General features: G+C 43.9%; 3 protein-coding genes and 1 pseudogene across 10 annotated transcripts in view; 1 reads left to right on the forward strand and 3 right to left on the reverse strand.

The window, feature by feature from the left end:
• Positions 1-10,955: 10,955 nt before the first annotated feature.
• LOC117663526 (metal transporter CNNM4-like) lies at positions 10,956-33,412 on the reverse strand. The gene is made up of 7 exons (XM_060691473.2): positions 31,261-33,412; positions 29,507-29,647; positions 26,901-27,029; positions 22,204-22,373; positions 20,643-20,742; positions 14,015-14,187; positions 10,956-12,021 (listed from the first exon to the last, which is right to left on the reverse strand). The coding sequence occupies exons 1-7, from the start codon at positions 32,615-32,617 to the stop codon at positions 11,866-11,868; spliced, it is 2,226 nt and encodes a 741-aa protein (XP_060547456.2). The 5' UTR covers positions 32,618-33,412; the 3' UTR covers positions 10,956-11,865.
• A 3,697-nt stretch (positions 33,413-37,109) lies between these two features.
• Positions 37,110-39,971, reverse strand: TRNP1 (TMF1 regulated nuclear protein 1). The gene has a single exon (XM_087876953.1). It carries the CDS (start codon positions 39,689-39,691, stop codon positions 39,092-39,094), a length of 600 nt encoding a protein of 199 aa, XP_087733079.1. The 5' UTR covers positions 39,692-39,971; the 3' UTR covers positions 37,110-39,091.
• A 3,876-nt stretch (positions 39,972-43,847) lies between these two features.
• On the reverse strand, positions 43,848-55,277 carry LOC148112411 (metal transporter CNNM4-like; annotated as a pseudogene). The gene is made up of 3 exons (XR_015729547.1): positions 53,761-55,277; positions 45,512-45,612; positions 43,848-43,909 (listed from the first exon to the last, which is right to left on the reverse strand). The product of XR_015729547.1 is annotated as a metal transporter CNNM4-like (transcript).
• A 13,024-nt stretch (positions 55,278-68,301) lies between these two features.
• The window catches only part of KDF1 (keratinocyte differentiation factor 1), a 26,713-nt gene continuing 23,383 nt past the window's right edge, over positions 68,302-71,631 (forward strand). For 2 of the 7 annotated variants that reach the window (XM_060691472.2, XM_034413582.3), the window contains exon 1: positions 68,490-68,961. The gene's annotated coding sequence lies outside the window, so the exon portion shown is untranslated. Of the gene's footprint in view, positions 68,962-71,631 lie in introns of all 7 variants that reach the window. The other 5 variants (XM_060691470.2, XM_060691471.2, XM_087876949.1 and 2 more) reach the window with 5 other exon arrangements.

The following is a 71,631-nucleotide window of genomic DNA, read 5'->3' on the forward strand; positions in this document are numbered from 1 at the left end:
GCCAGCAGAGTGCTGCAGGGGGGCCACATGACACACACCCCCACGGCCCATTTTGGCTGGCAGAGGCACCATGGGCCGGTCCTTTGATATTTCCAGGCCGGCCCCATGGGCCAGATTTAAGAATCCTTGAGTTTGACACCTCTGGCATAGATTGTCTGCAATTGGGGTGAGGGATTAATTAACAGTGGCTTCATTCTATTTCTCCCTTTTCATAATTGGTGCTCAAAATTCTTCCTAGCTCTGATCCTGCAACCAAAGGATAGATGCAACTTATTTGATAGATAATAGACCGGTTGATTTATTATGTGCCATCAAATCGGTACGGACTTTTAGCAACCCACAGATAAATCATTCTGGAGAAAAACAATCTACATGGTCCTTGAGAACTGACATTGGCTTGATCCTTCTGCTCTGTCCCTAAATAGTCTTTCAACTGTGCCTTCACTATTGCTGTATTTGAGTCTAACCATGTTGTGGCCCGTGAGCGGCCTGTGCAGATTGTAGTTGATTCTGACAATGAGGAGGCTGGTGTGGTGTTGCGCCAGCAGCCTGTGCAGCTGGCACTCGAGTCAGACAATGAGGAGGCTGGAGAAGATGTGGTGCCAGAGGCGGGAATTCAGCCAGGGCCTTCAGAACCTCCAGAAGCTCCTTTAAGTGAAGAGGACGAAGAGGAGGAGCCTCGATGCACGGGCGCGCAGAGCTGCCAAAAGGCAGGAGTGGCTCCTCAAGAGGAGGTCTCCTTGAGAGTAAGGCTTGGGGCTAATTGGCTACTCCCTTAGCCTATTTAAGGAGGAACGCCAACTGAAGCAATTTGTAGGGAACAACTTTAGTTCACTCTCCTTCATGTCTGGATTCTCTGCAAATTGCTTCTGGGCTTTCTGCCAACCATAGTAAGATTGTGATTACTTTATCTTTGGTTTCTTGTAGGCTGTTAAGAAAGTTTATTAACAGCCTTTGTTTGAAAAAGACTGAGTTATTTTAGTAAATTAAGTTTTGTACAGACTTTGTGTGTGCTGCATTCTTTGGGGTCCATAGCTGGGGCAGAACAAACCATCCTGCTGTCAATCATACCCTTCAACTTCCTTCTGCCATTATAAACTTCTCCAGTAGGGAAGGTCTTCATCTGATGTGTTCTACGTAGAATAATTTGAGTCTGGTTTATGTCATTTATGCCACAAGCAAAAATTCTGGATTGATTTGTTTGATGATCCATTTGTTTATTTTCTGCGCTCACAATAGTATTGCTAAAAAGGTGCGATCAGAATTGTAATTAAAGGAATGTTGTGTTCCTCCCACTCCCCCAAAAAATCCACTTTATAAGTTCTCTGTATGAAAATTCACATTTATTTCTGTAATCTTTAAAAGTTGAGGACCTATGCAGAAATTGAACAGATGGATGAATAGCTGAAAATTGACCAATTAATTTATTCTCTAGTCTGCAGATAAACAGGAGTTGAAGTTGAGGTTTCTTTTAAGATAAAAGTTGACAAAGCATCTTAGTTTACCTGTGCCCAAAACAGGATAAAACTTAGTAGGGATGCGGTGGCTCAGTGGCTAAAATGCTGAGCTTGTTGATTGAAAGGTCAGCAGTTCAGTGGTTCAAATCCCTAGTGCCGCGTAACGGGGTGAGCTCCCATTACTTGTCCCAGCTTCTGCCAACCTAGCAGTTCGAAAGCACGTAAAAAATGCAAGTAGAAAAATAGGGACCACCTTTGGTGGGAAGGTAGCAGTATTCCGTGCGCCTTTGGCATTTAGTCATGCCGGCCACATGACCATGGAGACGTCTTCGGACAGCGCTGGCTCTTCGGCTTTGAAATGGAGATGAGCACCGCCCCCTAGAGTCGGGAATGACTAGCACATATGTGTGAGGGGAACCTTTACCTTTACCTTAAAACAAGATATTTCCAGTTACAGTTAACACTTGAACTTGATGCTAACCCACTCACCAATTTCCCCATCAATAACCACCTACTGCACTGTGACCTTTTACACATCATGGCTACATCGATTTATTTAACCATAATTTGATAAAGAAGCCATAAACAACTCAGATCTCTCTCACACATATTACATTATAGAGCATGGATGATAAACCACAGCTGGGTTCATCACTTTTTCTATTGGAGTGGCTGCAAATTTCCTGCACTGGTAAAGCAATCAGATTAGATGACCTTTACATTTCTTTATAATTCTGTGACTCTTTGAAACTTCTCAAGACTTGATGACTCTTCTTTGAAATAAAAAACAGCTGTGTATTTGAGCAGGACTATAAAACAACCTCTTTTGTAAATCCTTACATGCAAATAACCCATAAGGTAAAGGTTCCCCTCCCACATATGTGCTAGTCATTCCCGACTCTAGGGGGTGGTGCTCATCTCCGTTTCAAAGCCGAAGAGCCAGCGCTGTCCAAAGACGTCTCCGTGGTCATGTGACCGGCATGGCTAAACGCCAAAGGCACACGGAACACTGTTACCTTCCCACCAAAGGTGGTCCCTATTTTTCTACTTGCATTTTTTCCGTGCTTTCGAACTGCTAGGTTGGCAGAAGCTGGGACAAGTCACGGGAGCTCACCCCGTTACGTGGCACTAGGGATTCGAACCACTGAACTGCCGACCTTTCGATCGACAAGCTCAGCATCTTAGCCACTGAGTCACCGCATCCCATTTAAATAACCGATAGAAGAGATTAATTATTTCACTCAAGGTTTTTCAGAGTCAGACAGTTCTGGAATACTGGAACCATCACATGAGGACAAGGACATACAGATAGTCCTTGACTTACAACTATTTGTTTAGTAACTGTTCAAAGTTACAACACTGAAAAGAACGACTTTCGACCATTTTTCACACTTATGAGCATTGCAGCATACCTGTAGTCACGTGATCAAAATTTGGATGCTTGGCATCTGGCATGTATTTATAAGTGTTGCAGTGCCCTGGGATCATGTGATTCCCCTTTTGCAACCCTCTGACAAGTCAATGGGGAAACTTGATTCACTTAACCCTGTCACTAAGTTAACAACTGCAGTGATTCACTTAACAACTATGGGAAGACAAGTCATAAAATGGGGCAAAACTCACTTAAGAGCTGTCTTGCTTAGCAACAGAAATTTTGGGCTCAATTGTGGTCATAAGTACTCTAATGCAGAGTATTTGGGACAGATAATTAGAAATGGCTGCCAGTTTAAGCCATCAGGATGGGCTACTAGGACTGGCAACCTTTCTCACCATCATACCAGTGGTGGGTTTCAAAAATTTTTACTACCAGTTCTGTGGATATGGCTTGGTGGGCATGGCTTGGTGGGCATGGCAGGGGAAGGATACTGCAAAATCCCCATTTCCTCCTGATCAGCTGGGACTCGGGAGACAGAGAATAGATGGGGGTGGGGCCAGTCAGAATTTTTACTACCGGTTCTCTGAACTACTCAAAATTTCTGCTACTGGTTCTCCAGAACTGGTCAGAACCTGCTGAAACCCACCTCTGATTAACACATTGAGCTAACTTATGACTGCTTGAACTATGGCTCCCAAAATAGTGATAGTGTGTGGCCACAAATCAAACCATAAGCTATGATTTGTTAGTCATGGTGGCTGAGTATGTTTGTTACGCTGAACAAAAACCAAACAAACTTATTATTGATTAATACAATGAGTGATTCCAGCCAACTTATATCAGCTATCAAATCTTGGATCCAGTTTCAACACACTTTATGTAATCTGGTGATGGGAACGTAGTTTCCATGAGTGAATGCCAACACACGGAACATGAAGGTTTCATGCACCAACTTGAAGTCTACTGAGGAGCAGGAAAAGGACATTTCACTAGGATAGCTGTATGAGAAATAAGTAACGTGCAGGATACTCCAGATTCAGAGCTGCTATGTAAATTCACAGAAAGCTCTTGCTAATTAGGGTAATTTGGACTGATAGGTAAGGACAGATCGTTTCATCCAAGCTAGAAATGCCGGTCAATTCCTACTGATGATTTTTATTACTTGGTTATTTTTGTTCATCATAGATCTAATAATGGTTTTTAGAGTACTCAACTGATGTATGGTTATCTTTATATATAAAAGGTAAAGGTAAAAGTTTCTCCTGTCGAGTCGTGTCCAATTTTAGGGGGTGGTACTCATTTCTGTTTCTTGGCCGAGGGAACTAGCATTATCTAAAAACGCTTCTGTGGTCATGTGGCCAGCATGGCTGTATGCCAAAGGTGCACGGAATGCTGTTACCTTCCCACCAAAATGGTACCTAGTTATCTACTCACATTTGCATGCTTTCGAACTGCTAGGTTGGCAGGAGCTGAGGTAAGTACTGGGAGTTCACCCCATCACACTGCATTGGGATCTCGAACACGGACTGCCAGCTATCTAGCTGACAAACCTAGCGTCTTTAACTGCTGAGCCATTGCACCCCACCCCCATCTTTATATACGGTCTTCATTTAAAGTTTGGATTGAATAATAAAGGTTTTTTTTTCCATTAACATTTTGTGTTTGCCAAATTTTTACAGTTTATAAATATCTATTTGTATGGTATATTGTTTTCCTTCCTTTTTCCCCCTCTTTTTATTCATTAGGACATTTTAAAAAGGAAAAGGAAAATTAATTTATTTATTACACCACCTTTATTATTTTTATAAATGGTATCCAACACACCTTCCTATTTTCCGTACTACAACAACCTTGTGGGTTGGGTTGAGAGAGAGAGAGAGACGAACTGGCCTGCTCAGCTGGGTTTCATGGTTAAAGAGGGGTTTGAACTCCTGGTCTCCCACTTTCTAGCCTGGTGACTTAACCACTAGACCAAACATGCCAGGAAAAGCAGGCACTTGTCAAATCACCTGCATTGAATTGCCAAGAAATTGCCCCCAAAATTATCATAAACAAGGGCTTTTTTTTAACCATTCCTGTTTAGCCATGATAGTCACTTATGCTCAGAAGCCTCTTCCTTGGTGGAAACTGGATTGTCCTTTATTTGCTTGAGATCAAAAAAGGAGAGAGATTTGATCTAGGATATGTTAAAGGAATCATTCTGAAACAATCTATCGTAAAAGCTGCCTGGTTCACTGTAGATAAGCAGTTAAGAACGGATAGGCAGGCCACATCTGAACAATATAATCAATAAATTAAAATATTAGTGGGTTGCTGTGAAGGAGGCTAGAATTCGCTTTTAATTCACTTTTTAAAAAAATATTAGCGCTACCAAAATGATTCTTCAGGTCACCAGCTGTGCGTCAAGGAAGACAAGGGTACCCTCTAGTGGGCGAGTCGAGAGCGTCCTCAGACAAGGCAGGATGCATTGAAACAAAACAGAAGTCTATTTATTGCCTTTTCTAGCGTTTAGGATAACTTAATATCCTCCGGATGTTTAGATTTCAGATCTTAGTCACCATCTCCAAGTGAACTCTAGTCCAATCTGTTTTACAGGAGACCAGATTAAGGAACATTCCATTATTATTATTATTATTATTATTATTATTATTATTATTATTATTATTATTATTATTATTATTATTATTATTCATTGGGAAGTTCATTTAGCTAAGTCTAACTCTTAATAGAATAGAACAGAATAGAATTTTTATTGGCCAAGTGCGATTGGACACACAAGGAATTTGTCTTGGTGCATACACTCTCAGTGTACATAAAAAGAAAAGATACGTTCATCAAGAATCATAAGGTACAACACTTAATGATAGTCATAGGTTACAAATAAGCAATCAGGAAACAATATCAATATAAATCGTAAGGATACCAGCAACAAGGTTACAGTCATGCAGTCATAAGTGGGAGGAGATGGGTGATGGGAACGATGAGAAGATTAATAGTAGTGCAGACTTAGTAACTAGCTTGACAATGTTGAGGGAATTATTTGTTTAGCAGAGTGATGGCGTTCAGGAAAAAACTGTCCTTGTGTCTAGTTGTTCTGGTGTGCAGTGCTCTATAGCGTCGTTTTGAGGGTAGGAATTGAAACAGTTTATGTCCAGGATGTGAGGGGTCTGTAGATATTTTCCCAGCCCTCTTTTTGACTCGTGCAGTATACAGGTCCTCAATGGAAGGCAGGTTGGTAGCCATTGTTTTTTCTGCAATTCTAATTATCCTCTGAAGTCTGTTTCTGTCTTGTTGGGTTGCAGAACCAAACCATACCTTGCTGCTTTTAAGCTGCCTTGTGACTGAAATTCTACAGCCTGTAATTTGCTATTTGAGGAAAATGATATCATTGTTCCCCCCTGGAGAAAGGGCAAATGATATTCCCAAAGCAATCAAGGCATGTAGAGTGTGGGCCATAGAGGCTATCTGCACACACCCCCAAATCATGTTTTGGCAGCTCAACAGTCCCTTTTGAATACAACGGCCAAAAATTCCTCAGTGTTATTTCCAACTTACAAATGACTTGCTTATAGAAGTAGGTTGTGTATAGAGCCGTGATGGCGAACCTATGGCACGTGTGCCACAGGTGGCACGTGGAGCCATATCGGTGGGCACGTGAGCTCAGCTCTGGCATGCATGCACATACTGGCCAGCTGATTTTCGGGCCTTTTGGGCCCATTGGAAGTCAGGAAAAAGACTGTTTCCGGCCTCCGGATGGCCTCCAGGGGAGTGGGTAAGGCCATTTTTGCCCTCCCCAGCCTCCTAGAAAGGCTCTGGAGCCTATACCAAGGACTGCCTGTAATTTGTGCTATTGTTGTATTGCTTTCTTTTTTTTTCTTTTCTTGATTATTTTCCTCTTTGTTCTGTTTTATTAAATAAAGCCACCCACCCACCTACTCATCCAACAACCCTATAACTGTTGGAGTTCTTTCTTGAAAATTGCAGGGTACTCTCTTCACAAAATTGCATGTTTTTAAAAGGTTGTTTTTTTTTTACAAAAATCCATCACATACCTAGAGGGAAAAAAAACCCTGGAAGTGCCCGTCGTGTCTATAAAAACATGGCAAGGCCCTACTCATTTTGCACTATGCCTCGGCCTTTCCCTCCCACTTGTTAGGTGTAGCTACTCAACTCAACTTTGCCCAACTATGATATAATGCAGTGGTGAAATCCAAATATTTTTACTACCCGTTCTGTGGGCGTGGCTTGGTGGGTGTGGCTTGGTGGGCTTGGCAGGGGAAGGATACTGCAAAATCTCCATTCCCTCCCCACTCTGGGGTCAGCCAGAGGTGGCATTTGCCAGTTCTCTGAACTGCTCAAAATTTCCGCTACCGGTTCTCCAGAACCTGTCAGAACCTGCTGGATTTCACCCCTGATATAATGTCACAGTGCCAACTACCAAACCAAATTCACAGCTGAGTTCACAGCCATTGGGTGGAACAGGGCAATGGCTGAGACACTGTGATTTAGCTTTTGATAAAGTGGGTAGAATAATAATATTCATTTACAGCAACAGAAGTAAACAAACATAATCCATCCCTTCATTCACTGAATTTTATATTTATGTTTCCTGCTAGAGCATACGATGGCTTACTTAGACAGTGGAGCTGATTTGGGGGACAGGGAAGAACAGAGTGAGCCGTAAAGGAGTGGTCTTGCAGAAAAACTCACACAGTCCTTGAGACAAAAGCCTCCAAACAATCCCATCTTGATTTCGTTTAAGATGGAACAAAAAGAAACTTGGATCGGCTTTCAGGATTCTGTTAGTCCACCACCCTCAATGAAGAATGAAACTGGAAGCTCTCCCATGCCTGTTTCTTGATCTTGCCAGAATAACAGAATTGGAAGGGATCTTGGAGGCCTTCTAGTCCAACCCCTGCTCGAGCAGGAAACCCTACACCATTTCAAACAAATTGCTCTCCAAGTTCTTCTTTAAAACCTCCAGTGTTGGAGCACCCACAACTTCTGGAGGCAAGTCGTTCCACTGGTTAATTGTTCTGTCAACCTCCCTCAAAAAGGCTGACCGACACCCTCCATTTTAATCTTACAACAACATTGTCAGCTACACTTGGGATGGGAGAGTAAGTGGACTGTCTGAAAGTCATCTAGTGGACTATGAGACTGAGAGAGAATCTGAGACTGTATCCTCCTACTCCTAGTTCCACACTTTCACTACCCCTCCATTTTGAAGATCGGGATTTCCCCCATTGAAGCTTTCATTTTAGGCTCTGATGCTACCAAATCAGTGATTTTTCAACGGCTGGACAACATTGATAGACAATTAAATCTGGCAAATGGATCGGGAACATTCTCACCGTTTTCCCTTGGTATTGTTCCCTTGCCTCACCCTCCGCCTTATCTCTCCGCGTTACACTCTATCAAACATAGGCTCGCATTTATGAAGGCATGATTTAATGTGATCCCCTCGAATGTCCTCGACAGTAGGCTTTCGGCGGGAGTAAAATCCATCTATTGTACATGTGATGGCCGATCCCTGGAATCTCTGTTCCACATTACATTCATATGTCCCCACTACCGGGACATAAGATCAAGATTCATTTCTCCTATTTCCCAGAGATTCCCTGGTTCACCTGATCTGTTCAGCCTTTATTTCCTACTCCAGGACACAGACCCCAATATAACTCCAAAGGTGGCAAAAAATTTTGCGGCAGTCGTGGCTGAAAAAAAACGAGGGAAGAGACGGGTAACCCCTACGGCAGAGGATCACTAGTATTGACAGTACGGATTGTATCTGAGGCAGTAGATGGTGTACTGTCACATGATCTATCTATATTTGTAAAATATACTCCCCTGCTATGTGTATTTTAATTTGGTCTCTGACCGCAATAAAAAGCTTACTTACTTACTACCCCTCCAGAATTTTCCTGCACACTCCAAGGCCACAGACTTCAACAGACCCAAGCAGGGATGGGCTGCTGGGTGTTCGCAGGGGTTTGGGAGAACCTCTAGCTAAGATTCTGTGCAGTTTGGAGAACCCTCAAAACCCACTCCTGGCTGGCCCTGCCCACCCTACCCTTCCCCTCCCAAGAGTCCCCACATGGCCTGTTTTGGATTCAGGTAAGTGCAGGGCATGCAGGGAGTCTCGGGGCAGGCGAAAAATGGGCCTACCAGAAGTTCGGGAAGAGAGAGCCTCCGGAGCCTGGGGAGGCCATTTTCGCCCTCCCAGAGGCTCAAGAAAAGCTTCCGGAACCCGGGGAGGGCAAAAACATCACCACCCCCAGCCGTGGTGCAGGAAGCCAACTAGGCCACGCCCACCATGGCCACGCCCACCCAGCAACCAGGCAGAGAACCCCTTGTTAAAAATTTTGAAGCCCACCCCTGGACTCAAGCCAATTAAGGGAAGCCATACACTAAATAAATAATAAGAGAAGAGAAAATGTGGTGATCTCAGTCTCAGTGTAAGGGAAATGGAGAGAAGGTGGGAACTGAAATTGATCTTTTACCAGTGACTCTTCTAAAGTCTGGATCTAAAGAACAGATCCTGAGCTGAACGGAGACCTCTATCTTCAATCAGAATACAATGAACCAGCCTCTTTGTTCGGAGACTTTCAAAAACATGCCTCTTCAAGCTGAGAAAACAGAATCTTGTCTTACCCGCTGTGCCCTAGGGATAACTGGCAACCCTTCAAAGACATATCTATCTTAAGCAAGCTCTGCTAACCTCCTTCCTCTTCCCTGATGGCAATCATGTTTTTCTCAGGATTGACGCAAAAGATTTTTTTTTAATGTGGCTGCGTAGGGTGTGTGCTTCACCCAAGCTAACTTCTGTTGGTACACACAGACTAGAGAGTAATCTGAATCAGTGGTGAAATGTAAAATTTGTTACTACCGGTTCTGTGGGCGTGGCTTTGTGGAGGGGGTAATGTGACTGGGTGGGCGTGGCCAACTTTTTTTTTTCTTTTAAAAGCATTTTTTTATAACCTCTTCGGCCAAAGAAGTTGTTAAAAAATGCCTTTAAAAGCCTCTGACGATCCCAGCTGAGTTGCCTGATCGTCAGAGGCTTTTTTTTCTTTTAAAAACATTTAAAAACATTTTTCAGCCGAAGAGGTTGTAAAAAATATGCCTTTAAAAGCCTCTGACTATCCCAGCTGAGTTGCCTGATCGTCAGAGGCTTTTTTTTTCTTTTAAAAACATTTTAACCTTACTGGAGCTGAATAAACCTGTTAACGTGCTGCCAGTGTCCTATGCCCTTTACCTTCACCCACGACTCAACACAGTGGGCCCTCTTTTGCAAGCTTTTTAAAATGTCCTTGTAGATCGAGGGGGAAATCTATCCATCAAGGAGAACAAGGACAGTAATAGCTGGCATGACGGTCCAAGGAGAAGGCATGGTTTAGCCCAGATTTTTAAATATTTTCATAGGTTTAGAAAAGGAACTTTGTGCTTTGATTTTTAAAAAAGCAATTTTAGGCTTTTATTATTTTCTTGGAAGAAAACTAAAAATTCATTCCTTCAAGTTGGAATTGCTGGATTTACTTCGAATAGTAATTCTATTCAAGAATAGTTGGATGAAAGCAGTGGTGAAATTCAGCTGGTTCTATCTGGCTCAGGCGAACTGGTAGCACCGGCAGCAGGAAGCTTCACCCACCCACCCGGATGTCATCACGTCCCATTTTTTATCCTCTGTGCATGGGTGGAGGAGGCGTGCACATGCTCATATTTGCAAACTGGTAGTGAAGGTAAGTGGATTTCACCCCAGATGAAAGCAAGTTTGTACTAGCATCTGAGTTTAAAGGTGGTCTACCTCTGGCATCAATTGATTTGCTTTTCTTGGTGTGTGAGAGCTGTGCTTTGCCTTCTATTTTCGAATATTATGGACTAGCCAAGAGAATAGATAATTACATGGGGCATCATGACAGGAGCATGACTCTTAATATTAATAGAACATAGATATCCTCAAGTATGGTCAAAAAATGAAAATGGCACCAATATAAGAACAATTGAATCTCTCTCCATTTTGAGGATCACATCATCTTGATTTTTTTTTTAAAATCATACTCTAGATGTCCTTTTTTTGAATATCAAATCCCGACAGAACACATCCAAAAGGACAAAAAAAAGGGTAGAAATAAATGTGCATTTTATTATCAACTCAAAAGGAGAAATCCCATTTTACATATGAGCAGGTAGCATAATTTCATACGTAAGGAAATTCCACATTTAAAAAGAAAAAAAAATCACACATTTCTATCAAAGTGGCCTGTGGCAAACTCAAATAAATAGTTTATGATAAGAAAAAGTACAGACAGAAAAGCAGGCGAAAATAATTACAATCCATTTGTTAAATCGGTAACTTTTTTAAACAGGAGATGTCATCCATTTCTCCAGGTACTCCCTCCCTAAACATTCTCTGTCTCATAGAAATAAGCATGTTTTTGCTTCAGAATTATCTTCTAAAGCACTCGTTTTAAGCAGAATCAACCCTATAAAAATATATTCTAGAATCTTCTGTAGTGAAGGAATGGCTGCCAAGTTGTACTCACTTCAACAGAGTTTATGCAAAAAATCCTGCGGCTCAACACATGTTTAAGTTTGTTTTGTTAATAAGCATTAATAACGCTTATTTGTTTTGTTAATTCAGTAAGAAGCGCGAGCAGGCAAATCTCATTGCAAACATGGGAGGACAGGGGGTCTCTGGCCATTTCCCTTTTGAGCCACAGGATCAATGAAAATCTTTCTCCTCACCCATTTGATTATAGAAAATAAAACCACTTGCATTAGTGACAGTCCCTAAGCCAACCAAAAATGAAGAAAGATGCAGAGTGCATTTTGAGGGGAGGGAGGGGGAACATAGGTAAACAAGAGCTTCCTCACTTCCCAAATGTAGAGTTTGCCATCCTGAAGATGATAAAGGGATTATCTTGTGAGATAAAGGACCTTAGGTGACAACTGGAAGGCAAATGTTGGGGTTCGAGCAGAAGGTTTTCTAGAATCGGGTCCTTGTGATCTGTTTGAATGATGTGCAGCCAACCCTTATTCTGATTTAGATGTTTCTTCTTCGACCGCCTTCAAATTGGGTGGAGGATTGCTTGGGTTCAAGAAGTCAGGTTCCTTAACAGTAAGTTCTCCAGTGTTATTGCTGTCTATTAAGGAGGTCATTAAACAGTTCTGGTATTGCTCCTGTGTGATCTGGATTAGGAAGAGAAAGCAACTATTCAGTAACTTACCACCGGCCAATTGAAGGCATGGGATAATAATAATAATAATAATAATAATAATAATAATAATAATAATAATAATAATAACTTGTCATTGTACGTATATACACAGTATACTCATACAACAAAATTCACATAACACCCAGAGACCAAGCCCAACACACATGACAATCCCCAGACATACCCCCACCCACCAAAAATTCCCCATCCCTCAACCACCCAAGCATCCACACAGCAGACCAAGTAATGCTGTCCAACCACTCACTGATGATGGCCTTTTAGTTCATTGTTGAGTGCAATTATAGCTCTGGGATAAAAACTATTCAGAAGACGTGTGGTCCGAGTTTTAATTGTTTTGTATCTTCTGCCAGAAGGCAACAGTCCAAAAAGGTGGTAAACAGGATGGGAAGAGTCTCTGAGAATGTTATGCAACTTCCTCAAACAGCGAGATGCGAAGATGTCGTCCAGGGCTGGTAGCTGGAGCCCGATGATATTCTGGGCAGTTTTAATGATTCTCTGTAGAGCTTTTTTGTCCGCTACAGAGCTGCTCCCATACCATGCAAGAATGCCGTATGTCAAGACAATCTTAATGGTGCTGCGAAAGTAGGACAGAAGTAGATGCTGAGATAGATTTATCTTCCTGAGCATTCGCAGGAAGTGCAGTCTCTTCTGTGCCTTCTTCGCATAGTCCATGAGAGGTCCTCCAAGATATAAATGCCCAAAAATTTAAAACTACCAACCCTCTCCACCTCCTCACCATTTATGTACAATGGTAATAATTTGGGGAAAGGTGCTCCAGAGGTTTCTCCCAGCTATTTTGTGGAGGAACCAGCCAGACATGTATTAAGCAGGCCAAAAACCAGAGAGGATCAGAAAGTGGTGACCTAAACCTTTTCTCTAGTTGAGAAGAGGCTTGGAGGCAAATGGACCAAGCAGAAACCAAGGAGATTGACTGGGTTGGCTTATCATGATTAATTTAGCTATGGTTTGTGGAATAGTAATAGCACTTAGACTTATATACCACTTTACAGTGCTTTACAGCCTTCTCTAAGCGGTTTACAGAGTCAGCATATTGCCCCCAATAATTTGGACTTCTCATTTTACTCACCTCGGAAGGATGGAAGGCTGAGTCAACCTTGAGCCTGGTGAGATTTGAACTGCCAAACTGCTGGCAGCCGGCAGTCAGCAGAAGTAGCCTGCAGTACTGCACTCTAACCACTGCGCCACTGTGGCTCATAATAAAGAATAAAGATTCAGCTGGAGTCACACATCAGACGAAGCCCAAACTAAATCAATAACATGCTCCATGTGATACGAGTGTAACCACTAAGCCACATATAGACTGGAAAGGTAGACCATACAGCAAAGCTGCCATACCAAACTGGACAAATAGATGGCCAGATTTCTAGAGTTATGGAACCATCTCTAGAGTTATGAAACTTGTACACAAAGGGAGGGCATCGGGTTGAGGAAAGTTTCCTTGTAGATATGTACTAGAACTGGAGATTCAGCCTTCATACAAATCTGCCACCATAATATTTTGCCTGTCTCTAAAGAAGGGAAGAAACTAGCACCGGTAAATCAATTGAATGGTAATTATGTTCTTTAGGATTGGATATAAAATAATAATAATAGAATAGGGTAGGGTAGGATAGGATAGGATAGGATAGGATAATTATGTTCCTTAGAATTGAATATAAAATAATAATTATAGGATGGGATAGGAAGGATAGGATAGGATAGGATAGGATAGGATAGGATAGGATAGGATAGGATAGGATAGGATAATTATGTTCCTTAGAATTGGATAGAAGGCAACCATTGATAGAAGTGAGTAACCATTGGTTCTCCAGATATTTCTGTTGACACAGTTGAGCAACATCTTCAAGATCTTAATCCAATCTACAATTACTGGGTTATTTACAGCTTAGAATAGACTTCTGAGTCACCCAGAACTGGCTCACCTTGATATACAGGAGGTCACTGAGGGCTCGGACAGTGAAGTCAGCCATATATTGCAGGCTGGTGCTGGGAAGAACCTGGTTGGTGCTGATGCTGCTGATGTAGGCAGAACTCATCTGTTCGTAGCTCTTCCGGCTGATACTGTTCAAACGAGCCACAGAGCTGGTCTCAAGCCCTAGACATTGTAGACAAGAAGACAAGAATGGTACCCTCTGGTTCTCTCCAATTTGTTTAATGTTGTATTCTCCTATCCATCTCTCTAGACTTAGCCTTTTCAACTGGGGCAATTACTGTGTACTAAAGTATGGTTTATTTAAGCTTCCTTCGCTGAAGATGGCATGGTCCCATTCACCAGGTTTATAAACTATAATGACGTTGAAAGTCAGCATCTAGCCCCCTCCTAGAAGAATGAAATATTTTGAGGAATATTAAAAAGGGGCAGAATATTATATTTCCCTAAAGGAGAAATGGAGAAACGTGTTTTTTTAGAGGCAGAAAGCAGCCCCCACTTTCCTTAATAGCCCACAGCAGATGCCAGCACTTAAAGAAATAAAGAGCTTATTAAAAGAGGAAAACGAGTATCTAGATAGCTCTATTCATAGGCAAAGCAAATACTGGAGGCAGAAATCCATTCAAGACAGGATATTTTGAAACTCCCTCCAGCAAAGTCTGAACAAAGGCAGAATGGTAGGATTAGCCCCCACTCAAGATCCAACACAGGACAAAGCCATTAAGCCACAATAGGAATTCCCCAACAGCCTTTCAGAGCAAAAGCCCCTTCATTGCATCATCTCAGAGCAGTCCAAACTTCAATCAAACCTGGGAGCTCAGATAAACACCTAGGATTTTCATTTCCTATTTTGCCTATGAGCCAGCTATGACCCCTACATAACCCCTATACGACCCCATAGGAATCTGACAAAAGCCAATAGAATACACGTTCTTGCACAGGAACAGGAAGCTCAAGTGCAAAACCCAAAAGAAGGTATAAAAAAAAAAAAACTTCCACTCTCAACTCCATTCTGTCAGATGCCCAAAACCACAAACCCATGTGGTTCTGCTTCATCAAGAAACCATCTTTCCAATCAGCCTCCATGTTTCCAGTGTCTTCCTCACGGCTTGGAACTGAAGCAGATAGATTGCACTGGCTCCCGGTGGTCTTCCGGGTGCGCTTCAAGGTTTTGGTCACCACCCTTAGAGCGCTCCATGGCTTAGGACCTGGTTATTTACGGGACCGCTTACTACCACAAACAGCCTCCCACCGGCCGGTACACTCTCATAGAGAGGGGCTCCTCCAGGTGCCGTCAGCCAAGCAGTGTCGACTGGCGGCCCCCAGGGGGAGGGCCTTCTCTGTGGGGGCACCCACTATCTGGAACGAGCTCCCCCCGGAGATACGGAGGATTCCGGATCTACGCACTTTCCGCCGTGCTCTTAAGACCCTCCTATTCCAGCAAGCCGGCCTGGCCTAATTTTCTCCCCTTTCTTTTAAATTTTTAAACTGAAATTTTAATTTGTTTTAAATTATGGGGATTTTTAATTGTCTTGGGATAAATTATTTAATTTGGTTTTAATTAAGTTTCTAACTTTTGTATTTATGTATTTTATTTTGTGCCTGTTCACCGCCCTGAGTCCTTCAGGAGTAGGGCGGTATATAAATTTAATAAAACATAAAACAAACAAACATATTGCTTCCTACAGCTGGATTCACACAACATGTTAAAACAAAAACAGGCCAACCATTTTGGGACTGAGCAGGGTGGTGAATGCAGCCATTGACTAGGTGGTCTCCTCAGGTTTTAAGGAAGGGCTTCTCCAGCTCTGCCATGGGCAAACACTCTTGAATCACCCGGAGCCACAGAGAGTCGCTTGGAAATGAGATGGGCAGTAAATAAATGTAATAATTAACTAAATCATAGCCTCTTTGAGCAAATACAGGGGCAGCCAGGTTTTCTAGCTACCACAAGTTCCCCCTTTTCCCCTTAGCTATATTTCAAGGTGGCTTTCATGGAGAAGACAAAGTAAAAAGGGCAACACTCTGGTTTTTACTTTGGTTGTTAAAACTCGGTTACAAACCCAGAGGCTGCATTTGCACAACAGATTGACTTTTAAGCTCACAGCTGTTTTTGCAACCATGCTAATTGGTTCAAATTGACAAAATACTTGTTTAAGCTTCATCTGGTTAATTTTGGAGAGGTTTTGCAGGCTGTTTAAGTCCAACCTGCATCTTCTGGTGATGATACTGTAAGAAGCCCCCACCCCCACCCCGCCCGAGGAATGAAATATTTTGGGAAATATTTTTTAAAAGGCAGGATATAATATTTCCCCGAAAGGAGAAACAGGAAAAATCTTAAGGGAGGCAGAAACCAGCCCCACTTTCCCTGCCCCAAGCAGAAACTGAAGAGGCCAGCTTTTAGAAATGCAGATTTGGTAATCCATTCAGAAAGACTGGGTCAGTGATGTTTCGGTGATGTTTCAAATTTTTTTACTACTGCTTCTGTGGGTGTGGCTTGGTGGCGTGGCATGGCTTGGTGGGCGTGGCAGGAGAAGGATACTGTAAAATCTCCATTCCCTCCCCAATCCAGGGGAGGGTTACTGCAAAATCCCCATTTCCTCCGGATCAGATGGGACTCAGGAGGCAGAGAATAGATGGGGGCGGGGCCAGTCAGAGGTGGTATTTACCGGTTCTCCAAATTACTCAAAATTTCCGCTACCGGTTCTCCAGAACTGGTCAGAACCTGCTGAAACCCACCTCTGGACAGGGTCAAGAAAGAAACTCAGATAAGCAACAAACAAGAGGTTGACAAAATTAGCTCAGACAAACACCTAGGATTTGCATTTCCTCTTTTGCCCATAGAGCCAGCTATGACCCCTATATGACCCCTATAGGAATCCAGAAGGTATAAAACCCCACCCACTCTAAACTCCATTTTGTCAGCTGCACCAGAACCACAAACCCTGGTTGTTCTGTTCACCAATAAACCTTTCTTTCCAATCAGCCTCCAGCATCCATGTTGTTTCCAGCGCCTTTCTCCCAGCTTGGAACTGAACCAGATGGATTTTTCTTCCAACAACTCAATGCATTGTGCAAACATGAGTTAATTTAGCACAGTGATGGCTAACCTTTTTGCCGTCATGTGCCAAAAGCGGGGGAGTACGGGGGGATCACTCGCGTGCGTGCCCACACCCATAATTCAATGCACCCCTGGCACCCCGCGCATGTGAGCATGACCCCACCCCGCACTCCCCCTGCTTTTGGCATATGATGGCAAAAAGGTTACTGGTGGGCCTGGTAGGCCCATTTTTTGCCCTCCCCAGGCTCCAGAGGCTTTCTTGGAGCCCGGGGAGGGCAAAAAACGGCCTCCCCACCTCCCCTGGAGGCCAGAAATGACCCGTTTCCCGACTTCCGGTGGGCCCGGAAGACCCAAAAATCAGCTGGACGCCACCCGTATGCACGCTGGAGCTGAGCTAGGGCAACGCTCGCATGCCCACAGATATGGCTCTGCGTGCCACCTGTGACACACATGCCATAGGTTCGCCATCACGGACCTAGCATAAGAGGATTGTGAAAACTGCCTTTGCCTAGCTCTTTTCCAGAAAAGATTGGACAGCCATTTGTCCGAGATGAAATAAGATCTCCTGTCTTAGGCAGGAGGTTAGACTAGAACAAATAGACCACTGGTGGTCCGCAGAAAAATTAGTTGCATTTTTTAAATATTGCACTAAATCAGGGTCCTCAAACTATGGCCCCTGGGCCAGATAAGTACAATAAACATTTGTGTTGCTGCAGAGAGCCTCTCCCTTCAGGGTCTTTTTGTGTGGTTCGAAGGGGGGCAGAAATTGCGACTTGGGGTCTGCTTCAGCCTCCTGGTGCAGGGCTTTGGGCAAAGGCTGGAGGAAAGTGCCGTTGGTGGCAAGGAACCAGAGAGCCATGTTCCAGTGGGACTGCATCATGCCTGGAACTGATCATCTCAGCCCGCTGAGCCTCCAGGCACCGGTACCCGGCCTTGCACTCCCACAGGTCTTCCCTCTGCTTGGAAAGCCTATGCTCGTAGTCCTCACTGAGGTGCTTCTGCTGAGCCTCCCTCTTGGTCAGATCCAAGTTGAACTGAGCCAGCTGTTTTGCCAACTCTTTCTCATGGTGGCTGCTTAGCTCCAACAACTGCCTCCTGTTGGGGCCCTAAGGAGCCTGGGCGGGCAGGGGAGGAGTGGATGGCAGGAGAGGGGTGAGCAGAGGCCAGTGAGGCGCCCCTCGATGTAAGTGACATTGAGTTGGCCATCAAGTTGGCCATGCTCACCCAGTCACATGACCACCTAGCCACGCCCACCCAGTCAATCATTAGGCAGATCACATTAGTGGTCCGTGGGATTTAAAATTATGAATTTAGTGGTCCCTGTGGTCCGAAAGGTTGGGGACCCCTGGACTAGAAGACCTCCAAAGCTTCCAGCCCTATGATTGTTATTCCCTTTTTAAAGGCAGAGGATTAAAATGTAAACGGTGCTACGATTCAAACCAGCAGAGGGCGCTAGATAGCATTAGACTTACTAGTGTCCTTGATCAGTCAGCAAAAAATCTTAAATTAAATCAAAGATATGATATGATACCGATAGACTCTTAGGCCGAGGGGAGCAATTAAATCTTATAATTTGGATGAAGCTTCAAATCTCATGCTATAAAGATTTTTTTAAAAAAAAAATACAAATTCAACTGTAGTTCCTACCATATGTTAGGTTTATTCTGCCTTGGGCCCAGAAACAGAGAAAGCCCATACAGTACAGACAGTTCTCAACTTATAACCACAATTGGGACCAGAACTTCTGTTGTTAAGCAAGGCAGTTGTTAAGTGAGCCGTGCCCCAGTTTACAACTTTTGTTCACAGTTGTTAAGTGAATCATGCAGTTGTTAAACAAATGTGAGTTCCCCTGTTGCTGAGAAGGTTACAAAGGGTGATCCCACGACTCTGGAATGCTGCAACCATTATAAATACATGGTGGTGGCCAAGCATCTTAGTGCTGATCTTATGGCTGTGGGGAAACTGTGACAGTCGTAAGTGCGAGGACCGGTTGTAAGTCACATTTTTCAGGGCCCGTTGTAACTTTGAGCAATTGCTAAACAAATGGTTGTAAGTTGAGGACGACCTATATGCTACCATGGTTGCTTAGTAAAATAGGACAGGGAAAAGAGAAAGAATAGAAAAATAGAATGAACTGGAGAGGTGGGGAGAGAGGGGGAGGGAGGGAGGGAGAGAGGAGGGGGAGAACATTCTACAGCGGATTTTTCTACCGGTTTTGAAAGTCCTGCATTCCTGAGAGCTGAGCCTGTTTCTTTCTTGCTCAGCTGCTTCTGTATTGGAAGCTCTTAGTAACAACCACAGGGAGAATAGTGGTCGCAATTTATGAGCAGTCTCTTTCTCCATTTACAGAAGCTCCTGCCTGCCCAGCTTCTCAGCACCAGGGCTTCAACTATCCCAGCAGGACTTCAAGGAGAAAAGGGTCTGGATGATTTTGTAGCTCCCCCTTATGGGAATCGCTTGGAATTTCTGTACAGGATCAAATAAAAAAACATGGAATAGGAATATGTATAAGAAGTTTTATTTCCTTTTTCTGGGGAATAATAGAGCTTTTCCGAGGCTTGCAGTACTATAAATTCAATCTATTTGTCTGTCTGTCTGTCTATTTATCTAACATCTATCTATCTATCCAGTGATGGGATTCAAATAATTTAACAACCGGTTCTCTGCCCCAATGATTTCTTCCAACAACCAGTTCACCAAACTGCTCAGAAAGTTAACAACCGGTTCTCCCGAAGTGGTGCGAACTGGCTGAATCCTACCACTGTATCTATCCGTCTGTCTGTCTGTCTGTCTGTCTGTCTGTCTGTCTGTCTGTCTGTCTATCTATCTATCTATCTATCTATCTATCTATCTATCTATCTATCTATCTATCTATCTATCTATCTATTTACCTACCTACCTACCTACCTATCATCTATCAATCTCCATACATTCATTCATAATCTGGGTTTCTATGGCACTAGCAATCAAATAGATTGTATATTATCTTCCACCTTTTTTAATTTTTCAGAAACAGACAACACAATGAAAGAAAAAGGCTGCAGGAAGGAGAAGAAGGCAAAAGAATTGGAGGAACATGGGAGGGGTGTCTTTATCAGGCACTTTGCTTGAAAAAAATCTAAAGTAATAGTGAACTCCCCCCCCCATCTTCCTGGGAACCCAGGATTACTGTAAGCTTACTGTAAGCTTGAAAGAGCACAGCTGCCTCTTCATCCTCCTCCTTCTAGTTGACAGAGAATTTGCCTTAAAAATAACTAGAAGAAAGGATTTCTACAACTTTCTCAGAGGTAGAACACCGTATTCTTACACACGTTTCTTAGTTGCAGAATAGCTAAAAGGTAGGATGGGGGAGACATGAAATCTAAAATAGGATAAAGTTTGAGAGAGAAAGTTTGGTCTAGTGAGAAAAGAGCCAGTTTGGTCTTATAGTTAAGATACCAAGCTAGAAAAGCAAAGATTGTGAGTTGAAGCCCATAAGCCTTAAAGTTGCCAGGGTGGGACACATCTGCATTAGGCAAAACACACATGGATGAGCAGAGAGCACAGAGCGGCGAATTACCTGCTGGGATAGACGGCCCAAGAGCCATGAACCCATAGTAGGAGAAGGGTCCATTCTCAAACTTCATGTTTTCTTTACACGCTTCTACCTCCACCTTCCCCTGGAACAGAGAGAAGGTTATAGTTAACCGCTTAACACCAAAAAAACTAAAGAACTTATAATTGACTTCAGGAGGAAGAGAGATGTACATTTACCATTGTACATAAATGGTGAGGAGGTGGAGAGGGTTGGTAGTTTTAAATTTCTGGGCATTTATATCTCGGAGGACCTCTCATGGATTATGAATGTTAACATGCTTGCAAAGAAGGCACAGAAGAGGCTGTACTTCCTGAGAATGCTCAGGAAGATAAATCTACCTCAGCATCTACTTCTGTCCTACTATCGCAGCACCATTGAGAGTGTCCTGACATACGGCATTCTTGCATAGTATGGGAGCAGCTCTGCAGCGGACAAAAAAACTCTACAGAGAATTATTAAAACTGCCCAGAATATCATCGGGCTCCAGCTACCAGCCCTGGATGACATCTTCGCATCTCGCTGTTTGAGAAAGTTGCATAACATTCTCAGAGACTCTTCCCATGCTGCTTACTATCTTTTTGGACTGTTGCCTTCTGGCAGAAGATACAGAACCATTAAAACTCGGACCACAAGTTTTCTGAATAGTTTTTATCCCAGAGTTATAATTGCACTCAGCAATGAACTAAAGGGCCACCATCAGTGAGCTGTTGGACAGCATTACTTGGTCTGTTGTGTGGATGCTTGGGTGGTTGAGGGGTGGGGAATTTGTTGTGGGTGGGGGTATGTTTGGGGATTGTTATGTGTGTTGGACCTGGTCTTTGGGTGTTAAGTGAATTTCGTTGTATGGGTATACTGTGTATACACGTACAATGACAATAAAGTTATTATCATTATTATTATTATTATAGTTGGAACACTCCATGTCCTGGTGGTGAAGAATTGAACTGGGCTTTACCTGAGATATCACAGCACTTTACCTGAACCGTGCAGGTCCGTGGTGAAATTCTCCGAGTTTTGCCACTGGTTCACTGTGCGTGCATGCGTGGTGCGTGCCAAACATGCACTCCATGCATGCATGCACAAGCGCAGTGTGTGCCAAACATGCACTTTGCATGCATGCGCAGTGCACACCAAACACAGGCTGTGCGTGCATGCACAATACACACCAAACGCACGCATCACGTGTAAGCGCACCGCAGGCGCTACTGTGCAGGACAGAAAAAGGGGGCTTAAGAAGGTAGTAGAACAGCGTAGGGGGGAACTGCTGTGCTGCACGATTTAGATTCGCTAGAAAGCAGGATTTCCTGCTTTCTAGCGAATATAAATCGTGCGGCACAGCTGATCATCAGAAATACCGGTTCAGATGAACTGGTAGCATTTCTTTACTACCGGTTCGCTTGAACCAGTAGCTTTTATTACTACCGGTTTGCCAGATCTAGTGTGAACCAGTAGCATTTCGCCACTGGTGCAGCTGGGGCTCCTTGTATTAATGGAAAAAGGTCCATTCCTGGGGCTGAAGGGAGAAGAGAAGACTGCATAATACCTGCAAGATGAGGATGAAGTAATCTGCCATCTTATTACGTTGGTACAAGTAATGGTGGGGAGATTCCTTGAAGTTCTCATCAAATTTCAGCTCACAAATGACATCACGGTGCTTCAGCAAACGCAAGAGGTATTTTTCAGAGATGAGGCTGGGGCAAAATTGCAGGATCTCTGCATGATGGGAAAGGGGCAGAGGCATGAGTGTCCCCAAGGGTATTTCCCCAAAATTAAAGTCACAGGGCATAAATATTCCTCCAAAGCTGTACTAGACAGTAATAGTAGCAGAGTTGGTCATCTAATCCAACCCCCTGTTCTCGCAGGAGTCCTATGCAGTGGTGAAATTCATCTGGTTCTATCCGGCTTGGGCGAACCGGTAGCACCAGCGGTGGGAGGCTCCACCCACCCACACAGACATCATCATGTCTCGTTTTTGACCCTCTGCGCATGCACAAAAGGCTCTGCACATGTGAGGAGGAGGCGCGTACGGTCACACTTGCGAACCGGTAGCAAAGTTAAGTGAATTTCACCCCCTGTCCTACGCTATTTCTGATTGATGGCTATCCAGTCTCTTCTTAAAAAACCTCCAGTGTTGAAATAAAACACTTGATTTCAGTTGCTGAAATAATAAAATTTTCCTGCCAGTTCAGATAGCAATAGCACTTAGACTTATATACCGCCTCATAGTCCTTTTACAGCCCTCTCTAAGCGGTTTACAGAGTCAGCATATTGCCCCCAACAACAATCTGGGCCCTCATTTTACTGACCTCAGAAGGATGGAAGGCTGAATCAACCTTAAGCCGGTGAGACCCGAACTGCCAAACTGCTGGCAGCCAGCAATCAGTAGAAGTAGCCTGCAGTACTGCATTCTAACCACTGCGCCACCACAGCTAGAGGTAGTCCTCAATTTATCACCACAATTGGGATCGGAATTCTTTATGCTAAGGAAGATGGTTGTTAAAAAAGTCATGTCCTATTTTACCAACTTGTTTGCCAGGGTGGTTAAGTGAATCACCGCCGTTATTATCTGAATCACATGATTATAAAGCAAATCCAGCTTCCCCTATTAACTTTGTTTGTCAGAAGCCTCCAGGAAGGTCGCAAATGATAATAATCACATGACCCTGGGATAGGCAATCATCATAAACACATGCCGGTTACCAAGCGTCTAAATTTCGATCATGTGTCCGTGGAGATGCTATGACAGTTGTAAGTCCAAGGACCGATCATGTCACTTTTTTCAGTCCCGTTGTGACTTAGACAAGTGGTTGTAAGTTGAGGACTACCTGTTCAGTGCCAAGCATTGCCTCTGTTCCATTTGTGCTGTTGCTTGAAACAGATCCCTTTTGCCAAGTAGGGCCAGCCCTGTGATGAGTTGCTGTTGCCAGAGGACCAGAGGTGGTATTCAGCCGGTTCTGATCGGTTCTGGAGAACCGGTAGGGGAAATTTTGAGTAGTTCAGAGAACCGGTAAATACCACCTCTGACTGGCCCTGCTCTCATCTATTCTCTGCCTCCGGAGTCCCAGCTGATCGAGTCCCAGCTGATCGGCTGGGTCTTCTTTTGTTGCCCTGCACACAGAGCTGGAAAGCAGGTTAGTGGGGTGGGGAGGGAATGGAGATTTTACAGTATCCTTCCCTTCGCCTGGATGGGGTGAGATGGAAATGGAGATTTTACAGTATCCTTCCCCCTGGAGTGGGGTGGAAACAGGAGTGAAATGCTCCCTGATCGGACCGGATCGCCTGATCTGGTAACGATCTCGGCCGGTGGTTCAGCGATCTGGTAGAGATGGTGGGGCGAAGCTCCGCCCACTTGCCCACCCGGGTGCCATTACTTCCTGGTTTTAACCAGGAAGTAATGTGTTCTTTACCTTCTGCACATATGCAGAAGGTTGGCATGTGCATGTGACGCGCACACGGTGCATGTGCTTCCGAACCAGTAAGGAAGGTAAGTAGATTTCACCCCCGGGTGGAAATGGAGATTTTGCAGCATCCTTCCCCTGCCACGCCCACTAAGCCATGCCGACCAAGCCACACCCACAGAACCGGTAGTAAAAAATGTTGAATCCCACCACTGCAGAGGAGTCTGTTATGAACTCCTGTGTAATGGAATGGGCACCTGGAGAAGCAGCGGGGGTAGCAACCCAGAGCTTTCCCAGAGAGAGGCCCAGGTTAAGAGACTGCCCCATCCTGAGCTGAATGGGAGATGGTGGAAGAGATTCAGAGTAACCACACCCTAGAACAGAGGTGGACAATTTATTTTCCCAAGTGGGAGGTCATATGAGAAACTGTTACGGAGGACCAAACCAATAGGACCAACATGTTACTGTCAAGCTGCATAGGCACACATGCATGCAGACATGTATCTTTTGTACTTCTTTCTCTGAGTCTACTTCTTCCGATTTCTCTTCTTCCTGACTTCTAGTTTCTTGTTCTTCCTTGCTCCCTTGGTCATCCCCCTGCATGAAATGGTGTTCATAAAATTCATTTGCTTTCTCCAGTGTATCAATCCTATACTTTTTTTCCTGCCATGTCACAAGTAGACCCTCAGGTATCAGCCATCGATACAATACTTTATATTTGATTAATTGAGTTGTTAAGAATTGATAGTGGCATCTTTGATCTCTTATTCTTCTTGGTACTTGTTTCAATACTATGATTTCTTTGCCTCTATACGTTAACGTTTCTTCTCTTGCCCTTTTATATTCTTCATCTCTTACTGACCATTTTGTGAATTTAACGTGTACCTCCCTCACTAACCTATGCCTTCGTGAGTAATTTGTATATACTCGATAGCATTCATCAATGTCTCATCTTATTTCCCGTTTACCTTTTTCTAATATCCCTGCCACAATTTCTATCATTTTCTCTCCTAAGTCCTCTTCTTTCTCTTCAACAATATTTTGAAATCTAAGGAAATAAGAGGCTTTCTCCATTTCCAAAAATGCAATCGATTCGGCCAGTTCTCTATTTGTTTGCATCGATTTCTGTTCCCATATTTCCATTTGGTTATCAATCTGGTCAATTTTTGTTTCCACTTTTTGAATTCTTTGTTCATTTTCTACCATTGTTTGTTGCATTTTCCCTATCTTATCATTCATGTTTTTTTATCTCACTTTTCATTTCCCCAATTTCATCTTTAATTTCTTTGTGGTGTACTCTCATTTCCTGGTGGTTATCTGCTATGGCCTCTTCATCATTGTTTCCTGTATTAATTGTAGTGCTACCTTGCATGCAGATATGTAAATTGGGGGGAAAATACAGTCACTTTCAAAGTAAAAGCAATGCAGTTGCATTGTGTGAATGGCATACACCGATTTACTTTTGATTTCTAGCGTCTGATTGATCTCACACAGGCCAGGCAAGGACATTCAAAGCAGGGGTGAAATCTAAAAATTTTCCCTACCGGTTCTGTGGGCATGGCTTAATTGGTGGGTGTGGCTTGGTGGTCAGGTGACCTGGTGGGCATGGCTTGGTGATCAAGTGACTGGGTGGGCATAGCTAATAATAATAAATAATAAAAATAATAAAGTACACAAAACAATAAGAGATATCAAAAGCCAACTTTTACACTTTACACACACACAACACAACACAGCACAACACAACTGACTCACACACAATGTAAAAGCAGCTGCACTTGACCCAAATTGGCCCCTGCAACAAGCAGGAACCTCACACAGCCACAAAAAGCTCAAAAACCAACTTTCACACTTTTTCCACACAAAATGCCACATACAGCTTTTTGAGATTTTGTATGTTTGTATAGTTAGAGTGAAACACTATAGAAACACACCAAATCTCAGAAAACTGCACAAATATTTTATTTTATTATTTTATTCTATTTTATTTATATTTTTAGATAAAAGCAGCTAAATTTAAAACTTCCTTAACTTTAGAATGCTATGTCTAAAAAAAATAGAACTCCTAAAAAAAATTAACTTTTTTTTTAAAGCTCCCCAAAATAAAAAACTTACCAAATTGAAGACACAAGGCAGGCAGGCAGATTGAGTTGCTCACCGATTGGATTGATTGCAGGCAGGCAGATTAAGTTGCTAACTGATGCAATGGATTGCAGCAGCGAAGCAGGGCAGGAAAAGCGAGCGAGCCGGAAAGAAGCAGCAAGCTGCCAAGTGGGCAAGTTGGGACCGGGTGATTGGGTGGGCATCGGGGGGGGCAGGGATTTTTGCTACCGGTTCTCCGAACTACCTGCCGCCATCGCTACCGGATCACCTGATCCGGTCTGAACCGGGAGCATTTCACCCCTGATTCAAAGGATCGGATGTGGCCCTGGAGTCGTAAAATCAGTGGTGGAATTCAATTTTTTTACTACTAGTTCTGTGGGCGTGGCTTGGTGGGCATGGCTTGGTGGGCATAGCAGGGGAAGGATACTGAAAAATCTCCATTCCCACCCCACTCCAGGGGAAGGATACTGCAAAATCCCCATTCCCACTCCACTCTGGGGCCAGCCAGAGGTGGTATTTGCTGGTTCTCCGAACTACTCAAAATTTCTGCTACCGATTCTCCAGAACCTGTCAGAACCTGCTGAATAGCACCCCTGTGTAAGTTCTGAGGATACATCAAGTAGGTAAGAAGGTTATAACTTTAGTTCGGCAAGATTCTGTCCATCTAGGTTAAGCAAATAGAGGATTGGACTCAATTGGGTTTGGTGTGTCAGCTTTGGGCTTGTGCCTGACATCCTACCTGTGGAGAGGAAGCGATGGGCAGCCAAGAGTAGCTGCTTGGAGATCTTTGTTTCGACTTCATAATCCCTGAAAGCAGAGAAATCCCACTTCCTTAGCCCAGTGACTTTTCTTTTAGATCGATTGTCAACTGCAAAGGTGAAAAGCAAAGAAAAGGTCACCTACACATTCATGCTGGACAGCCATACTAGCCACTCCCTCTGTTTCACTGAGCACCGCCAGGATGGACGTTGTCAGGGAGATGGACTTGAAGTGGAGAAAATCGGATTCAAATCTCCACTCAATCGTGGGTGACTTTGGGCCAGCTACTCTCTCAGCCTAATCCACAAGCTTTAAATCCCATCAAGTCAAATCTTTATTACAGTCATAGACCAGTATAAGAACTGAGGTGACGCAGTGGTTAGAGTGCAGTACTGCAGGCTGCTTCTGCTGACTGCCGGCTGCCAACAGTTTGGCAGTTCAAATCTCACCAGGCTCAAGGTTGATTCAGCCTTCCATCCTTCCGAGGTGGGTAAAATGAGGACCCAGATTGTTGGGGGGCAATAGGCTGACTCTGTAAACCTCTTAGAGAGGGCTGTAAAAGCACCGTGAAGCAGTATATAAGTGCTATTGCTATTGCTATAAAGGGGCGGAAGGGGTGTAGAGGATACATCACAGAAAAAAATATTTTAAAAATTATAAAAAGCGAGAAGATATAAAAGATATAGGAATTAAAAAGAGAAAGCATATGTCCAAACAAGAATCTAAAAGAAAAAGTAAGATATAAATGCACTAAAATAGGAAATACAGGGAACTGCATTCCATAGTCACAAATATTATTTATATAGAGTGTCCTGATGTGAACCCAGGAGCATATGGAAAGGAATGAGAGTTATTTCCAGATGATAAAGCTTCATGTGGACAGGAGGAGAAACCCAGATATTTTCCACCCCTTTGCATTTTATGCCCATTCTTGATAGTGTTCAATTTCAAGCAGTTCCAGCTAGACTGGAGTGAGGTGTTAAGAGAGGGCCTAGTTTAGAATCCTTGTGGTGCAAAAAGCAGCAGAAGTCTGACCGTTCCCAAGGGAATGCAGTTAGTCTGGCAAGATTCTTGTAACATAGGTGCCTAGCAATAAAAGCTTCTATTCACAAGTGGTTCTGGTTGCTTGCTCCTGGCAGTTCTCTTCCCTCTGTTTTGCTTAATTTTGCATCTTTTTCCTTCATTGTGCCTTCTGAAGTGGCACAGATACGGTCTATATTACATAAAGAAACTACCGTATTTTTCGGAGTATAAGACACACCTACCTTTTTTGGTGAGGAAAAGAAGAAAAAGAAATCTCCCCCTGCCTCTAAGCAATTTTGCCTGGTTGCAGCAAACAGCAAACAGCCTGCTTTACTTTCGTTTTCGTTTTCAGCATAACTTGATTAGCACAAGGAAAAAAAAAATCTGCTCCAGCAATTTACCTCTTTGCAGCAAGCAGCAGAGCCCTGTGCAAAACAGCTGAGAGCAAATCAGCTGAGAGTCGGGAGGCCGAGCCAATCAACTTGTACTAATTAGGCTGTGCTGAAGCCTAATTAGGAGCTGTTTTTTCTTGCTGTTTGCTTGCAAGGAGGTAACTGCTGCGAGGCAGAGGCCAAAGGGGGGGAGGCAGCGGGTGGGCGGGACTACATTCGGTGTATAAGACACACCTAAGTTTTCACCCCCTTTTAGAGGGAGGAAAGGTGCGTCTTATACTCCGAAAAATATGGTATTTCCTACAGCAGCTTCATTTAAAGAAGCTGAATCTGGGGTAAGTTTCAACCTTTCTATAACTCCTCACCCTTCAAAAGGAGGTTCAGATGTATAATCATACAGGGTTTCTATCAAACCCAGGGGTGATATTCACTTACTTTCACTACCGGTTCAGAAATGTGAGCGCTCACACGTGCCACCTCCACGCATGCGCAGCTGCCGCTACCAGTTTGCTTGAACCAGATAGAACCGGCTGAATACCACCACTGATCAAAACCATTTGCAGGAGAGAAACCAGTAGCATCAGAAACAAGAAGGATGTTGTAGGACAGTGATGGCTAACCTTTTTGCCATTGCATGCCAGGAGGGGCGGGGAGGGGCGTGTGCATGCCCACACCCATAATTCTATGCGCCCCGCCCCTGTGCATGCGGCCACGACCCTGCCTTCACCCCGCTCCTGGCACACGATGGCCCGGTAGGCCCATTTTTCTTTCTCACTTGGCTCCAGGACCTCTCTAGGAGTCTGGGGAGGGCAAAAACAGCCTTCCCCACCCCCCCAGGCCCTCCGGAGGCAGGAAACAGCCTGTTTCCCTACTTCTGATACGCCCAGAAGATCCAAAAATGTGCGCGCCGGAGCTGAGCTCGTGTGCCCACTGATATGGCTACGAGTGCCACCTGTGGCACACGTACCATAGGTTCACCATCATATAGGATCTTCAAAGACTAATAACGTTTATTATGATGATTACCTGAATCTTTCTGCAATAATAAACACTCTCATCTTTATGGTGCCACAAAATGTGTGACTGTTCATATAGAGTGAGATTCTGTTGTTGTTTCCCTCGCACACATGGGTACAACTATTCTCTACAAATACTTAAGAATAAAACTAACCGTAAATATCCGATTCATCCACAATTTCAGACTTGATGATTTCTTCAATGACATCCTCCAAGGTTACTAAGCCCACCACTTCTAAGACTTGTTCGTGGTTAACCTCATACGTCTTTTGGACAATAGCCAGGTGAGACTTACCTGTTGGACAGATTAAATTATTTTGCTGTGATCAGAGTCACATCAAAATAGTCCTTTAAAAAGAGAATTTGGCTTTGTAAAATCTAGTCAAGGTTATGTCTGACAAATAACCTCTTTCATGTCACTTTGGTTCAGAGCTAGGGGGCGTGAAAGCTCAATGGTTAAAGACGCTGAGCTGGTCAGATGGAAAATGGACAGCCCAGGTTGAAGCTCCAGACATTGCACAACAGGAGGCGCCCCCGTTACTTGCCCCAGCTCCTGCCTACCTAACAGTTCAAAAGCATTCAACTGCGAGTAGATAACTGTGTTCTGTGCACCTCAGCATATAGTCATGCTGGCCACATTAACATGGAAATATCTTTGGACAATGCTGGCTCCCTCGGCTAAGAAACGGAGATGAGCATCATGCCCTGGAATCGGAAACGACTGGACAAGGGAAACCTTTAACTTTACCTTTCTGGTTCTGAGCAGGGATGATGCCTATTGCCTTACATATTGCCTTAGAACACTTTATACAAACTCTTGCTTCTTTCTTGAACATAGAAGGCACTTTGGATCGAGATTTTAGACCACGGGTGTCAAACTCAATCACATCACGTACATATTGTGACTTATCGTGACTTTTTTTGCCTTTGCGGAGCTGGGGTAGGCGTGGCCTATGTGTGACACATCTGGCCCGTGGGCTGCCAGCTTGAGTGGCCTGCTTTAGACATATCTCTCTAGTCTTGTTCAATAATTATAGCATCAAAATGATGAAAAAATTCTACTGCAAATATACATTTTACAAAAAAAAAAATGCTCCTGTTAATTTATTTTCTTATCAGCTTTTATTACTACATATGTTTTTCTCCTTATTCAAATATAAAACTGAACTATTGGATCTCCAAGCTTTTAGGAGGGGGAGAAGTGTGTTCATGTGAGCAGTAATTGTGCAAACCTCCAGAAAAGTTGATTTCGCTACCTACATGGTGGTACTGTGTTTCCCCAAAAATACAACCTATTCAGAAAGTAAGTCCTAGCTTGATTTTTACATGTGCGCCCAATATTAGCACTCCCCCCAAAAATAAGCCCTAATTAAGACCCCGTCCACTCCAGGGTGCATAGGTAAAAATTAAGCTAGGGTGGGGATGGGAGGGTGGAGCTGCCCTACTACTTACCTTCAGATAGTTGCAGCCAGGCCTCGCAAACCTCGGCCCATTACTTCTGCAGCCGGCAAGGCTTTCCTGAAGGCCTCTGTAGCCGATAACAGAGCTCTGGATCGATCAGGAGCTGTTGTATTGGCTGCAGAGACCTTCAGGAAAGCTTGCTGGCCTTGCAGGCCGAAGAAGTTCATGAAGGCCTCTCACAACGAAAAGGAGACTGGAGGCGATGCACTCAAGTGAGGTGAGTCAGTCGATGTCATCCCCCCTGAAAATAAGACCTAGTGCCTTTTATTGTGGCAAAAAAATATAAGATAGGATCTTATTTTCAGGGAAACACGGTAGTTGTGTGACTGACCACAACTCCCTTTTTAAAAAGAATGGGAGAGCTGCTTTTGCCTGTCCTAAACATCCCTTGATTGTTCTATTTTATAAACCATCCTGAAGCCGGCATGAAATCCACTCTGTCATTACCTTTTTTGAATTCTTCGAGCACAGCATCCAGTCTGGTAGTGTTGCTGACATAATGGATTGGGTGGTTGTAAAACTTGGTGATTGTCTTGATTGGGGTGCGATCATCTGGATCGACAAATGCAAGATCTTTGACATACAACATGTCAACAATGTTCGTCTTTTCCTTCGTATAGATTGGGATCCGGGTGTAGCCACTCTGTAGGATCTCAGTCATTGTATCAAAATCCAGGATGGCATTGCTGCTGATAAGGAAGCAGTCTTTTAATGGGGTCATGACACTTTCCACCATCTTAGACCTCAACTCCAGGGCTCCTTCGATGATATTCAGCTCTTCTTTCATCAAGTCGTTATAAGGCTGAGACAATCGAATCATCTCCATCAGCTTCTCTCGGTTGTAGACAGTGCCCATTTCTTTCCCAAGGAGGTAGTCCAAGAGCTTACTGATAGGGTAAGCGGCCGGGAAGGTTATTAACATAACCAATCTGGTGATGAAGACGGTGTTGGCACCTATTGCCAAACCATGACGGGAGCAGAGGGCCTGTGGAAGGATCTCCCCAAAGAGGACGATGGAAATAGTAGAGATCACAATAGACCAAGCGTTTTCCCCAATAACTGTGTCCAACAATATGGTGAGAGAAGAATTGACTAAAACATTACCGAGCAGCAAAGAACAGAGCAAATAATTCCCTTTCATTCGGAGGGGTTCGATCTTGGTGGCATATTCCCTCTCCTTGGGCGTGCCACAATTTTTCACAATGCGCAATCCCATAGGGTCAAGAGATATTAGGCCTAGGGAGAGACCACTAAACATCCCCGAGAGCGCCAAGAGGGTAACTACTAAGGTAATTTCAAGCCAGCGGGGTAGCTGCAAACCTTTGTCCTCTATCACTTGGAGGATCAGGTGACTGTCCTTGAGCAGCTGGCGTGGTTTCCCACGATGATCCTCAAGGCACATCATGTAGTCCTTGAAGTGGATATTCTTCCGCAGGATCTGGACCTTCACAGAGAGTATGGCAGAAGTATTTTGCACGTCGCCGCTGTACGGCTGTATCAATAAATCACTTGTTCCTTGAGGGCAGACTGAAAAGTCCCTGATGAAAGTACTCAAGGAAGTCATCTCCACAAACCGAATCCTCTGCCAGATGAATTTGTGGATGCCATTACCATAGATGCGAAGGTAAATCAGGCTTCCTTCCACCACTTGGATTCTGCCGTTTTCCAAAATGGCTGTCTCGGCCTTGCTACTATTCTCCAGCCTCATGCCTATAATTACGATGTCATTAAGGGATGGTGCTTCCTTCCCAGCACTGGCTTGCCACAGGAAGACGAAAAGAAGCATAAGGACCTTTGGAAGCATCAGTACCAGATCTGTGACCTAATCACTTCCTTTCTGTCACCCACCAAAACATGTAAACGGATCAAGTCTATGAAGGATTCCCTTTATTTAATGTATCCATGGATTCCCTCCAGTGACTCATTAAACCACGCCCTGAACTGGAGCTGTATATGTCACAAACCTATCTTCTATGCAGACCCGCCCACCTCATTTGCATTCTACATTCTTACCTGGCAACTTTGAATCTCATCACCATCATCAAAGCCTCTTGTGGTAGATTGATTCGCAACTGATTTGAAGGCACCAGAAATCTCTTGTGTTCTGAAGGTGTGAACGTTGTATTTTACAGAAGGGAACTAGTTTTATGAAAACCAACATAGACCATCTCCCATAAGCTGATGTGTAGTATGTGATATACTTCCATTGTCTCCAGTTAATGCCACTCTCATAGAGATGGACGTATGCCTTCTTGATGCCCCATGAACATTCCTCTATTTCCTTCCCTTATTTTGCTAGATTGAGATATGAGACTTTACTACCGATTACTGTGAAACAATATTTCTCAACCTTGGCATCTTTAAGATGGGTTGATTTCCACTCCCAGAAATCTGGATATTGAAGTCCACCCATCTTAAAAGTTACTAAGGTTGAGAAATGCTGCTGTAGACAGTGGGTCTGTGCTGGTATGGAGCTGATCTCCCTTTCTTCCAGCATATAAAAAATCCTAGAATCCTGTCTTGTATTGATCCAGAGCACTGATCTGAATTTCTGGATTTACCTCCCTGATTTCCCCGAAACCAGATAGATATATTTTCCAGATCTATCTGGAGATCCTGAGACTTGGTTCAAGGCAGGGGGGAAATCCAGCAGATTCTGACAGGTTCTGGAGAACCGGTAGCGGAAATTTTGAGTAGTTCAGAGAATCGGCAAATACCACCTCTGGCTGGCCCCAGAGTGGGGTGGGAATGGAGATTTTGCAATATCCTTCCCCTGGAGTGGGGTGGGAATGGAGATTTTGCAGTATCCTTCCCCTGCCATGCCCAACAAGTTATGCCCACTAAGCCACACTAGCCCTACCAAGCCACCCCCACAGAACCGGTAGAAAAAAAAAATTGGATTTCATCACTGGTTCAAGGACTTTTTTACACCCAAGGCATGGAACCTTAACCTTCCTTTGTAATCTCCAAACGCCCATAACTTTAAACTTAAGAGTGTCTACTGTTGACCTCACCCCATTCCTAAGAAGTCTTTAAGGGGCGTGCATAAGCACACCAGCGTGCCTACCGTCCCTGTCCTACTGTCCCCATTTATTCGTATCCATTTCCTGTATTCACAATCATGTTTATACTTATATCTATTATCTTATACATGTTTGACAAACTAATAAATAAATAAATAAATAAATAAATAAATAAATAAATAAATAATCTATCTATCTATCTATCTATCTATCTATCTATCTATCTATCTACCTACCTACCTACCTACCTACCTACCTACCTACCTAACTATCTAAAATCCTGGCAGTTAAACCCATGTTTTTCCAGGCCAGGGTGAAAATGCAGCTGAAATGGATCCTTTTCTGTGGTTCCAGAGCCTTTTTTGATTCTCAACCTCAGCTCACAAACAGCTGCATTAACCTCTAAAGGGATAGTCAGCATTGAGTCTGCTGCTAAATCTTAAAATGGGTTTTAATGGGTGTTTTAGTTTTAGTTTTTAATATTGGGCCAAATTATTTAATGTGTTTTAAATTGTTTTTTAAATTTTATGGATATATGTGTTTTAGTATGGCTGTGCACCACCCTGAGTCCCTCGGGAGAAGGGTGGTATAAAAATTTAAATAATAAATAAATAATAAATAAAATGGAATGGAGAAAATGGTCTCTTGTTCTGTACGTTGCGTTCTTGTTTTTCATCCCTGCCTACCATTCGTGTGTGCCATCCCATCGAAGCAAGATACCGGATTTTTAGTTCCATTTACACACCGATGTTGCAGCTTTGTTTCCAAGCACCCAACAATGCCTTTGCCTACAATTTAGTCTGTAGTGGTGGTGCTAAGTGTTTTCCCTCCCTCCCATTTCCATGAATCTAGCTAAAAATTAGCTCGCTCCAATTTGGAATGAGGCTACTCCGGATTTCCCATGTGTAGATCAAAGGTATGAAATGCAAACTCCTGTATTCTTCTGCTGAAGGCTTCTTGAGTTCAAGGAGGTACTTCAGGCCCCATGGATGTTCAAATGGTCCGCAGGAGTTCTTGGTCATAACCCAAGTTCTTCTCCCAAGTTCTTCTCCCAAGGTATCACCCTCCAGGGTGGGCTGCTATGGGTTCACCCCGGTTTGAGAGAACCCGTAGCTAATGTTATGGCCGGTTTGGAGAACCTCCAAATCCCACCCTGGTTGGCCCCGGCCACCCCTCCCCTCCACGGAGTCTCCACGTGGTCTGTTTTGGATGCGAGGTAAGCGCAGGGCCCGTGCGGAGGCTCAGGGAGGTGGGAAAACAGGCCTCCCAGAAGTTCTGGAAGTCCAAAAACAGGTCTGTTTCTGGCCTTTGGAGGGCCTCCAGAGCCTGGAGGAGGCAGTTTTCGCCCTCCCAGAGGCTTGAGGAAAGCCTCCAGAGCCTGGGGAAGGCGAAAACGCCCCTCTCCCCCCCCCCGCCACGGTGCAGGAAGTCAATTAGGCCACACCCACCATGGCCACACCCACCCAACCGTGCAGAGAACCTGTTGCTGAAATTTTTGAAGCCCACCCAATCACCTTTTTCTTTCCACTTCTGATGCAATATCACAGACAATATACAGTGAAAAATATATTTATTTAGGTACAAATGATATGTTTCTTTCCAGTGGATTCCTATGCTATAAAAAACATACATTCATTGCAGGAGTTATTATCCATCAGAAATGATGGAGCCTTAAAATTATACAACAAACCACTCTCTCTCTGTATATATATATACTGTATAAATCAGAGGTGTCCACTCTTGACAATTTTAAGCCTGGTGGACTTCAACTCCGAGAATTCCCTACCCAGCATGGGTTGGCTGGGAGTTGAAGTCCAGAGATCTTAAAAGCTGCCAAGGTCGGACATCCCTGATTTAACTGGAGCGCTCCCTAGTGCTCCCATAAAGCAATTTTTGTAAGGGGCCTTTTTTTCTCCATTTTTTTTAAAGATATGCATCAAAGCTGCTCAAATAACTTCAAGTTTTTCCCTCCCACAGAGATACCGTTGTAGGCAACAGAAGGTGTTCCTGATGAAATATAGTGAAGTAAAATCAAGTTTTTGTCTCTTTTTGACACGGGAATATTTCAGGCAGCTGAATCAGAACAGATGTTAATCCTCCCTCAAAGTACATTTGAAACCTGTGCCCACTTTTCTTTATCCAACCTACTTTTTTACTCTATAAATAAAAGCTGTTAACAAGCCATCTGCTGAGCGAAAAAGGCTGGGCTTTTTTAGTCTTGCAATTCTATGCCCACTTAGCCAGGATTACAAAATGTTGAATTCTACAGGATGTACTTCTGTGTATACGTTTTAGTATTACATCGACTGCTTTGGGAGAGCATACTTAGCACAGTCAGCTAAATATCTAGTAGCAACTGTATTTACATTGCATGTTAAATTTAGATAGCTTAGTTTTTAACTCATTTTCAGTGTGTTGTATGAACTCAGCCAGTTAAATGATTCAACGTACGTCAACCCTGAAAAAAGATAAATCCAATAACCAAATTAATTATGGTGGTGAGCCTATCTACTGTTAATCTCCTGCACTGTACATTTCCGAGAAGAAAGTATTATATGCTCAGGTAACAGACACACTTCACGGAAAACCTAACTTAATCAGGGAATGTGTTTTTGGTTTTACCCTAGCATATATAATTTTCAATCAGGGCAGCATTTAATTATAATTAATTCCTATCCAGGATTTCCACCTTTCATCACCATCCATCAGTCCTATTCTTCTACCTTTAATAAAAACCTGACGTGCAACCATTAAGAGGTATTTTTTTTTAATGACATGGATTGTTTGCATGTGCTAATCCATGGATAACATCACCAAAGTCTACATCAACTTTTCCTAAAGTTAGCATTCTCCAGATAGGTAATAATCAGAAGTTTAAACTTTTGGAACACTGGTCACAATTCAGCAACTTAGGTAATACCAGTAATTTTCTAGACGGGAAACAATGTTTTTCAGGGAATTGCCAATTAAACTTTTGCAGGGCCTCTCTTTTCCCTCAATCAGCTCTCCCTGCTTCTCCACTCACCCCACATGTGGAAAAGGAATACAGTGAACAATAAAACGCTATACATCTGTATAGTTTTGATTGCTATCTAAACTAGCACGACTGTCTTGAATGCAAAAATGAGCCAAATTTTAAACACTTGTGTTTTGGGAATTGGTATATGATGCAATTACAATTGTTGCTGCTTGTGTCTCCCTTCAAATCAGTGCCGATTCCTAGCAACTGCCTAGATGAGCCCCTGCAGTTTTCTTGACAAGATTTCAGAAGTGGTTTGCCATTGTCTCTTTCCCGGGGCTGAGAGAGGGGGACTGGCCCAAGGTCACCCATTTGCCTCTGTGCCTAAGGTAGCACTAGAACTCACCGTCTCCCAGTTTGTAGCCTGGGGGGGCTACAACCACCTTACCATACTGGCTCTTGTGCTGCTTAAGACTGTACAAATATCAGTTCTAAAGTGATGGCGCTACCCAAACGAAACTTAGTGAGGCTTTTCTCCAAAAACATTTTTAGGATGGGCTACTTGTGTTTTCGGCTTACGAAATGGGCTTAAATGGACTCCAGGGTATGGTAGAGAACAGGAAGGCCTGGAGGAACATTGTCCATGGGGTCGTGATGGGTCGGACATGACTTTGCAACTAAGAACAACAAATTTGTGTTTGAAAAACATTTCAGTGTTCAGCTTCAAAGAAGCAGTATAAGTGTAGAGTGAGTGTGTGTGTGGGGCGGGGGTTGTACCCACCAGGCCTGCTAAATGAAAAGATCAATGTTGCAACATTTTCTGCATATTGTGTTTCAGATTAACACACTGCATGAATTCAAAAGATCAAGAAACTTGTATTGAAAGTGCAAAAAAAGAGGAGTCCTAATCACTTAATTCTGCCCATGCACATAAATGTTTAATTTATGTCCTATGAATGTCTAGCAGCACATAAGGGCCTGAAGGCATCATTTAAAATACTCCTTGCTTTATAAAAGCTGGCAGGAACACACAGCTCTTTCTGGTCTTCCAGGCTAGCTAGAAGTCCATCAATATTCCTTCTCCCTGGATTCCCACTGAGTCAAGCAACCTTCGCCAGTGGCCATGATGATTAATGACTCAGAGAACTGATGCTGTCAGAGAAGAGTGGACTAAAAAGCGTTCTAAGAGACAAAGATCAAAGCAAAGCAACTGTTGTCCTGCTGACTAGAAATAAGGGTGACTTTATCAAACCAACTCAATACACAATCCACCTTTTCCTAGCTGTTTCCAACCTCTGCATCTAGGAAGCTGCAGCTAGATAACTGCAAAGCTGATGTGGGGGGAGGGGTGATCAATTTACTAAAACATTTTGTTTATGCGTGAACTAATTTTAGGGCATATGTTCCTTTTAAATTTTGTTGATAGAATTACAAGATAAGGTTGACAATTGTGTGGACATGAACTGACCTAGCTTTTTTTTTTTAATTGATTACTGCTTTTGGGGACATCATCAATCCTCTGCATTAAAAATGTTAACTCAAGTACGGACTATTGTAAAAATGGTTAAAATAATTTTAACATATAAAGCTGGGCAGATGAACATTGGAATTCATGTCAGCTGGCAAGCATCTCCTCTAGGTAGAAAATTTAGATGTAACGGGAATTTCAATCACAATATTATTTAAAAAGAATTATATTGAAAAATAATTGGAAGGTGGGTTTTTTTTCCCCCTAAAATATATGCTCTGCATTTCATTTCAGGGCATTCATTTCAAACACGCCGGATTATTAATTCCATAATTTATGGATAAGATGAAGATTACTGATGTCCCTGTATACTTCCAGATATTACTCTAGGGTTATAAAACATTTCTCCAACTCCATCAAGTTTGCTGAATTCACAACAAGACCGCTTAACCGTGAGTCAACAAAACGCAATTGTGGTATTCATATAATTTCCCATGTCCAAATAACTAGATGCTGGCTTAATATGTTGGCTTGATGTGTAGCATAAACTAAAGCTGTGCCTGAACCTACACCCCCCCCCCATCTATCAAACTCGAGTTTAGCAAAGTCTAAAAGGCTGAGCAGAAGGCAGGCGAGCGGCCACCGGTTAATGCGGCGAGAGTCACGAGCATCGAAGGGAGGAACAGCTGCCGTCTCACGGTCCCCCTTCCCGATCCGGATCGTCCCAGGTTTTGCGCGCTACACGTCAATCAACCCTCAATCAATCAATCAGAATAGAGCTGGAAAGGGAACTTGAGAGGTCTTCTAGTCCTTCCCTGCGGGTGCAGCTCACGAAGCGGCGCCGTTGCTCTTCCGCGGCTCCGTCTCGCTCAAAGCCGCCGAGCCCGGCAAACTCCTCCGGAACGGGGATTCCGGCGGCTCCGGTCCACCCCCTCGCCTCATCCGGCAGGCCGCCCAAGGCACGCAGCTGCTGAGGGCCAGCGCCGAGGCCAGGAAAGCGGGCGGACGGGCCTTTTTGTAGCGCCTGGCGGTCTTCTTCAAGCGCTGCCCGTGCGTCGTGAGGTGAAGCTCGGCTTGAGCCACGCCGCTGCCCAGGCGGCCGAGAGTCTCGGCTCGGGTGGCCATGCGCAGCTCGGCTTCGATGAAGACGCGGTGCAGGTGCTGGACGCGGCTCTCCAGCTCCGAGACCAGGTGCCGCCGGCCCTCCGCCTCCAGCAGGCGCCGCCGAGCTTCCGCCAGCTCCAGCGCGCCCCGCACCGCCGCCGGCAGCGAGGAAGAGGCGGCGGCGCGCATTTCCAAGTCCCGGCTGGTCGCTGCAGGAGCCGCCGCCGCCGCCGCCGCCACTTTCGCCGGCTTGGCCGCCTCCTCGGCTCCTCTAGGCGGCTTCAGGGCTCGGATGGCAAGAGGCGCAATCCCGCAGCCGGGCATTAAGGCTTTAGCGGGAAGGGAAGGGGAGAGCGCCGGTGCTTTGAAGCCCAGATGGAGATGCGCGCCCTCGGGGCGTGGAGCGCCTCTGATCCCGATCCTTCCCACCGGCGCTCCGCAGAACGGCTTGCGGGAGAGGGTAGCGGCAGGCGCGCCACTCCCCGCCCTGCTTGCTCCAAGCCGGGCGGGGTGGGGGTGGGGGTGGGGGGGACTCGGATCGCAGCGGGCGTGCTGGCGAATTCTGATTCGGAACCTGAGCCCGCCGAGCTCAGTTCAGGTCTGGCCAACCGGCCTCCCGAGCGCGCTTATAAAGGCAGAGGAGACGTGGGGGGGAGGGACGGGGAGGGGGGGATTTGAGAGATGCTTCGCTCAGCCAATCACTGCTGGAGCTTCGCCCTGTCTCTTTAATCCCCCGCCTGGCATCTGTTCGGCCGCTTTCCGGAGCTCATCTTGCCTGCGCCCGCCCGGCTCTCCGGACTGTTTTCTTTTCTAACGTGGTCTTAACAGCGCTTTGCAAATACAGGGCTATTGGGAGTGGGAGGGAAAGGAGGCTCTTTTTCATCCCCCACCCCCACCACTTTCATCTCGGAAAATTGCTAGGAAGATTAGGGATGATCAGGCATGTTGTTCCTTCTGATCTGGCACAAATTGCTGGGGCAACCGGCAGGAAACCTAATTCCCCAAGCTGGTGTCCTCCAAATGAGGATGGCAACTGAACAAGGAGATATTCAATCTAGAACAGAACGGGACGGAACAGAGCTGGAAGGGACCTTGGAGGTCTTCTTGTTATGGAAGGAAGGAATTAAGAGACATGGAAAGAGCCTTGGTAGTACAGGGGTTTAAGGCACCCTGTTATTAAGCTGGTTATTAAGACCAGCTGCTTGCAATTACTGCAGGGTTCGAATCTCGCCAAGGCTCAAGGTTGACTCAGCCTTCCATCCTTTCTAAGGTAGGTAAATTGAGGACCCAGTTTGTGGGGGCAATAAGCTGACTTTGTATAAATATACAAAAGGATGAAGGCTATTGCTTAGCGCATTGTAAACCGCCCTGAGTCTCCGGAGAAGGGCGGCATATAAATCAAATTTAAAAAAAAAAAAAATCCCTTCGGGGCAGACAGAGTCAGTTTATTATTGCAATAAGGTTCAGATAGGTATTGCTACCTCAAAATCTGAGCAAGGTAATGAACATGAGATTCCAGTTTTATACAGTATCAAACAAAGGATTCTGTTAACTCAGCAGTTCATATGATCATATACATTTGTTATTTTTAATTGACATTAAGTTTTACATTTTCTTTGCCAACAGTCATAATTCTTCTTGTAAATTACTGAAGCATAGATTCAAATTATCTCTTGTTGATGTTACATGTGGTCATCCTTTGATCTGTTTTAACCTTCAAACAAATATCTCTATCTCTGATAACTGAGGGGCCCCTCTTGTGAATGTTTCTACTTCAAAGGAATTCTCTGCCTTTCAACTGGATAATTGGCTTCCCTTAAACAAGCACATTTCCTTTCTTACAATACTATGAATAAAGAGGGCCCTTCAGTGATCATCCAGCTGGACCGGCTTACCTACATTATTGTAGTCCAGAGGTCACCAATCTTTCGGACCTCAGGGACCACTAAATTCATAATTTTAAATCCCGCGGACCACTAATACGATTTTTTAAAAAAGATAAATAGTATTTAGTGCAATATAAAAAATGCAAATAATTTTTCTGGGGACCACCAAAATTTTCTCACGGACCACCAGTGGTCCATGGACCACCAGTTGGTGACCGCTGTTCTAGACTGACTTATGCCTGACTAGGTGGCTCAGTGGCTAAGATGCTGAGCTTGTCGATCGGAAAGGTCAGCAGTTCGGTGGTTTGAATCCCTAGCACGTCTCCTGTGTGAGCAGGGGGTTGGACTAGATGACCTCCAAGGTCCCTTCCAACTCTGTTACTGTTAGTCCAGCCCCCTCCTCAAGCAGGAGAACCTATTCTATACCTTCTCAGACTAATGACTGTCAATTTTTTTTTATTATTTTTTATTTTTAATTTGATTTATATGCCGCCCTTCTCTGGAGACTCAGGGCGGCTTACAATGCATTAAGCAATAGCCTTCATACTTTTGTATATTTATACAAAGTCAGCTTATTGCCCCCACAAACTGGGTCCTTATTTAACCTACCTTAGAAAGGATGGAAGGCTGAGTCAACCTTGAGCCTGGTGAGATTCGAACTTACAGTAATTGCAGACAGCTGGTGTTAATCACAATGCTTTTAGTCTGCTGAGCTACCAGGCCCGGTATCTCTTCTTAAAAACCTCCAGTGATAAAGTACCACGATTTCTGAAGGCAAAGCTGTTCCACTGATTAATTGTCCTCACTGTTGGGAAGTTTCTCCTTCATTCTAGGTTGCTTCTCTCTTTGATTAGTTTCTAATCATTATTTCGTGTTCCTGCCCTCCGGTGCTTTGGAGAATAATTTGACCTCCCCTCTTGTTTGTGGCAGCCCTTCAAATAATGGAATACTGCTATCATGTCCCCCCCTAATTCTTCTTTTCTTTAGATTAGCCAAACCCAAAACCTGCAGCTATTCTTCGTATGGTTTAGCCTCCAGGCCTTTGATAAGAAATAAGGATAAATTTTCTGACGGTGAGAACAATCAACCCATGGAACAGAAGTTGCCTTCAGAAGTTGTGGGAGCTTCATCACTGGAGGCTTTCAAGAAGAGACTGGACTGCCCTCTGTCAGAAATAGGGTAGTCTCTCCTGCTTGGGCAGGGGGCTGGACTAAATGACCTACAAGATCCCTTCCAACTCTGTTAATCTATTCTATTCTATTCTAAATGAGAACTCTTCAACTCCCTCTGGCCAGAATGACCAGATATGCCAGGATGAATCATTTGCAGCCATTTGAAGAGCATCCAATGGACAAAAGGCAGTTTTAACCGGTGTTTATTTTTTCAGAGTGTATTGTAAATAAGTCATAGGCTGAACCTTCACAGTAGGGAATAGTGCTTGGCTTGCAACCACAATTGGGATCGGAATGTTCATTGCTAAAGAAAGCAATCGTTAAGTCAGTTGCATCCAATTTTACAATCTTTTTTGCCAAGGTTGTTACTGCCGTTTTTAAGTGAATCATGTGGACCTTAAGCAAATATGGCTTCCCCCATTTAAATTTGCTTGTTAGAAGCTGCCTGTGAAGGTCGGACAGGACCCTGCAACCATCATAAATTTGATACTCCTGAGCATCTGAATTTTGAACACATGACCGGAGATGCTGCAACTGTACTACCTTGGTAGTACAGGGGTTTAAGGCACCCTGTTATTAAGCTGGTTATTAAGACCAGCTGCCTGCAATTACTGCAGGGTTCGAATCTTGCCAAGGCTCAAGGTTGACTCAGCCTTCCATCCTTTCTAAGGTAGGTAAATTGAGGACCCAGTTGTGGGGGCAATAAGCTGACTTTGTATAAATATACAAAAGGATGAAGGCTATTGCTGAGCACATTGTAAGCCGCCCTGAGTCTCCGGAGAAGGGCGGCATATAAATCAAATTTAAAAAAAAAAAACTGTCATTAGTGTGAGGACTGGTTGTAATTAAGGTATTACCCTTGTAATTTTGAACGGTCGCTAAACAAATGGCTTTAAGTTGAGGACCTTCTCTGCATTACAATGGAAATTGAAATCAGGGCAGAATTCCTCCAGCCAGCATTAAAATTGGCAAGATGGAGAAACACTGGACTGAAGATTACTGCATGTGAGCCCAGCTAACCCTGTTTCTTTTTCAGAAAACTACAGCTCAGTAAACTATTTAGTAGAGTCCTTGTAAGTGAATCACTATGGTTAGAATACAGGTAGTCCTCCACTTACAACAGTTCATTTAGTGACCATTCAAAGGTACAGCGGCACTGAAAATGTGACATGACTGTTTTTCACAGTTACGACCTTTGCAGCATCCCCATGATCGTGTGATCAAAATTCAGATGCTTGGCAACTGCTTCATATTTACGACCTTTGCTGTGTCCCAAGGTCATGCGATCCTCTTTTGCGAACTTCTCACAAGCGAAATCAATGGGGAAGCCAGATTCACTTACTAACTAATCAACGGCAGCAATTCACTTGTCAACCGTGGCAAGAAATGAGGCAAAACTCGCTTAACAAATGTCTCAGTTAACAGAAATGTTGGGCTCAATTGTGGTCGTAAGTTGAGGACTACCTGTTAAGTTTTATTCATTCCTGTTCAGAACAAAAAAAAAAAATGTTAAGTTTGAAAGGACTAATGATTTCACTGAATTCTGATAGTGAGAACAATTTATTTATTTATTTATTATTTATTTATTAATCAAATTTCTATACCGCCCTACTCCCGAAGGACTCAGGGCGGTGAACAGCCAAGATAAAATACAGACAATACAAATATTAAAAATCCCTTAAAATTATTAAATATTTCGGCCGAAACACAGATTAAAACACCCAATTTATAAAATCACGAATTAAAAAATTTAAAATTTAAGAATTTAAAAGAGGGGAGTTAGGCCAGGCCAGCTTGCTGAAATAGAAAAGTTTTGAGAGCACGGCGAAACGTGCGCAGGTCCGGGATCTTCCGTATCTCTGGGGGGAGCTCGTTCCAGATGGTAGGTGCCCCCACAGAGAAGGCTCTCCCCCTGGGGGCCGCCAGTCGACACTGTTTGGCCGACGGCACCCTGAGGAGCCCCTCTCTATGGGAGCGTACTGGTCGGTGAGAGGCTATTGGTAGCAGAAGGCGGTCTCGTAGATACCCCGATCCGATGCCATGGAGCGCTCTAAAGGTGGTAACCAAAACCTTGAAGCGCACCCGGAAGACCACCGGGAGCCAGTGCAGCTCGCGCAGGAGGGGGGTCACATGGGAGCGCCACGTCGCTCCCATAACCACCCGCGCGGCCGCATTCTGGACCAGCTGGAGCCTCCGGGTGCTCCTCAAGGGGAGCCCCATGTAGAGAGCATTGCAGTAGTCCAAGCGGGAAGTGACAAGAGCATGAGTGACCGTATTTAACGAGTCCCGATCCAGAAAGGGACGCAACTGGCGAATCAGGCGGACCTGATAAAAAGTCCCCCTGGCCACGGCCGTCATATGCTCTTCTAAAGACAGCCGTGAGTCCAGGAGGACACCCAAGTTGCGAGCCCTCTCCGTGGGGGGCAATGACTCGGCCCCAATAGTCAGTGATGGCGCCAACTGACTATATCGGGATGTCGGAAACCACAGTCACTCGGTCTTGGATGGGTTGAGCCTGAGTCTGTTTCTCCCCATCCAGATCCGCAAGGCCTCCAGGCACCGGGACATCACTTCAAGGGCATCATTGGGGTGGTCCGGGGTGGAGATGTACAGCTGAGTATCGTCAGCGTACTGGTGGTACTTCACCCCGAAACCACGGATGATCTCACCCAGCGGCTTCACATAAATGTTGAACAGAAGGGGCGAGAGGACCGACCCTTGTGGCACCCCACATACAAGGGGCCTTGGGGTCGACCTCTGCCCCCCTGTCAACACAGACTGTGACATAGTCTGTGACATAGGTTGCCTTCAGAAGTTGTGAGGGCTCCATCACCTCAGGCTTTTTTAAGAGATGTTGTACCGAAGTGGTACAGCATCTCCTGCTTGAGCAGGGGGTTGGACTAGAAGACCTCCAAAGTCCCTTCCAACTCTGTTATTCTGTTACTCCTCACATCTGAAAGCTGCCTAAAAGGCAGTTTTAGGTCTTAACTGTGTCCTCTCTCTCTTTGCTCTGTTTCACATAAAAGGCAGCTATTGCAGGTCTGAATCAATTTCATTTGCTTTTGCTATGACTCACCTTGACTCACCTTGAAAAAAAACAACACAGATGGGTTAGAACAACCTCGTAACTTCCAGGAGGAGTTGTTTCTATAGCGATCCATGAGCAGGTATGTTCCCAGGGGAAGAGCTGTTGGAAAGAACATTTTATTGACAGAGCGAGTAAAAAAATCTCGAAAGGCTAGCTAGCCTATCTAAGCTGCAGAAATCTCAATAATCACTAGTGGATATCTGGATTTTTGCTGCCAGATAGTGTAGCCCAAGTGACTTCATGGCTATGTAAACTTTTTTGACCCCAACATAAAAGTGGTTTATTTATTTGTTTGTTATTTATTCGACTGCTATCTTTTCCATTTTGTTTAAGAATAGAATAGAATAGAATAGAATAGAATAGAATAGAATAGAATAGAATAGAATAGAATAGAATAGAATAGAATAGAATAGAATAGAATAGAATAGAATAGAATTCTTTATTGGCCAAGTGTGATTGGACACACAAGGAATTTGTCTTTGGTGCATACGCTCTCAGTGTACATAAAAAGACATTCCTCAAGAAGCATAAGGTACAACACTTAATTATAGTCATAGGGTACAAATAAGCAATGAAATCATATTAGGAAACAGTCAATATAAATCGTAAGGATGCAAACAACAAGGTTACAGTCATACAGTCATAAGTTGGAGGAGATGGGTGATAGAAACGATGAGAAGATTAATAGTAATAGTAAAGCAGGCTTAGTGAATAGTTAGACAGTGTTGTGGGAATTGTTTGTTTAGCAGAGTGATGGCGTTTGGGTAAAAACTATTCTTGTATCTAGTTGTTCTGGTGTGCAGTGCTCTATAGTGTCGTTTTGAGGGTAGGAGTTGAAACAGTTTATGTCCAGGATGCGAGGGGTCTAAATATTTTCACAGCCCTCTTTTTGAGGCGTGCAATATTCAGGTCCTCAATGGAAGGCAGATTGGTAGTAATTGTTTTTTTTCTGCAGTTCTAATTATCCTCTGAAGTCTGTGTCTGCTTGTTGGGTTACAGAACCGAACCAAACCAGACAGTTATAGAGGTGTAGATGACAGACTCAATAAGGAGCTCACCATGTTATGCAGCACTAGGGATTCGAACCACTGAACTGCCGACCTTTCAATCGAAAAGCTCAGCGTCTTAGCCACTGATCCACCGTGTCCATTTTTCATTTCAGAATAGAAACCCCAATATTTAATGCTCCCTGCTCCCTCCAATTCTCCAAACAATGGTTCAAGTTCAGAAAGAAAAATGAAGCTGGGGGAAATCTGTGCGTTTTTTGAATTATAGCATCCTTTCAAAAAATGTTTCAAAAACCTGATATTGCAGTGTGTCTGCCAATAGCACGTTACGTAATGATTTATTAATAAAGTTAAAGTGGGCTGATTTGGCAAGAAATCAGAGCCAGCTAACGAGTCCTGTGACACTCAAATGTCATTGTCACGTCTGTCTAGATTTAACCATGCAGAAGGGAGCCTCATTTGCTAACCCTTTAAAGATCCGCTTTTGGTTTTGGCTTTCTTACCAGATTGTTTTAAATTTAAATTGGGTGTGTGTCTGTGTGGAGAAGCCTGTACAATTAGTCCTTGACTTCCAACTATAATTGAAACCAGAATTTCTGTTCCTAAGAAAGGCAGTTAGCAATAGCACTTAGACTTATATTCAGCTTCACAGTGCTTTACGGCCCTCTCTAAGTGGTTTACAGAGTCAACCTATTGCCCCCCAACAATCTGGGTCCTCATTTTACCCAACTTGGAAGGATGGAAGGCAGAGTCAACTTTGAGCCAGTCAGAATCGAACTCCTGACAGTGAGCAGAGTTAGCCTGAAATACTTCGTTCATTCTAACCACTGGGAGGGAGGGAGGGAGGGAGGGAGGGAAGGAAGGAAGGAAGGAAGGAAGGAAGGAAGGAAGGAAGGAAGGAAGGAAGGAAGGAAGGAAAGAGAAAGAGAGAAAGGAAGGAAGATAACAATAGCACTTAAACTTATATACCTTATATACAATGTAGGCTGGTGACCCCCAGGGGGAGGGCCTTCTCTGTGGGGGCACCTACCCTCTGGAATCAGCTGCCCCCAGAGATAAGGAGAATCCAAGACCTCGGTGCCTTCCGCCGTGCCCTTAAAACCTTCTTTTTCCAGCAAGCCGGGCTGGCTTAACACATTTTTTAACATATTTTTAATTTTTAATTGGTTTGTTATCTTAAACTGGGGCCAAATTAATATATATCCTTTTAATTGTTTTTTAATGTTTGTATTGTATGTTTTTATCTGGCTGTACACTGCCCTGAGTCTTTCGAGAGAAGGTGCGGTATATAAATTTGAAATAAAATAAATAAATAAAATAAATAAATACCGCTCCACAGTGCTTTACAGCCATCTCTAAGTGGTTTACAGAGTCAGCCTATTGCCCCCCAACAATCTGGGTCCTCATTTTACTGACCTTGGAAGGATGGAAGGCAGAGTCAACCTTGAGTCAGTCAGGATTGAACTGCTGGCAGTTGGCTGAATTAGCCTGCAATATTGCATTCTAACCACGGCGCCACCACGGCTCTTTGTTATGTAAATTGTGCCCATTTTTACAACATTTTTTGCCATGCTTAATAAGTGAATCACTGCAGTTGTTAAGTGAATCACACAGTCGGTTAAGCAAATCCGGCTTCCCCACCCCCACCCCCTTGACTTCGTCACAAGTTGATTGGAATAATGATCACATCACCCTGGGAGGCTGCAGCTGTCATAAATACATGCCAGTTGCCAAGCATCCCAATTTTGATTGCATGATTGTGGGGATGCTGTCACAGTTGTAAGCGTGCGGTCCTGTTGTGAACCAGTTGTAAAGGTAAGTAGAACCCACCCCTGTGTCTGGGTGTTTTATCCTTGGGGTGGACAAGCTTCTGCCTTTTCTTGCAGACATTTCATTACCAAATGAGGTAACATCATCAGTGCTAGAAGGGAGTGGGGTTTGCTCTTATTTATATATATACTAGTGGCTTGCCCTGTCTGTTGAGGAATTATTGAGTCTGTCATCTGCACCTCTATAACTGTCTGGTTTGGTTCTGCAACCCAACAAGACAGACACAGACTTCAGAGGGTAATTAGAACTGCAGAAAAAACAATTGCTACCAACCTGCCTTCCATTGAGGACCTGTATACTGCACGAGTCAAAAAGAGGGCTGTGAAAATATTTACAGACCCCTCGCATCCTGGACATAAATTGTTTCAACTCCTACCCTCAAAATGATGCTATAGAGCACTGCACACCAGAACGACTAGACACAAGAACAGTTTTTTCCCGAATGCCATCACTCTGCTAAACAAGTAATTCCCTCAACACTGTCAAACTATTTACTAAGTCTGCACTACTATTAATCTTCTCATTGTTCCCACCACCCATCTCCTTCCACTTATGACTGTATGACTGTAATTTTGTTGTTTGTATCCTTACTATTTATATTGATATTGTTTCCTGATTGCTTATTTGTACCCTATGACTATCAGTAAGTGTTGTACCTTATGATTCTTGATGAACGTCTTTTCTTTTATGTACATTGAGAGCATATGCACCAAGACAAATTCCTTGTGTGTCCAATCACACTTGGCCAATAAAAAAAATCTGTTCTATTCTATTCTATTCTATTCTATTCTATTCTATTCTAGTATGATTCGATTGCTTATTTATACCCTATGACTATCAGTAAGTGTTGTACCTTATGATTCTTGATGAACGAATCTTGTCTTTTATGTACACTGAGAGCTTATGCACCAAGACAAATTCCTTGTATGTCCAATCACACTTGGCCAATAAAAAAAATCTATTCTATTCTATTCTATTCTATTCTATTCTATTCTATTCTATTCTATTCTATTCTATTCTATTCTATTCTATTCTAGTATGATTCGATTGCTTATTTGTACCCTATGACTATCATTAAGTGTTGTACCTTAAAATTTTTGCCAAATGTATCTTTTTTTTTATGTACACTGAGAGCATATGCACCAAAGACAAATTCCTTGTGTGTCCAATCACACTTGGCCAATAAAAAAACTCTATTCTATTCCATTCTATTGATGGGAGTAGTCTTGGTGGTTCATTGATTAGGCGGCTGTTTGTTGTTAGTTGTAGCCATCAAGAAAACCATCAAGCTCAAAAATTACCAAGGACCCCACAGTAACTTTCTGTGCTTCCTTTCCTAAAGGAAATTTCATTTCTCCCCTCTCCAGCCCACGTCAGATATGAGCTCCTGAAGCCTTCAATCCAGTTGCCTAGGAAGAAGGTTCTCAAGAGGACTTACCGTATGTAAGAAAGCCTATTTTGACCTGCTCAACCTCTTCTAAGCTGTTACCTGGTACAGTGAAGGGTTCTAGTGCCAATATTGAACTACAGTAAGTGTCCAGGGGGTCTTTTTGCAAAGCATTATGGGATCTGTGTGTTCTCCTTCAATTTAGGTAGCCAGTTTCCTGGCTTCGCTTTATCCTGGTCCCCATTCTTCCTGCCAATTGATTAAAATAATAGCATGCTCACCACATGGTAGGTAATATGGATGGATAACAGCGATCATCTGGAGGTTAGAGAAAATTAAATACCAGCTCATTTCTGTGCTGCATGTTATTACTAAAAGCTTTAAGCCTTTCAAGCCGCTTGTCTTTCCCCCCACGTTCTATTCATATCTGGACTGCCAGATACATCTGTTTATGCAATCCAAAGAAATGGATGATAAAGGCCTTTTACATAATGCCAGGCTCTCTCCAGGAGATTGGGAAGTGGGTTGATTTAACATTTCGTTTAGAACAAATCCCTGCATTCTCCCGATAATCTTTAGCAAATACAGTTGATTATTTTTTTTTCCACCACCAACACTACATACTGCCAGTAAATTTGCTCCGTGGTTTTGTTTACCAAGGCAAATGTCAATCTACCCACCTCTTGTTCAACAGAGATAGCCCTTGATTGACAACCACTCGTTTAGTGACCGTTCAAAGTTACAGCACTGAAAAAAGTGACCTATGACCAGTAGTGGGTTGCTACTGGTTTGCCCACCCACCCAGACGTCATCAAAAACACTCTGCGCATGTGCAGAAGCGCTGCGTGCTTGCTCCCAATAGTGAACCGGTAGCACCGGGATTTAAAACTCACTTTTGCCTATGACTGTTTTTTACACTTACAACCATGGTCATGTGATCAAAATTCAGGTGCTTGACGGTTTCAGTGTCCTAGGGTCATGGGATCACCCTTTGTGACCTTTAACAGATTGACAGAGTTGGAAGGGACCTTGTAGGTCATCTAGTCCAACCCCCCCACCCAAGCAGGAGACCCTACACCGTTTCTGACAGATGGCAGTCCTGTCTCTTTTTGAAAGCTTCCAATGATGAAGCTCCCACAACTTCTGAAGGCAACTTCTGTTCCATTGGTTGATCATTCTCGCTGTCAGGAAATGTCTCCTTATTTCCAGGTTGAATCTCTCCTTGATCAGTTTCCATCCTTTATTCCTTGTCTGGCCTTCAGGTGCTTTGGAAAATAGCTTGACCCCCCCTCCTCTTTCTGGCAGCCCCTCAAATATTGGAAGACTGCTGTCATGTCTCCCCTGGTCCTTCTCTTCACTAGGCTACCTTCTCACCAGCAAAGTCAATGGGGAAGCCAGATTCACTTTACTGTCATGTCACTAACTTAAGAACTGCAGTGATTTACTTAACAACTGTGGCAAGAAAGGTCGTAAAACGGGGCAAAATTCACTTCATAACAGTCTCACTTAGGAACAGTTGGGCTCAATTGTGGCTTTAAGTCGAGACTACATGTATCCATGTTCAGTGGATATTCCATGGTGGAGTCTTATGTTTACCCACCTATGTTGAAAACAAAAAAAATATATTCTGTTGCCTTTACTGTTGATGCAAGAGATTCTCTACCATCTTCTCGGACCTTTCTCTCTGCCTTCATGCAACTTCCTTTCCTTCTTTTGCCTGCTTTTTCCCTGCAATCCATCCGATACCATGATATAGATGCCTTGCAATCTACTGCTTTCGGCTTCCTATGCCTTTCAATATTCTGGCTTCAGCAGATTCTGCATCTCAGCATGCTGGTCAACATTCACAGCCAATTCTTCAGCTAGGCAAGCAAGGTGAGGCTGGAGACCTTCCAGACAAGGTGACCCAGTGAAGCTAAATCAGGCTGCAAAAGGAGCTGGCTTCTGCTGATTCTTGTTCCTTTTGTCTTTTGGAACAGAGGACGATTCCAATCTACAAGATGTGTGAGGATAAATATCTCAAAGCAACAGAAAGAAATGCACTGATTCTTCATTTTTATGTGCATAATTCATCTTAGGGAACCAGGGTATATACTCCCAATATAATCCAGACTCCAATACTGGCATGGAGGGGAACAGCTGGGGAAGTCCGGAATGGAGGTCAGCAGGGGTGGGCTTCAAAATTTTTAGCAAGGGGTTCTCTGCCCGGTTGCTGGGTGGGCGTGGCCATAGTGGTGTGGCCTAGTTGGCCTCCTGCACCACAGCCGGGAGGGTGTTTTTGCCCTCCCTGGGCTCCAAACCCTTTCCTTGAGCCTCTGGGAAGGCGAAAATGGCCTCCTCAGGCTCCAGAGGCCCTCTGGAGGCCTTCCTGAATTTCTGGTAGCCCTGTTTTTCACTCTCCCTGAGCCTCCGTGCGCACCCTGCACTTACCTGCATACAAAACGGGCCGTGTGGGGACTCCTGGGAGGGGTGGGGTGGGGTAGGCGGGGCCAGGCAGGAGTGGGATTTAGGGGCTCTCTGAACTGCACAGAATCTTAGCTTGAGATTCTCCCAAACCCCTGCGAACCCCCAACAGCCCACCCCTGTAGGTCAGCAATGATCAGCAGTCATTGGCAGGTATTAGTGACCCCATACCCTTTTTAATTGGAGTTGGGTCGTTCTGGAACGCTGACATTACGGGTGTCAAACTCAATCACATCACGTGACGTATCGTGACTTTTTTTTCCTTTGCGGAGGTGGAGTAGGCGTGGCCTACAAGTGACATATCTGGCCCGTGGGCTGCCAGCTTGAGTGGCCTGTTTTAGACATATCTCTCTAATCCTGTTCAATAATTATAGCACCAAAAGGATGAAAAAATTTTACTGCAAATATACATTTTACAAAAAAAAAATGCTCCTCTTAATTTATTTTCTTATTGGTTTTTAGCATATATATGTTTCTCTCCTTATTCCAATATAAAACCAAACTACTGGATCTTTACCAAACTTTTAGGAGGGGGAGAAGTGTGTTCATGTGAGCAGGAATTGTGCAAACCTCCAGAAAAGTTGATTTTGCTACCTATATGATGGTACTGTGTTTCCCCAAAAATACAACCTATTTAGAAAGTAAGTCCTAGCTTGATTTTTACATGGGCACCCAGTATAAGCAGTCCCCCCCCAAAATAAGCCCTAATTAAGACCCCATCCACTTCAGAATGCATAGGTAAAAATTAAGCTAGGTAAAAATGGGGGGGTGGAGCTGCCCTACTACTTACCTTCAGATAGTTGCAGCCAGGCCTCGCACACCTCGGCTTATTTCTTCTGCAGCAGGCAAGGCTTTCCTGAAGGCCTCTGTAGCCGATAAAAGAGCTCTAGATCTATCAGGAGACCTTCAAGAAAGCCTTATTTATTTATTTATTTATTGGTTTATTGGTTTATTGGTTCGATTTATATGCCGCCCTTCTCCGGAGACTCAGGGTGGCTTACAATGCGTTAAGCAATAGCCTTCATACTTTTGTATATACCTGCTTAGTAGGGCTTTTGTCCCCCCCCAAGCGGTGTTCTATTTTATACATATTTTATAAGTCAGCTTATTGCCGCACAAACCGGGTCCTCATTTTACCTACCTCGGAAGGATGGAAGGCTGAGTCAACCTTGAGCCTGGTGAGATTTGAACTTGCAGTAATTGCAGGCAGCTGGTGCTACTTAACAGCACTTTAGTCCACTGCGCCACTAAGGCTCTTGATGGCCTTGCAGGCTGAAGAAGTTCATGAAGGCCTCTCACAGCAAAAAGGAGGCTGGAGGCGATGCACTCAAGTGAGGTGAGTCAGTGGATGACATCCCCCCTGAAAATAAGACCTAGTGCCTTTTATTGTGGCCAAAAAAATATAAGACAGGGCTTATTTTTGGGGAAACATGATAGTTGTGTGATTGACCACAACTCCCTTATTAAACGGAGAGCTGCTTTTGCCTGTCCTAAACATCCCTTGATTGTTCTATTTTATAAACCATTCCGAAGCCGGCATGAAATCCACTCTGTCGTTACCTTTTTTGAATTCTTCGAGCATAGCATCCAGTCTGGTAGTGTTGCTGACATAATGGATTGGGTGGTTGTAAAAATTGGTGATTGTCTTGATTGGGGTGCGATCATCTGGATCGACAAATGCAAGATCTTTGACATACAACATGTCAACAATGTTCGTAATTTCCTTCGTGTAGATTGGGATCCGGGTGTAGCCACTCTAGGATCTCAGTCATTGTATCAAAGTCCAGGATGGCATTGCTGCTGATAAGGAAGCAGTCTTTTAATGGGGTCATGACACTTTCCACCATCTTAGACCTCAACTCCAGGGCTCCTTCGATGATATTCAGCTCTTCTTTCATCAAGTCATTATTAGGCTGAGTCAATCGAATCATCTCCATCAGCTTCTCCCAGTTGTAGACAGTGCCCATTTCTTTCCCAAGGAGGTAGTCCAAGAGCTTACTGATAGGGTAAGTGGCCGGGAAGGTGATTAACATAACCAACCTGGTGATGAAGACGGTGTTGGCACCTATTGCCAAACCATGACGGGAGCAGAGGGCCTGTGGAAGGATCTCCCCAAAGAGGACGATGGAAATAGTAGAGATCACAATAGACCAAGCGTTTTCCCCAATAACTGTGTCCAACAATATGGTGAGAGAAGAATTGACTAAAACATTACCGAGCAGCAAAGAACAGAGCAAATAATTCCCTTTCATTCGGAGGGGTTCGATCTTGGTGGCATATTCCCTCTCCTTGGGCGTGCCACAATTTTTCACAATGCGCAATCCCATAGGGTCAAGAGATATTAGGCCTAGGGAGAGACCACTAAACATCCCCGAGAGCGCCAAGAGGGTAACTACTAAGGTAATTTCAAGCCAGCGGGGTAGCTGCAAACCTTTGTCCTCTATCACTTGGAGGATCAGGTGACTATCCTTGAGCAGCTGGCGTGGTTTCCCACGATGATCCTCAAGGCACATCATGTAGTCCTTGAAGTGGATATTCTTCCGCAGGATCTGGACCTTCACAGAGAGTATGGCAGAAGTATTTTGCACGTCGCCGCTGTACGGCTGTATCAATAAATCACTTGTTCCTTGAGGGCAGACTGAAAAGTCCCTGATGAAAGTACTCAAGGAAGTCATCTCCACAAACCGAATCCTCCGCCAGCTGAATTTGTGGATGCCATTACCATAGATGCGAAGGTAAATCAGGCTTCCTTCCACCACTTGGATTCTGCCGTTTTCCAAAATGGCTGTCTCGGCCTTGCTACTATTCTCCAGCCTCATGCCTATAATTATGGTGTCATTAAGGGATGGTGCTTCCTTCCCAGCACTGGCTTGCCACAGGAAGACGAAAAGAAGCATAAGGACCTTTGGAAGCATCAGTACCAGATCTGTGACCTAATCGCTTTTTTTCTGTCACCCACCAAAACACCTCAACGGATCAAGTCCATGAAGGATTCCCTTTATTTAATGTATCCATGGATTCCCTCCAGTGACTCATTAAACCACGCTCTGAACTGGAGCTGTATATGTCACAAACCTATCTTCTATGCAGACCCGCCCACCTCATTTGCATTCTACATTCTTACCTGGCAACTTTGAATCTCACCACCATCATCAAAGCCTCTTGCAGAAGACTGATTTGCAACTGATTTGAAGGCACCAGAAATCTCTGTGTTCTGAAGGCATGAACCTTGTATTTTACAGAAGGGAACTAGTTTTATGAAAACCAACATAGACCATTTCCCATAAGCTGATGTGTAGTATGTGTTATACTTCCATTGTTCTCCAGTTAATGCCACTCTCATAGAGAAGGTCTTCTGCCTTCTCAATGCCCCTTGAACATTCCTCCTCTTCTTCCTTCCCTTATTTTCCTAGATGGGATATGAGCAGGGGTGGGCTTCAAAAATTTTAGCAAGGTGTTCTCTGCCTGGTTGCTGGGTGGGCGTGGGTGTGGTAGGCGTGGCCTAGTCTGCCTCCTACACCACAGCATGTGGGAGGTGTTTTTGCCCTCCCTGGGCTCCGGAGGCTTTTGTTGAGCCTCCAGGAGGGCAAAAATGGTCTCCCTAGGCTCCGGAGGCCCTCTGGAGGCCGGAAACAGGCCGGTTTCTGCCTTTCCCAAACTTCCAGTAGGCCCTTTTTTCACCCTCCCTGAGCTTCTGTGCATGCCCTGCACTTACCTGCATCTAAAATGGGCTGCGTGGCGACTCCTGGGAGGGAAGGGGTGGGCAGGGCCAGCCAGGAGTGAGATTTGGGGGTTCTCCGAACTGCACAGAATCTTGGCTAGAGATTCTCCTGAACCCCTGCGAACCCCCAGCAGCCCACTCCTGGAGGTCAGCAATGCTCAGCAGTCATTGGCAGGTATTAGTGGCCCCATACCTTCTTTTTTAAACATACTTCCCAGAAAGCTCTTCAAAGTTTAAACAAATCAATTGTTGTTTTCAATGGTGAAGTGGTGGGCATATGTACATTAAGTATAGCCTGTACTCTCCTCCTAAGTATAAATCTTATCAGCAAGGTTACTCTGCATTGATAGGCCTTGGATTGTGTTGTTAATCAAACAAAAGCTTACAGGAACCCAGGGAGCATTTGTATATTAAGCAAAGCACCTGGACTCACTTTTAGCAGCATCCTGGGGTTGAACTTTGGACACTCGTCCAGGGCAGCAGATGCTCCAGTAGTGAACTGTTATCTTAGAGGGGACCAAGCCATCCACCTGAAGTCCTGAGAGGTGCAAGACAGATGAATGAATCAGCGTTGCACCTTCTGCAAGCAAATCTGTCTAAAGACACTAGAAAATGGGTCACAAAATTTATTTGAGTCACCTTATATTCGCCATACAAATTCACTATGGCTTTGATTTCACAGAGGGAGAGAAGTACTGCTCCAAAGTATTTCCTCCCCCCCCCCCCCATAGTTATTATTTATTTATTTATTTATTTTTCAAATTTCTATACCACCCTTCTCCTTTTGGATTCAGGGCGGTGAACAGCCAAAGTAAAACATTTGTACACAAAAATTAAAATAGATTTAAAATAATTAAAGGTTGGCTCATAATTTAAAACATTTCAATTCAAAACCAATTTCAAATTTTAAAAACCCACCATAAAATCAGGACAGCCCGGCTAACTGAAAAAAATAGGTTTTAAGGGCCCGACGAAAAGTCCGGAGGTCTGGGATCACTCGTATCTCTGGGGGTAGATAGTAACAGATTATGTTACTTTCTACAGTGCTAGGTAAATGATAGACTCTTGTTCTGGGAACTGAATGAGAAGATAATACAGTTTTCAAGCTTCAGTACTGTGGATGACAGAAAGTCAGAGAAATGGGGGAAAATATGGCAGGTACTCCTCAATTTAGCACCAGCATTGGGACTGGAAATTCAGTTATAAGTCATCACAATTGCATTTTGAGGCATCTCCATGGCCAGACTCATTTTTTTCAACATTTTTGTGGTGGTCATTAAGCAAACCCTTTCGTCTGAAAATGGGAAAATAATAATGAGACTGCCATTCCCTTCTTTTCAATAGGAAAATTTATTTTGTAATGAAATGGTAACACTGTATTTTTCTTCAGCCTTTAACCACCAATAATTTTTTAGCAGTTCTGTTAGATGCTTCTTGACTACAGTTTTTCCACTTATTCTGGAGATGCCATCCCAGACATGATGGACCATGGAAATGTTTTTATTTTATTTATTTTTTATTTATTTATTTGTCAAACACGTATAAAATAAAAGATATAAGTATAAACATGATTACGAATACAGGATAAGGATATGAATAAATGGGGACAGTAGGACAGGGATGGTAGACATGCTGGTGCGCTTATGCACGCCCCTTACAGACCTCTTAGGAATGGGGTGAGGTCAACAGTAGACAGTCTAAGGTTAAAGTTATGGAGATTTGGGGACGTAACCACAGAGTCAGGTAGTGCATTCCAGGCATTGACCACTCTGTTGCTGAAGTCGTATTTTGTGTACTACCCTTAGGTCAGACTGAAGGCGGCGTAGTTCTAAATTGTCTAATCCCAAAATTTCAAGCCTGGTGGCATAAGTATTCTGTTGTGAGCAGAGGAGTGGAGTGCTCTTCTTGTGAAATACTTCTGGACTCGCTCAATTGTATTAATGTCTGATATACAGTGCGGGTTCCAGGCAGATAAGCTGTATTCGAGAATCGGTCTAGTAAAGGTTTTGTATGCCCTAGTTTGCAGAACAATATTTCCAGAGAAGCAGCTTCGCAAGATTAGGTTAACAACTCTTAATGCCTTTATGGCAATGTTGTTAGATCATTTGAGATGAGTATTCCAAGGTCATTGACAGAATGAGGATCGTCTACGAGGTCATATCCGCCCAGCTTGTATTTGATGTTCTGATTTGGAATGTTTGGAAAATAATTCCCATCATCTCCTGCCTACATGGTCAACAAGATACTGTTGATAATCAGATAATATTATTATCTGATTCATTTGAAAGCCGTCAGGCTAGGCTAGGGAGAGCAATTCTAAAAATAGAACCCTTCACAAAAAGAAAATATGCCGCACTCAATATTTCATGAGTAACTCCAATGACAAGTTTGTGCATTTTCCCTTTCCATTCGACCTGCTAGTTGGGCTTCATGTGATAAGACATCATTGCTCTGCCTTTTGAAATATACTTTAAAATGGAAACCAGTGCGTCTAACTCCTGGGAAGCTATCCTTCTCTGCAATTCTGAGATTTAATTAGCACCTTGTTTATTTGTTTGGCTAGCCATCTCTGGAATGGAATTTTCAACCTGGGTGCAATAAATCATAGACAAGCAGGCAATAAATGTGGATACAGTCATTGGGGGAACCGTCTCGGGAACCATCTGGCACAAAGCGTTTCACTATATACTGCCATGGTGGTTAAAGACACCGAGCTTGGCAGCTGGAAAGCTGGTTACTAACTTATCAACTGCAATGATTCGCTTAAGAACTGTGGCAAGGAAAGTCGTAAAATGGGGCAAAGCTCATTTAACAAATGTCTCATTTAACAACAAAAATGTTGGGTTTAATTGTCGTCGTAAGTTGAGGACTACGTGTAAGGTAATTAACACAATTAAATGTTCCCCTTGCCCCCAGCCTCCACCATGCCCCCCCCCCACACACAAACAGCTACGAAATATGTCTGAGCTGCAAGACTTCAATGAATATTACCAGTAGATGGCAGAAAAATATACCGAAAACCCCTTTTTGCTGCCATCTAGTGGCTATCTGTATTTGTGCAGACCTGTTCTGGTGGCCCTACCATTTTCAGTCATTTTTAGTAGCTAGTAATGGCAATTTTAGAGAAAGCATTTCTCTATCCTAGAGAAGGTTCCCTGATCTGCTGGCCTTCCGATGCATTTGAACACCAGATAATGGAAATTGCCCTCTAGTACGCTTGATGAGCATCAGGTTAGAGAAAGCTATCCTAGAAAAATAGCAATAGCAATAGCACTTAAACTTATATACCACTTCATAGTCCTTTTACAACATTCTCTCTAAGCGGTTTACAGTCAGTATCTTGTCCCCAACAATCTGGGTCCTCATTTGACTGACCTTGAAAGGATGGAAGGCGAGTCAACCTTGAGCCAGTGAGAATCAAACTGTTGAACTGCTGGCAGCCAGCAGTCAGCAGAAGTAGCCTGCAATACTGGATTCTAACCATTGCGCCACCACGGCACAGAACCCATAACAACAAGAAAAGATTTCCAACAGTTTCTTTATAAACTCCAAAATCTGTGTGTGTTTGTTCTCTAAGATTTGTGCATTGCTGCCCATAATAAAGAAGTTCTTCCTTCTCCCTGCCTTTGTTTGTTTTTTTAAAAAAACAATCCAGAAACAGAAGCAATTTTTCAGTTAATCCTGCATGAGGCTGTTTGTTTGCAATTGGCTCTGATTCTATTAAAAATAAAAATAATGGTTTTAAGATTTCTATCAAAATCTGGCACTGGCCTCTAAATTTGCCAAGACTTTGCTTCATTGAGCTGAAAAGTTCTTCATTTGCCAATCTTACAGGAAGTGCTTTCAAGTCTAATAGAAGTTTTGACATCAGTGATTGCTGCTGTCAGGCGTAGCTAGCTCTGCAGCTCTGCTGACTAATAATGCAGCCTTTCTCTCTCTCTGCAGAGCATCACGTAGGTACCAATAGCATCTTCAGCTGTCTCTGTCCAAAGGAGGCACTGCTTGCAGCCAGCGATAAGTCAGTGGCCAAGTGTTTTGACTTTTGATCACATGATCGTGGGGATGCTGCAACGGTTGCGTGAAAAATGGTCATAAGTCACTCTTTTCAGTGCCGTCGTAACTTTGAATGGTCACTAAATGAATGGTTGTAAGTCGAGGACTACCTATACAGCTTTGTTCTTCAGAGCCCAAGGCCTTAAGTTGGGTTGTCCAGGCATCCCAGTGGTATGTGATTCATTCTCTCTCTCTTTCTCTATCTATCTATCTATCTATCTATCTATCTATCTATCTATCTATCTATCTATCTATCTATCTCTATTTGTATCAATCAATCTAATCTCTATCTACCTATCTCTATTTATCTCTCCATATCTATCTTTATTTATCTATATCTATCTGTCTGTCTCTAAATCTATATCTATCTATCTATCTATCTATCTATCTATCTATCTATCTATCTATCTATCTATCTATTTATTATTGCGATTTATATGCTGCCTTTCTCCCTGGGAACTCAAGGCGGCTTACAAAATGATAAATTCCAATACAAATCACAATGAAATAAAATTAAAATCAGCAACCCTATTAAAACAGTTTAAAATTATGACAGTGTACCCCCAACGGGTCAGTTGAGTTGACGGAAGAGCCACGTCTTCAGCTCGCGACGGAAGGAAAGAAGGTCGGGGGCTGTCCTGAGCTCGGTGGGCAATCCATTCCAGGGGGTCAGGGCTCCCACAGAGAACGCCCTCCTCCTGGGGGCCGTCACCCGACATTGTTTGGCTGAGGGCACCCTGAGGAGGCCGACTCTGTGAGAGCGCACAGGACGATGGGAGAGCGGCTGGAGATGGTCCTGCAAGTACCCCGGGCCTAAGCCATGATCTCTCTATCTATCTATCTCTATCTATCATCTATCACTATCTCTATATCTATCTATCTATCTCTTTCTCTATCTATCTATATCTATCATCTATCTATCACTATCTCTATATCTATCTATCTATCAACAAATTTATGTGGTCGCTTGACTCACAAACTGGTTCCAGGTGACTTACAGCACTAAAAATCCCCAACATAAAACCCATCACTCCCACTCCCCATTCAAAAGTGATGCTGTAAGTGTTGTTCAGCAGCCACATCTGGAATGCCACTTGTTGCCTATTGCTGGACCACCTATGACAGGTGCATAATTTGTCCTATGTTGGGAGGATGAACAGCAGAGGTTTGCAACTTTTATTAGTTTGAGGGGCCATACCAGACTTCATATGGCTTCCGAGGACCATTTGAAGGGGGATCTCTGGCATATGAATGGGTGAAATAAGCATCTGTAAAGCTGAAGGCACTCATGCTGCCCCTTTAAAAGCTTAAACAAATGCTATGGCCCTATCCACTCTTTCTTTTTTTTTTTAATCCAATTCAAATTTTAAGATATCCAGTCTTTGTCCCATATCTCGATATTTAATTCCTTTAGTTCTATTCAAAGCTTAGTTGTTTATCGGATCTTTGTTTCTTTAAGGTAACATTTTAAACTTTCAGCCCCTTTGTTATTCAGCTGCTATTTTATAGCTAGGGGTCTTATAAATGTTAATTTTGCTCTAGGCGTTGTTCTAGTCTGGTTGTCACTCACCTGGCTTCAAAGAGCTCTGTTTCTATTCACTTTCCTCCAACACATTTCATGCCCGGTTGTCCCAGCTTCGTGGTAGCCGCCATGGTTGCCACCACCCCCCCACCGCCAACTCACAGAGGGTTCCCTCTGACCTCGGAGGAACTTGCCTATTCCTCTTGGCCGTCCGAGGTGCTCCTCCTTTCCCCCCGTCCCTGCAGGACGGTTCCAATCCGAAGACCCATCGGTGGCGGTTCGGCAGCCAGGGTTTTCGCGGGGCTCATCAGAGCCCACTATTTCCCCGACTGTCTTGCCGCGCCGCCAAACTGGAAGTTGGCCCTATCCACTCTTGAGTGCCACAAGAGCAATGCTGGGCTTGCGCCCTCCCATGAGTAAAAGAATCGAGAAAGGAGGAGCATTTAACTCAGAAAAATAGTGGGCTGTGAAAACACTAGGCTGCGCTAGTGGCTTTTAAATCAATTTGCAAATCACTGTTTTCAAGAACACAAACACTCTGGCTTTTATAAGTCAGGAACAACAGCATTAATTAAACAGCACAGTGTTCTAAACTGCCACCTACTGGATGTAATTTTCCAACATAGACTCCCTTTTTACATCATTTTTCTGAAGCTTCTTTTATCTCAAAACAGCTCAAAGCTGTTTATTTGCTTGGCTTGGTTAACTGAGTCCAGTCTTAGAAAAGTCAGTATCGTCATTTTCTTTTAACAGTTGCAGGACCACATACAGATTAGTCCTTGACTTATAACCAGTCATTTAACAACAATTCGAGGTGATGACGGCAGTGAAAAAAATTACCTTATGATTGGCACTTATGACCCTCATAGCCAGGGGTGAAATGCTCCCGGTTCGGACCGGATCACCTGATCCAGTAGCAATGGAGGCAGGTGGTTTGGAGAACCGGTAGCAAAAATCCCTGCCCCCCCCCCATGCCCAGCTGAGCCGCACAATCATCAGAGGCTTTTTTTTTTACTCTTAAAAGCATTTTTTCTAAAACCTCTTTGGCCGAAAAAAATGCTTTTACAAGTAAAAAAAAAGCCTCTGATGATCTCGCGGCTCAGCTGGGATCATCAAAGGCTTTTAAAAGAAAAAAACCCTTTTTTTCTTTTAAATGCCTCTGACGATCCAAGCTGAGTTGCCTGATCGTCAGAGGCATTTAAAAGAAAAAAAGTCTCTGCCGATCAGGCAACTCAGCTGGGATCGTCAGAGCCTTTTGAAAGTATTTTTTTACAACCTCTTCGCCCGAAGAGATTGTAGAAAAAATGGTTTTAAAAGTAAAAAAAAAAAAATGGCCACACCCACCCAGTCACATTACTCCCCACCACCAAGCCACGCCCACAGAACCGGTAGTAACAAATTTTAGATTTCACCACTGCTCATAGCATCCCGATAATCATGTGATCGAGATTTTGGCACTTGGCAACCAGCATATATTTGCAACAGTTGCTGAGTCTCAGGCAGTGGTGGTATTTAGTCGCTTCTATCCGGTTCAGGCAAACCAATAGCAGCGGCTGCGAGAGGCTCCGCCCACCCACCCGGACATCATCACGTCCTGTTTTTGATGCTCTTGCACATGCGCGGAAGGCTGTGCATGCACAGAGGTGGCACATGCGAGCTAAGCGAGCACAAGCGCACATGCACTCACATTTGCAAATCAGTAGCGAAAGTAAGTGAATGCCACCCCGGGGTCACATGATCCCCATTTGTGATCTTCCCAGGGGGCTTCTAACAAGCAAAGTCAATGGGGGGAATTGGATTTGCTTAAGGACCACAATCATTTGCTTAATGACAGCAACAAAAAAAAAGAGTAATTAAATCAGGCATGATTCACTTAATCACTGCACTGCTTAGCAGTGCAAGTTCCAATCCCAGTTGTTGTTGTTGTTGTTGTTGTTGTTGTTGTTGTTGTTGTAGGTCGAGGACTACCTGTAGATATCTAGTGCTACTTAACAACCGGGTTACTAACTGATCAACTGCAGTGATTCACTTAACAACGGCGGCAAGAAATGGGACAAAACTCACTTAACAAATGTCTTGCTTAGCAACGTTAATTTTGGGCTCAATTGTGGTTGTAAATCAAGGACTACCTGTATTGTCTAGCCGTGTTTTGTGCTTGCTTTCTTCTTTTCTTCCTCCTTTCTGTCCTTTTGAGCTAGCTTTCTCCAAATGTAGTAGGACTAGAGCTCTCAATATCCCAACCCACCCTAATACTGTTCCCAAGAAATTATGGGAAATTAGTTCAAAAAGCAGAGAAAACAAAAGTGTGTATCGTCAAGGCTATAATTTTCCCAGCTGCAATGTATGGCTGTGAAAGTTGGACCATAGGAAAGGCTGATTGCCAAAGAATTGAGGCCTTTGAACTCTGGTGCTGGAGAAGACTCCTGCGAGTCCCTTGGACTGCAAGGCGATCCAACCGGTCAGTCCTAGAAGAGATCAACCCTGACTGCTCTTTAGAAGGCCAGATCCTGAAGATAAAACTCAAATACTTTGGCCACCTAATGAGAAGGAAGGACTCACTGGAGAAGACCCTAATGCTGGGAAAGATTGAGGGCAAAAGAAAAAGGGGACGACAGAGGAGGTGGCTGAATGAAGTCACTGAAGCAGTAGGCGTGAGCTTAAATGGACTCCAGAGGATGTTAGAGGACAGGAAGGCCTGGAGGAACATTGTCCATGGAGTCGCGATGGGTTGGACACTACTTAGCAACTAACAACAACAACATGTTCCAACACACATGATTAAATGGTGGAAATCGAACTCAATTATCAATAGCTTGTCTCATTGTTTAATCAGGTTTTGTGGATTAAATCGCAATTGGAAAGGCTCATACAACATGTGAAGTCGTTAATCATTCAATTTCACAAATGTGCCTCATTTCTCCGGTTACAAAATGATCGTTTTGTCTCAGGTGTTTGTTTAGAATGTTAAATACAAAGCGGACTTTTTAACTGTGGTTCTGAAATTTGGGGCATAGATCCCTAGAAGAGAAATAGAAAGAGGTTTCCAGAGAGAGGGTGGGGCATGCAAGAGAATTCATTGTGAAACAATGAATTGATTATATCACTTTTCAGATTGATCTTTCAATTCACTCATTGATCATCACCGTTCTTTCTCATCTCTCCGGTTGGATTGTCATAACCCCAATAATTCCCACCAATGAGGATGATACAGGTTAAAAAAAATAGTCCCAGTGGATTTTATTCCATTAATTGTTGCTGACTATAAGGGGCGATGCTGATCCCCATTTCAAGACCATTGAACCAGCGCTGTCCAAAGACATTTCCGTGGTTATTTGGCCAGCATGACGTCACAGAACATTGTTACCTTCCCACTAAAGTGGTACGTACTTATCTAATTGCATTTGCAATCCTAAATTGCATTAACAGAGGGATTCAATCAAGATCACATGAGGTATTCATACCACTCTATAAAGCTTTAGTAAGACCACACCTAGAATACTGCATCCAATTTTGGTCACCACACTACAAAAAAAGATGTTAAGACTCTAGAAAGAGTGCAGAGAAGAGCAACCAAGATGATTAGGGGACTGGAGGCTAAAACATACGATGAACGGTTGCAGGAACTGGGCACGGCTAGTCTAGTGAAGAGAAGGACCAGGGGAGACATGATAGCAGAGTTCCAATATTTGAGGGGTTGCCACAGAGAGGAGGGGCTCAAGCTATTTTCCAAAGCACCTGAAGGCCAGACAAGGAATAATGGATGGAAATGGATCAAGGAGAGATTCAACCTGGAAATAAGGAGAAATTTTCTGGCAGTGAGAGCAATCAACCAATGGAACATTTTCTGACCAATGGATCAGAAGTTGTGGGAGCTTCATCACTGGAAGCTTTCAAGAAGAAACTAGACTGCCATCTGTCAGAAATGGTGTAGGGCAGGGGTTTCCAAACTTGACAACTTGAAGACTTGGGGACTTTTAACTCCCAGAATTTCTCAGCCAGTCATTCCTGCTGAGGAATTCTGGGAGCTGAAGTCCACAAGTCTTTGAGTTGCCAGGTTTGGAGAGTCCTGGTGTGTAGGGTCTCCTGCTTGGACAGGGGGTTGGATTAGATGACCTTACAAGGTTCTATGCTATTCTAGGTTGCAGGAGCTGGGGCAAGAATGGGAGTTCACCCCATCATGTGGTGCTCGGGTCTCGAACCTAGGCTGCCAACTTTCCATCCGATAACCCCAGTATCTTAACTGCTGGGCCACTCTGCCATCCTACCAAGGGGGATGAGGACCCTCCAAATGTTTGTGCTACTGTACAACATCTATCTGAATTGAATGCTGGTGTTGGGTAAGGACTCCTGAGAATATCCTGGACAGTCAAGAAGACAAAATGATGAATCATCAAACAAAACAGCTCAGAGTTCTTGCTTGAAGCACAAATGACCAGGGTCAAATTATGCTACTTCAAACGTGAAGATCCAGCTCTTGAAAAAAAGAGGCCAGCGGGTGTTAAGGTAGAAGGAAAGAGGACACCAGCAGCAAAGTGGGTGGACTCAGTTACCATGGTGATGTCCCAAAGGTGCTTTTTCCAAAGGCAAGTGGACTCTCTTAGTTTTTCCTTGAAGACATTTCACTTCTCATCCAACAAGCTTCTTCAGTTCAGAACTGAAGAAGCTTCTTGGATGAGAAGCAAAACATGTTCAAGGAAAAACAAAGGAAGTCCAGTTGCCTTTGGAAAAAGCACTTTTGGGACATCCATGACCTAGATAACTAAGAATCTCGATGTAAACTAGTGATGAGTGCACTGCTGGGAAGGTTGAAAGACCAGGGATTAACTTGAAGAAAATCTATCTAGGTGGTTGTCCCAAAGGTGCTTTTTCAGGAGGCAACTGGATTTTCTTGTTTTTTTTTCTTTTGAAGACATTTTGCTTCTCATCCAAGAAGCTTCTTCAGTTCTGATGGGATAGTGGGGAATGGAAGGATTTATATTCCTTGCAGACAGCTGCATCCTTTTAGAGCAGGGGTGTCAAACTTGCGTCGTCACAGCGTCGTCACGTGACGTATCGCAACTTTTTTCCCACTTCGCTAAACTGGGTGTGGGCGTGGCCAGCGCGCGACACATCTGGCCCGCGGGCCGCAAGTTTGACACCCCTGTTTTAGAGGGTCATTGAAACACTTGGAGGTTTATCTGTGTCCTCCAGGTCACCTTGAAACGTTTTCAAAAAGAAGAAAAAACAAGAAAGTCCAGTTGCCTCCTGAAAAAGCACCTTTGGGACAACCATGACCTGGATGACTGAGAATCTCTGCAGACTTTTAGCTATACAATTCGGGATGAACACCCTTGGAATGGTATGGGAGTAGGAAGGGATTTCCAGAGAGAAAAATTGCAGACTACAGGAACCAGGAGCACCACTCAGCAAGGACACAGATAAACCTCCAAGTGCTTCAAGGACCCTCTAAAAGGAGGCAAATGACCAGCTTGTCTGCCAGGAATATAAATCCTTCCATTCCGCACTGTCTTGTCAGAGCTGAAGAAGCTTCTTGGATGAGAAGTGAAACGTCTTCAAAAGAAAAAAAAACAAGAAAATCCAGTTGCCTCCTGAAAAAGCACCATTGGGACAATCATGACCTGGATGACTGAGAATCTCTACAGACTTTTATCTAGGTGGTTCTAAGGGTTGAGAACAACTTGATGGCACATTATCTATCTATCTATCTATCTATCTATCTATCTATCTATCTATCTCCCTCCCTGTCTGTCTGTCTATCCAATCTACCTACCTACCTACCCTTCCTTCCTTCCTACCTACCTACCTACCTATCTATCCATCTCCCTCCCTCCCTGTCTGTCTGTCTATCCAATCTACCTACCTATCCTTCCTTCTTTCCTTCCTTCCTACCTACCTACCTATCCATCTCCCTCCCTCCCTGTCAGTCTGTCTGTCTATCTATCCAATCTACCTACCTACCTATCCTTCCTTCCTACCTACCTATCTACCTACCTATCCATCTCCCTCCCTGTCTGTCAGTCTGTCTATCTATCCAATCTATCTACCTATCCTTTCCTTCCTTCCTTCCTTCCTTCCTTCCTCCTACCCATCTCCCTCCCTGTCTGTCAGTCTGTTTGTCTATCTATCCAATCTACCTACCTATCCTTTCTTTCCTTCCTTCCTTCCTTCCTTCCTTCCTTCCTACCTACCTACCTACCTACCTACCTACCTACCTACCTATCCATCTCCCTCCCTCCCTGTCTGTCTGTCTATCTATCCAATCTATCTACCTACCTATCCTTTCCTTCCTTCCTTCCTTCCTTCCTTCCTTCCTTCCTTCCTTCCTATCCATCTCCCTCCCTTCCTATCCATCTCCCTCCCTGTCTGTCAGTCTGTCTGTCTATCCAATCTACCTACCTACCTACCTACCTACCTATCTATCCTTCCTTCCTACCTACCTACCTACCTACCTACCTACCTACCTACCGCTGCCCTTGGAATCACTTGCCCTCCTGGCTACTAAAATATGCTGGAGGGCTCGAGACGTTGGAAGGCTGCTTTGGAAACTTTTCCATAAAAGTATTTTTTTTTTATTTGTTTGTTTGCATGTCCTCCAGCTTCGGAATTCCCCCAAGCGCTGTTCCCAAGGCTCTTGTAGGTGAGTCGGGGGGGAGGGGGGTCCTTCGCCAGTATTCCGAACCGGAGAGACAACGCACCAGAGAAGATTTTCCCCGTGCCGTCGAGCATGCACAGAGTTCCTCCCGGAACCTCTCCCTAGTTAACTGCATGATATACGCTGCCCTTTCTCGCTGCTCCCCTGCGAGCCAGAGAAAGTCACCTGGCCCCGAGGGCAAGGAGCGGAACCGAGCGGCCGCGATGGCCGTCGGCGGCGGCGTCGCTTCCCCAACACCCCCGCCCCGATCCCATCCCCGAGAGGGCTCGCCTGCCTTCCGGAGAAGCGTGTCCTTTCAGGCGGATCGCGCGTCACGTGATCCCAGGTGAGGGAGGGGCCCCAGACGCAGCTCACCTGGCTGGGCAGGTAAACGCCAAGGCGGGGCTGGGGGGGGCAACGCTTTCCCAGGAGGGGCGGGGAGGGTAAAGAGAGAAAGGCGACCCTCGGTGTTGGGGAAAGGTAAGCTGCCCGACCTCCCCCCCCCTTCCCAGGGGCTCCGGAGCGGCTGGAGGCCTTCCGCCAGGAAGTCGAGGCAGGCCTGGCCCAGGTAGCGACACTTGGGGGGGAGAGGTGACACTTCCCCCTTGGATGCTTCGCTCCCTTCCTCCGCCTGTTGCAGCATTCCCACCCCCGGCTCAAGTTTTGGGGACTCTTTCGTCGCTGCCCGTCTTTTTTTTTTTTTTCCCTTCACCCACCCAGAAGATCCCTTCTGGGCAGGAGATCGGGAGGCCAGGCCAGCAAACTCCGAAGGGCTGGGCCGGCAGCGAAAGTTTGACATTTGCACCGCCGAGGGCTGCCGGCGCTGAGGAACAGGTAAATCTCTCGTGTTGTTTTTTTTTGTCTTGCCTTGTGTAAAAAAAAACTCGGGAACGGCTTTCATCCCTCGCCCCCCCCCCAAAAAAAATTCCTAAAATTCGAGGTGGAGACTCCTAAGGTCTGATTGATTCCGCGGCAGGCTTTCTATCCAATGAATAGGACAGGTTGCATTCTTACCTGTAGACCAGAGGTCTTCAAACTTGGCAGCTTTAAGACTTGTGGACTTCAACTCCCAGAATTCTCCAGCCAGCTATGCTGCCTGGAGAATTCTGGGAGTTGAAGTCCACAAGTCTTAAAGCTGCCAAGTTTGGGGACTCCTGCACTAAAACAAAACTTAACAGGACACAGATTCCTCTTTGAGGTGAAGTCCACAAGTCTTTTGGCTGGAGAATTCTGGGAGTTGGAGTCCACAAGTCTTAAAGCTGCCAAGTTTGGGGACTCCTGCACTAAAACAAAACTTAACAGGACACAGATTCCTCTTTGAGGTGAAGTCCACAAGTCTTTTTTTTTTTTTTAATTTGATTTATATGCCGCCCTTCTCCGGAGATTCAGGGGGGCTTACAATGCGCTAAGCAATAGCCTTCATCCTTTTATATATTTATACAAAGTCATCTTATTGCCCCACAACTGGGTCCTCAATTTACCTACCTTAGAAAGGATGGAAGGCTGAGTCGACCTTCAGGCTTGGCGAGATTCGAACCTGCAGTAATTGCAGGCAGCTGGTCTTAATAACAGGGTGCTTTAGACCACTGTACTATCAAGTCTTAAAGCTGCCAAGTTTGGGGACCCCTGCACTAAAGCAAAACTTAACAGGACACAGATTCCTCTTTGAGGTGAAGTCCACAAGTCTTAAAGCGGCCAAGTTTGGGGACCTCTTGTTGTCGACAGTTTGCTGGGATTTGGGAGGTCAGCTATTCAGGGAACAGTGCCTGATCCCCCACAAAAAATAGTGAAAAGGGGAATGGTCCGAGACAGGCAGTTCAGTCTTGGTAGGGAAAAATAAACAGCAATCCCCTCCCCCCACTTTCCTGTCCAGATGTTGTTTTGGACTTCAACTCCCAAGAAGCCCCAACCAGCAACAGGATCCAGCAGCAAGGGAATGTGGGGGGGGGGTGTTTATAGTTCAAAAAAAATCTGGAAGTCACCCAGTTGCCTTTTTTTTTTCACAAGGCTGAGCTGCCTCTTCTTCAGAAGGGTTTCATTTGCATGTTTGATTAATGGATGTTATTGATTTGAAAATCTAAGCTAATCCGATGGAAGGCTGTCTGCACACAACTCTTTGTTAATGCTACAGGCCAGGCCAGATTATCAACACTAGGTAATATACCGTATGTATCCACCCACTTTTTTTTTCAACCAGTGACTGTAACTGGATTTGAACCGTAAGGAGACCCCCACCCATACATATTTACAAGAGACTTCCTGAATCGAAAAGCCAGCTACTACAATCCTGTCTTTCCATTCAACAGAGTCCTGTATTAAAAGAGTCCAAATAATATATTCTCTTTTCTTATTTGATTTACAAAGACAATGTGATCCAAAAGAAGTAATAACTCTTCTAAAGTATTAGGTCATGGTTGATTATTGAGAAACATGGCTTTAATATTGGAAAAGTTGTGTCTCTTTTAGGAGTAGTAGGGGAATCAGAAGTATGATTGGGAAGTAACAGGAAATTACCAATGGGTGGGAGCAATTCCCACGAGTTTGTTAAAATGACACATAATAGGTTCATTCAGGTGATTTGGGAAAGGTTTGCAAATGTGAGCCAACTCAGATTTGTTCAACACAATATTGGTAAGTCACCCGTTTGTGTCCTAATGCAGAATATTAGCATAGAGGTTTATTGTTCTTGGCTGTTATGCTTTGGACTTAACCTTTTAACCATATTAAGCATTATATTACATAATTAAGCCTTATATCAACCATACAAAGTGTTATTCTCAGTTTACCTCCACCTTGTTAATTCACTCATTCCTTTTCTGTACAAAGAAATGAGATATTTACAGGAGTATTCCACAAGAAGGAAAAACTCATGAATTTGTTTATCAGTTCAAAATATGAAAATAAATGTACTGCTGCCATCTAACATATTTTAATACTTCAGCCAGTCTGTAGCAAAAGCTTATAAAACATTAATACCTATTAACAGTTTGGAAGCTATTGCCAGTCAATACTCTAATCCAGGGGTATCAAACTTGCGGCCCGCGGACCGGATGCGTCATGCACTGGCCACGCCCACCCCCGTTTTAGCAAAGGGGGGGGGGAAGTTGCGATATGTCAAGTGACGACATATCATCCCTACTGTAACCCAAACAAACTATAGGATGGTTTAGTGTGATCCATGATTCTATTACAATTTTATTTTATTTATTATGAAATTTATTTCCTGCCCATCTCGTACCTTTGGTGGCTTACAACATAAAATATATAGTTTTATATTTGGTATGACCTAGAAAACATGGATTTATCGAGGTTTCTTGATGAAAATGACCCAAATTCTGGATAGCGGTTGATACTTTACTATGAAATCAACTGGACTAGAGGGATATTTCTCAAACAGATTTTGTTCTGGTCTGCTTTATTTTGTTTGTTTGTATTCTACCTTTATTACTTTTACAAATAACACATAAACCTATCCAAATAGGAGCTTCCGCCTTCTATTGTTCC

The sequence above is a fragment of the Pantherophis guttatus genome, chromosome 10 (genome assembly GCF_059756535.1).
Source record: "Pantherophis guttatus breed Tessera chromosome 10, ASM5975653v1, whole genome shotgun sequence".
Classification (NCBI taxonomy): Eukaryota; Metazoa; Chordata; class Lepidosauria; order Squamata; family Colubridae; genus Pantherophis; species Pantherophis guttatus.

Bases quoted from the DNA above. Each gene is read 5' to 3' on its own strand.
- LOC117663526 (XM_060691473.2), bottom strand. From the start codon at position 32,617: ATGCTTCCAAAGGTCCTTATGCTTCTTTTCGTCTTCCTGTGGCAAGCC. The intron at 29,648-31,260 runs GTAATGACAGAG...TCTGTCCAACAG, and splicing joins GCTCGAAGAATTCAAAAAAG to GTAAGTCTCACCTGGCTATT. The intron at 22,374-26,900 runs GTAGGATGTCAG...CCCATCATGCAG, and splicing joins CCATCGCTTCCTCTCCACAG to AGATCCTGCAATTTTGCCCC.
- TRNP1 (XM_087876953.1), bottom strand. From the start codon at position 39,691: ATGCCCGGCTGCGGGATTGCGCCTCTTGCCATCCGAGCCCTGAAGCCG.